At 41.7% G+C, this 72,089-nt stretch overlaps 1 protein-coding gene across 1 annotated transcript; it reads right to left on the reverse strand.

Annotated features, from left to right (window-relative positions):
* Window positions 1-36,485: 36,485 nt before the first annotated feature.
* LOC144776380 (actin-related protein 2/3 complex subunit 3-B-like) lies at window positions 36,486-38,118 on the reverse strand. The gene is made up of 2 exons (XM_078659265.1): window positions 38,085-38,118; window positions 36,486-36,886 (listed from the first exon to the last, which is right to left on the reverse strand). Exons 1-2 carry the CDS (start codon window positions 38,116-38,118, stop codon window positions 36,486-36,488), a joined length of 435 nt encoding a protein of 144 aa, XP_078515391.1.
* Between the last annotated feature and the right edge of the window lie 33,971 nt (window positions 38,119-72,089).

Here is a 72,089-nt window from a genome sequence, read left to right on the forward strand (position 1 = left end):
GAGCAGAAGATGGTCCACTGCAGATTAGCAAACTGTGTTAAAGAAGTGTCAAATCTTCTCACTCTGTTGCCATACTTCCCAACGGATATACACAGCAAGGGCCTGTGACATTACTTACCGTCTTTGCGAGATCCAGAGTATCCCAATTAAAAGAAAGAGTAAATTACAAATTGTACTTTGGGGTTTTTAAAACCTTTTGTAAATATGGTCATGATATGAGCTGTGGCATATTGGGGGATTGTTTAGAAATTCAGGCTGGTTTCTTGTCAGACACAAAGGGTTGAGAGAGGCCCAAATTTGGATGTCAGTCTCTATTTGTGATGTCATTCTCTATCAGACATAAAACTGAACTGCTTCTAATCATATGAGTGTCCCCCTAGGGTCTCCTGCGACCGAGGTGGTATCAAAGGTTTCATGACCCTTCTGACACGGTTGTAGTCCCTCTGACGGGTATGAATCTGTGCTGCCTAGGAGAAATGACTCACCCGATAACCGGGCTCAGTCGGTTCGCTAAAACTGTAACCGTAAAATATATTGTACTCCTATTTTATTCCTAGTACAAGGGGGTTGTGGTCTGACATTACAGAGGTATTTTTCAATACTGCAACTCCCCATATACCTTGAGAAAAAAAGTAATCCAATAAGGCAACTTTTTTATGTGGGGCAGAGAAAAAGGTACTTCCCAAGTCTAAGTCTGACAGCTTTAAAAGCAGCCATGGGTCTAAAAGCCCATAACCTTCAACCAAGTGAGTAAGGGCCCTATAAACCCTGAGCTTGTGACCTGAACACAATCCTGAGCTATCACCCCATGACACCCCGATCCCATTAATATTCAAATCTGCACACATCATAATCGGTGTTGGCCAGCCTGCTAGCTCATGATTCACAAAGTCCAAATAACTCAGGATCGTTCCCCGTTGGCCCATACACTGAGCACAAAGCAAATGAAAATGTGGTTTTATATAGCACCGCAATAGCATCCGTATTTGTTGGTCAGCTGTCTTTTACATACAATCTCATTCTTTCAAGTTAAAATAGCCACCCCTCTTTTTCTAGTACCCTGTATGGTGTGAGCTATGAGGTTATACCCCAGCTGCCCTAGCAGTCTTTTATCTGTACCCACAATATGTGTTTCCTGGCGGCAAACAATATCCGAGCACAGCTTTTTTTAATCCTCTGCCACCTTGCGCTATTTACCAGGATCATTTAAGCCACAGATATTTACTGACGCTATTCGTAAATTAATCATACTATTCTTCCTTCTGGTCATACCTTCCCCCTTTCTTAAATGTTCTCCAACTCCTCCCCGGAATTTGACCACTACTCTATCATAAAATCTCCTAATTTTCTTTGTGCCCCATTTTCTCCCTCTGCCACCACCTAACCCCCAATCCACACCCCCATGAAGCCCTCTCATTCTCCTCTCACCCCCATCCCTCCCCTCCACCCAAACAGTGATACAAACAGACCAACTGACGTCTGGGTGATCAAGCCTTTGTTCGTCCCCCACCGTTCGATGTCCGTACATATGCTGGCTAACCTATATTTCAGGAAGCATCAAACTGTGTATTGCTTGTGCAACCCCCAATACACCCAACAATAACAGGTGACAGATTTGGTTCGTGTTTCTTGATCAGTCTCTATTTCTGTATCTCGTCCAAGAATTCCTTTGCCTTTATTACTGACGTGAAGACTCTCACTTTATTATTATAGATTATTTTCAGGCAAGCCTCTGCAACTTGTGCTTTACATGGCTGAATCAATTGCCTTAGGTGCCATCATCTTTCCACCGTTACATAGCAGAAATAAGGCAGAGTGAACAAAGATTGCCCCTCGTAGGTCAGCTTGAAATCAGGGCGAGCTAAAGGCCTTTAATTCTCGGACGTGGTACAGAAATCAATCAAAAACATCACTCTTGAGACCAGCAAAACATTCAAAGCCGCCGTGTACAGAGCAAAATAAGCATGGCAACTCTGAAATGCTATGGAATACTGTAGTAAATGTCCTCTCCACTGTTCTCCTCTGGATAGACTGTACTATGTTACCTGTGACATCATAGAATGCATGGGTGTCCCTCTAGCTCACAGCGCCTGTCTATTACTTACTGTGGCAGTTGGTCATCTCAGGCTGAGCTGCTAACAGCTGGCTCCTGGTGGGGTTTTCCTTACAATCTTAACTTGTCTATATTATCTGGAAAGAACTTGCAATAAAGGATCTTAACTTATCAAGTGGACTCTACATCATTCATTTACCACAACTTGGCGACGTTTTGAAGAGGATGAACCTACCCGTGCTCTAAAAAGGCTGCTTCAAGAAAAGAAACTAAAGTAAGGAATTAAAGACTTTGTGAAAACTATACATAAGACAAAAGGTAACGCCCAGCTCACCCCACCAGTGTCCTATCACACCTGGACAGCCTGCACTCTGGGCATGCGCCTTTATGTTTATGTCTGCGAGTAACTGGACAGCCTGTAACCTGGGCGTGTATTACTAATTAGCCTGCCTTCACGCTGTTCCTTCCTGGGAAAAGTTTCTCCAGCAACAGTACCTATTTCGTCTAGCCTTCATCCAGTGTGGGAAGCGTCAAGTGTTAGCAGCAACTGGCAAATTATAAATTGACAAGTTACATCTAAAGAGAACAGCTGTGTGTTTCAACTTGCAACTTGGGATTTTCTTCACAGCCTGCGCTATGTAAGTGCGTATGTGATGTAGTTTATTGGCAGCTTCAGCAACAACTGCGGTGAACTTTTCTAACCTTTCTCAGAGGAACTGTCTGGGTGATTTGTTACACTGGTTAACAAGAACCAACTGTGTCCATCTTCTCACATGCTCTGCGGAGGTGTATCGTCCCTGAGTCTGTGCTTGACAGAGTGCTTTGTGAGGAACCACTGACAAGACAAGAGGAGACTTTTCCTGGTTAGTGTATTGCAGCGTCATGTGAAGTTACTGGGTTGTTGTGACCTTCCTGTGCGTTTGTGCACATTGCCGTGGACACGGAGAGCCTCGGTTTTGCGGAGCAGTTTGGCAGTTTAGTTTTTCAACCACGCGCGAGCTGCCCTTTTCAAAAGTGTCTCAGCGCGCTCTTACCTCTACTCTCAGTCAAGTAGAGTTTCCATGGTACCACAATGACGTTCTTCCGTATCCTCTGTTTGCCATTGTCTCACGTCTCCACTCTCGCAGACGTGCCGTGAGCCACTCAGCGCGGCGTGAGGCAACGTCCCGCGTCGCAAATCTTTTTGAAGGTTTACTTACAGTTCCTGTCTGCCAGCCACGTTTTCTGTTCACGCTGAGTTTTACTGTGGTGAACGCGCATCACGCAAACTTTCAAGAATTTGCCAGTTTAATGTTGGAGATACCCACATGGAGTAACGCCTTCGAGCTGACCAGCGTTAAGTTATGGACCAGAGCATTACTTGACCAGTACTAGGAGCATAACTTCATTATCGCTGAGGTGGTTAGTCCGGTCTTCCTGGTTTTGCTTGCTGCTTTTCAACATGCTCCTGACGGAGTTCACGCGAAGTTGCCTATCTAAGCAGTGGCAAGGACTTTGCTCCTGGAGCTGTGATGGCTGCGCGGACAGCGTTACCAACATTGCATCAACCCGCAAGCCTTCTACTGGGACACAGCAAGTTGACTTTATGTATGTCCTGTTTGGTTTATAGTCTGGGCGTTTGGATCCCGGGTGAGAGGTCGCTCACCGGTGTTAATTAATTTTTGTATTGTTAACTCCTCTCTGCAGGGGTGTATGTAGTGTTTAACAAGTTTACACTATCTAAGGGAGGTTGTGTGCTGTGTGCGTTGTATGTGCCCATTTCTAGGGTGTTCTAGGACCTTATTGTGTACCCTATGTAGGGCATATTGGGTATATGCATGTCTGTTGTCATTCCTCCATTTTGCTTCTAAGGGGATGTTATGTCTGTACCCTACTTAGTGCAGGTTGTGTGTTTGTTTACGGGTAGTCCATGCCCCTTGTTTATTCCCAGGATTACTACCCTGCCATGTACCCTTTGAGGTTGAGTACTTATGGGTAGTCCATGCCCCATCGTTTGTTCCAGGGTCATTGTCTTTATCCTGCGGTGTACCCTTTTCTGGGGAAGTTGGTGTTTGTGGGTAGTCCATGCCCCATCGTTTGTCCCAGGGTTATTGTCTTTATCCTGCGGTGTACCCTTTTCAGGGGAAGTTGGGTGATTGCGGGTAGTCCATGCCCCATGTTTATTCCCAGGATAACTGTCCTGTGGTGTACCCTGTGAGGTTGAGTGTTTGCGGGTAGTCCATGCCCCATTTTTCCGTCCCAGGGTTATTTTGCTTTCCCTGCGGTGTACCCTTTTCAGGGGAGGTTGTGCGTTTGTGGGTAGTCAACGCCCATTTTTATTCCCGGGATTGATGTCCTGCAGTGTACCCTTTTCAGGGGAGGTCCAGTGTCTGTGGGTAGTCCATTCTCCATACTTTGCGCTGTCCCTTGTTTTTGGTGGAGTGTGTCTGTGCATTATTTTCCTGTCGAAGTCTACCTTCTTGCAGCTACTGGCCAGGGCTTCATTTTGGTAAGAGTTTGACCTTTGAATTCAACTTACGTTCAGTGTCAGCATATCTCTTTCTGGGGTAGTTTTTTTTCTTTGGTGAATTCTTGTTAAAGGGGTTTGTTCTCTTAGGTTATCTTAGGTGAGTTTTGCCCCTATTGTGTCTCTCCCAGCCTACACTCATTTTTATTTCTAGGGTGTTTACCCTGTGGTGTACCCATGTGTCGGGAGTTTATGAGTGTCACCAGCTAACTTAGCTGTTCGTCTTGTTTTTTCGAAACCATGCCGTTTCGTTAAGGGAAGGGGATGAGGCATATTGTGACATTATGTTGTTTCTTTGTTCTTTTCTCTGCTACTGTTACCTTATGCTAACGTCATCTATTGTCGTATATTATTACTTTTAGTTCATCTCAATTTTTGTACTTTCCTGCTGATGTTGCAATAGAGGTATTTTGCCGATTGTTTCTTTATTCTGTTCTTATTCCATAAGGGAAGAGGATGTGTAGTAAATGTTCTCTCCACTGTTCTCCTCTGGATAGACTGTACTATGTTACCTGTGACATCATAGAATGCCTGGGTGTCCCTCTAGCTCACAGCTCCTGTCTATTACTTACTGTGGCAGTTGGTCATCTCAGGCTGAGCTGCTAACAGCTGGCTCCTGGTGGGGTTTTCCTTACAATCTTAACTTGTCTATATTATCTGGAAAGAACTTGCAATAAAGGATCTTAACTTATCAAGTGGACTCTACATCATTCATTTACCACAAATACCCGGAAGAGTGCACATGTACAGGCTGTATATTGTACGCTTGACAAAGAACATATTGAAACAATATGCAAACATATGCAAATTAAAACAAGCACAGCCAATGCTAAAAAGCCTGGTCTTGACAGACTGGTTTGATGCTTTTTTTTTTGTTACAAGCATGTACAAAAAGAAAACGAAAAAAAGGATAACACCACCTAAACATGGTGACCATAACCTTGACAAAATAATTCAAATGTAATAAAAAAAACTTACATATAACTTTATTTCAAGAGTACAATGCTTCTAACAGGCAGGTGCACTTCGAATGGCAGAGATTCCTGTTTTTTAGATTTAATTCGCATCACAGTGAATATGGTTCGTATTTGCGCAAAGAAAAAGTACTATTTGATATGAATAACAGTAACCTGAAGGCATAGTTGAAACACACAAGGATGAGTAACAAAAATGATAAATTATAGAAATAAGAACTCATCGGCAAAATAAAATATTGGCCCACCAACCCTGGCACTGAAGTGCATTTCATTTTAGACGAATGTGCAGGTGAGATCAAGCAAAATGCTGTCAATAACAGTACACGAGAGACAGTGATTGAAGACCCTCTATATATGTATGCATTATTTATTTGTGAATTTCTCTCATTGCATGATGCTGATCAAAAGCTAAAGCTGTCTTTTACCAAACCTAAACACAGCCTAATGGAAAACAAGGCAACATGAAAATTAATTAGACAACCACAGATTAGGCGTTTGACTGCAGAAGTTATCTTGGGTGTGAAATCGGCAGTTTCATATTAAACATAAGTCAAGTTGGTTTACTGTAAGTTGCAAAAACAAATGCCACTGTCTTCAAGTGCTTCTAAATGGCCTCAAAAAGAAGGAAAATTACAGCAATCAAATGGAACAAAGGCAGGGCACTGGAAGGAAAATGACATTTCTCATTCAATTGAAAATCTCCTTTTTAAAGGGAAAATAACAAAAAACTACAGGGGCAGCTTCTTATAATAGGTACAATTTATATCCATAGAATGTCAAGATTGTTTTATTGCCACTCTTGCACTAGGACAATACGTCTCCTGCATTTTATACAATTACCTTTTTACATTGCTGGCGAACACAGCAGGGCACCTTGGTGTTTCAATAAAAGAAACAATATTATGGATCGGTACCAGACTGCCTATTGCTTTATATGTTTCGACATCATCACCTTTTAGACTACTTTATCCGCCCAGTAACATCACTTTTTGTCATGAATAATGAAAAGCAAATAAAACTATGGCCCTATGTGAGCGGTATGTTCTTCTTTGGGCATTTAATTAGAATCATATTTGAAGCAGAGTCAACAGCAGCAAATTATCTCGCACACTCTATTCCTTTACCTAAGTTGTCGAAAATGCAAGAAGATGTCTAATATATAACTTACAAAATAAAAATAAAATACAACAAAACAAAAATGAACAGGATTCAGTAGTTTTGAAATACAGAATCAAATAGAAAGATGCCATATGCTTTTCACGTCGTAAATTAATGTTGGTGTATTACTTTCATTTCGTAAATCAATTAGATGATAAAGAAGGTGAAAAAAGAAAGCCGGCAATTAAGGCATACGGAACTGCAAGGGATTTCGGGTTGACGAAATCGCGCCGGGCCACAGGTTGTTGTGGTTATGGCAATTAAACTGTTTAGTTCGGTTTTTTCGGGGTTCATCTATGAATGTGCCGCCAATTAGCGTTGCAGAGTAATTGAAGAACCATCGAGAAATCTATTGAATTTTCAGACTTTGATTAATTACTACATTCCATCGATGTGAAAAAAAATACGTAATTAAGTTGTGGTCTGCTTTAATCGCCCCCCCCCCCCCCAAAATTTAAAAAACCTTGGTATGAGGTTATAGAGATAATAGGACTTGTTGGCAAAGGTATTTTCGGCTGTAAATGTATGCTTATTCCGAAAATACCTCCTTTACACGTGCCGGGAATTTCCAAAACGTGCAGTTTTCTCTGTGATAAGTGGTGAGGTGAAAATCGTATTAGCAAATCAAGAGGCGGCAGGTTGGGTTAAAAGTAGTGGTTTGTACGGTAAGTTTGTCAACGCCCACGACTGTAGTGACCGGCTGGTGACTGTTCTGTCTAGTCTTTGTTGTGCTAGCCCCTCCCAGAGGGCTGGCTTACACACCACCCCACAGCCATCCAACACAGGCGTCCCTGGACATGTGACCCTGCTAATAAGAGGGGCTGGTCGCAATTGGCCTGAGCCAGCCCCAGTAACCACATTCTGGTGTCTGTGTCATTCATATCAGTGCATGTGAGCCTATGGCCCCAAGACTTTACATTGTCGACTAGCGGGTGGACCCGCATGTGCAGCCACTTTGATGCTGGGTTAAGAGGGAGAGTGTAGCCCTGTCGAGGGCAACCCCTAATGGCAGCGGTGATGATTTGGCAGAGCAGGAGGTGTCCCCATTGACCCGCAGGCTGTATGGGTGCACCAGAGGGCCTTGTGAGTGCTTGAAGAGATGATGCTGGTCCCGGCCCAAAGAGGGAATGCCCGTCTGCACCCCCCAACCGATATGTGGGCTAGTAGAGTATTGAGGCCAAGCACTGGAGTTGTCCTGACTGCCGCAGTCCATGAGGTGAGAGAGGCTGCTGCAAAGTAGTAGAGGAAACGAGGTGCCAGAGGGTGGCCATCAGCTATGCTGTGAGCGGGCTGTGCACTAGTGCATTATAGTAGTGAGAGGGGTACTTACAATAGGTGAGGCCCTGAACTCAACAGGGGTGGACGATGCTCCAGTGAGATCAGCTTTTGCCGCTCTTGGAGTTCCTGGTTAGAGAGCAGAGCTGCGGGCTGAATGAGGATGTCCTGCGAAGCAAGCCTGAAATGGCTGCTGTTCTCCTCGTAGGGGAGAAGTTACAGGTTGAAGGCGGGGCTGCACCAGCATGATGTGAATAAAGAGCGAATGCAGGCAGAAAAAAAAGTACCTACCGGAGAATGTCGCGGAGGGAGGCCATGGCCGTGTGGGTGAAGTGACCTGTGGTTTTCATGGACCCGCTGACTCTGTGAAGAGTGTCTGTGCAGGCCAGCACGTGGCCACAGCAGCGAGTGAAGTGGCTCCCGGATAAACCGCTGTCCCGTAGGAGAGTGCAATGAGTGAGATGTGCATTATAGGACTGCCCCTCCCAAGAAAAAACTTACCATTACCATTACCACTATTGACTTTATTACAATACCAGAGATTCAAAAAAGTAAATCGCAGCACAGGTTCCATAAAAAATATATAGAATCCTTAAAGTTAATTTCATAAAAATTTTACACTACAAAAGGTACAGCAATTCATTTTCCTATTGATACAAAGTCATACACAAAATTAAATATCTAAAAAAGTTAATTGCATTAACTTTCCCCGCCTGATCCACAGAGGATAGAAAAAGCGAGAAATACCAAAAGACTTATTAATCTACGGGTATCTGTAGACAATAGCCTCAAAATGTCAAGGTAATGACCCCGACCAACAGCTCTGCATAGGGGTATTATACATTTCTTTCACAGTAGAGCATAATACGGAGAAAAAAAGGGTAAATGAACAATAGATTCTGCGCAAGCTTTACACTCAGGGCATAGATCAGCTACTGGGGAGCATATGCTCCACTTAGAGCAGAAAAGATTAGTGGGTAAGGTCTTGTATCTAAACTGAAGAAAAAGCTTGCATGCCAGCGGAGGGGTAATTTCCTCTATTGATGTTTCAAACCGTGGAACACTTTTAGAGGATAGAAAATCTTTGGTTAGACCTGATATGAGAAGGTGGCTCTATATATACTGGACAATAAGGCAGTACAGTGTGTATAGAGTCCACACACCCCAAAGGTTTAACAGAAGTTAAAGTCAGAACTGACCTTACTCTCCAAAGTGGTAGCTTGGTCGAGCAGTAAGACAGTACCAGAGGACAGTGTAAAGCATTTGTTGTACACATTCAGTCAGCAAAAGGTTTCACACACTCAAGAACTGAACTCCAGGCCAATTGTTATTATTTCCTTAGATATAGGTTTTAGAACCAACAGTTATAAAAATATACTTTTCGAGTTACGAATATTCTCAGGTAAATACTTTGCAGAGGAGCAATAGGTTTGTACGCACAATAATCACAGATTAGCTAATAGCAATACAGTTCTGAAACACACTCTATCATTGAGCTCAATGGGTTTTCAAAGGAAAGTACAGATGATTACTTTATGGATTACTTTGGTAGTTCCAGGACTAGATCTGGGATTCAGTCCTGGGGTCTAAGCTGAAACCAGATTAGCAAAAACGTTTTAGTTACAGTGATCATTTTTCCTGAATATAAAGCTGTTTTAAAAGTTCACACTTAGAAACTTTTCGAGGTGATTCTCACAATTTTATTCAATGGGAGGAAATTCAGGTTACAGGTAAAGTACTGTCGCGTTACTTTTGTAACCCAGCACTAGTCTCCTAGGGCCAGCACTGGGGACTTAACTCAAAACAGGTAGGTAATTGTGTTTCAGTATGTCGTATGATTTTTAAAGAATATTTGCAGTTTTCAAAAGTAGACAGAAGAAATTTCATAGAAAAGCAGACAATGGGTTATTATGGAGAAAATACAGGTTACTAGAAACCCCGCTAGGGATTACTTTTGCGGTTCAGTACTGGGCCGAAAGGTACAGTACTGGCTTCTCTCCTGAGCACAGGTGAGTAGTTTTTGAATTCGGACTTTGGCTTATTTTATAGGAATATTTTCAGTTTTCAAAACTGCAGGTAAGTGAATTACCAGTTTCCAGGTGAGTGCTTGCTTGGTGAAGTTAGGGTTCTGGGCATAGACTCAAGGGTCCCCCAGGGTCAGGTGAGTATAGTTAGTTCAGTCCCAGCGGCGCAGGGGCGGCCGGGTGCAGAGGTAGGTAGGCCCAATGTTATCCAATGAGGGAAAGGGGGCCTTCGGTGGGTGGCGGCTGGCTAGCAGGCCACGCGGCTCTGGGAGCTGGGCTCCTGGTCACTTGCTCTGGGCAAGGGGTGAAGTAGGATAGGGCAAAGAGGTCACAGCCAGCGGCACTCGGGCAGCTGGGTGCAGGGTGCTTTTGAGCCCTCGGGCGCTCATTGTTATCCAATGAGGATCTTGAAAAAGGAACAAAGGATGCAGGCTCGGGACAGTGACTCTCCAGGGGCGACCAGCACTTCGAGAGGTAAGTTGGGATGTTGGAGCACAGGTAGGTACCCCAAAGGGAGGCACAGGGGTCTGTAGGGCGCTTGGTGGAGGGGTGTCTTTGGGTGTCGAAAAAGCTTACCCTCCGCTGGTCGCGGTTGGGGTGGCCCCTGGTTCTGAGTCTGCAGGCGTCGGCTGGTTTGTCCAAGAGGGTCTTTGGGCACTGGACTTCGGATCCCAGTCGCCGGGGGGACATCCTCGTGGTCTTGGTTCGGGTTGGCCCGACCTGGGCTTGGCTGGTGCAGAGTGGGCTGGTCCCGTGCTTGTTGGTGGGCACCAGGTGGGTTGTTGCAGCAGAGCCTCTGCTGATGGGAGTCCCAATCGTCGAGAGGGTCAAGGCAGGCAGGTCCTCTGGGTGTCCCAAGGTTGCTGTCTGCGGAGGCCGCCAGGTTTAAGCAGGAGCAGGTTCCAGGATCAACAGGCCAGTAGGGCTGGGGCCAAGTCAGTTGTTGTTGTCCTGTTGTTAGCAGCTGCACGGCGGGTCTTCTTCTTCTTGATCTTCTTTCTTCTTTTTGATATCGGGATCTGAGGAAGGAAGGTTCAGGGAGCCCCTAAATACTACATTTAGGGGCGTTACAGGCAGGGCAAGGGCAGGGACCAATGGGTCCCTGTCCTGGGGTGAGTACACCCCCTAGCCTGCTCCTCTCCTGTGGGAGAGGGACAGGAGCCTAGCTGGGATTGGGCAGGACTCCCCATCTACAAGATGGCCAGCGCCCGTGGTCGTACTTCACCTCGCCTCCTTCACCTGAGGGGTGGAGTTGGCACAGGTTGGCACACCCCCCTTCCTGACGTGGTTTTTCCCGCCAGTCTTCCCACCAGATTGGGGGTAGGACTGATGGGGGCTGGTTGCTGGGTACAGCAAATGGTCTGGGGAAGCTCTCAGAGGCGATATGCCTTTGAAGCTTCCCCCTGTCCATCCTGGGGGAGGAGACATAGCACCTCGCCCAGGATGTGCTTTGTTGCAGACCCAGGAGAGCGGGGGGCTCTCCATCCAGGGGTCCAGCAACATGTCTGCTGTGTGGCAGCCTCTGCAGCCACTCAGCCCAGACGTGGTTTGTAGGTTCGGGTTTTGGAGGACATCTCTAAGATGCCATCTCGTGCATGTTACATTAAATCCCATACTGGCATCAGTGCGGGTTTAATGTGCTGCGAAGCTTGATACCAAACTTGTCAGTCTTCAGTATAGCCATTATGGTGCTGTGGAGTTCGTAATGACAACCTCCCAGCACTATATACTCTTAAATGGCATCACTGCACTTACAGTGCCCAGGAATGGTCCTGTGTACTGTAGGGGCACAGGGCTCATGCACCTGTGCCCTCACCTCTGGCATAGGGCACCCAGCGAGAGGGCTGACTGAGGTATGCCAGGGCAGTGGGTTCTGTGGGCATGGCACACAGGGATGTGTGCCATGTCGACTCTTGTTTTAGTTCTGTACTTAGGCACTCAGCCTGCAAAGGCAGGGTGTGGGTACCAGGGTACAGGGCCCCTGAGGGGGGCACAATCAGTGCTGCAGCCCTCAGGGGTCTTCTCTTGCCACCATGCCCTGGGTACCTAGGGTACCATTTACTAGGGGCTAACAGGGGGCCAGAGATGCCAATTGGGTATTTTGTTTCAGTATAGTTTTTAGGGAAGGAACACAGGCCCTGGGTACCTGATTGGCAGGGACCCAGGGCACACTCAGTCTAAGCACATCAGCAGTTCAGAAAAAAGTGGGTACATACCAAGGCAAGAAAGATGGCACTTTCTCACACCTGAAAAATGTTCTATCAAATCCATTTGGAGTATTTTCTCCCAGTACATTTTTTTAACTCCTCCCTTGAGATGCTACTCATCGTTTCTGGACTAAACCAGAAACTTTCCATCCCTAGTCTCCCCAATAGATCACGCAGGCAAGAAATCCACCCTATTGATTCTGCCTAGGGGAGTCTTAAGAGATCCTACAGGGCATCACAATAGGGATCCAACTCTTCTATCATTCACAGCCTAAACCAAAATGATAACATTTTATGATTTACTTTATGCTTTAGTTGTTTGTGAGCAATATAAAGTAATGTAAATGTAAATGTGCTAGACTTGTAAAGGGCACAGCTGCCCGTAAGCGTCCCGGCGCTTGCTTAGGGAACCCGTCCTGGTATTCCCCTGTGAGAAACCCCGGCAGGGTGCCCACAAGGTGAAAGTCAGGCATCCCGCCACGAGGGGCCGTAGTGGAGATTAAGCAAGCTATTGCCCAGAGTCGCAGAGTGTGACCCCGTGAGTTGAGTAGGCACCAGAGCGAGAATTGTTGAGTCCGTGGAATTTTGAGCCTGAGACCCGCCAAGGCGGGGAATCGAACCCTGGTCCACGGTCAATCTCAGCTTCCGGGTTTGCCGCCTCAAACCACTGAGCCACGCTTCTCCACAAGATAAAGTAGAAGGTAATCAAGGGGGTATTGGCAGGAAGGTCAACCAATGATCCAAGAAACCGATTTTCTACTGTAGTTAAGGAAACTTGGGTACTCGAGCCCCTCAGCTCAGCACCATACAGTACTCCGCCCGAAACCTTTGTATTTTAAATTTCAAACACGGGGAGCAATTTGCCTAGATACAGTCCTCCTATGAATTTTACTAATGTGTGCAGATTGTTGTATTAATTGTAATTTCGATGTTTCCACCTGTGGGCACCAGTTAATAGATAGAATAAGTTGGATACCCAAGTAGTCAAGAGATTCGACCTGCTCCAATTTAGTACTACCGGCCCACATTGGCCTAGTCTTTGCTGCACTTCTACCCTTGTTAAAAGTCATGAATTTGGTCTTTGTTTCATTTAGGCTAAGCCCTCTTTCATTACAAAACTTCAAAAAACATTTAAAAGTTGCTGCAACCCTTGTGGAGATTTTGAGATTAAAAGGGTGTTGTCAGTAAACAGTAGTGCCAGAACTCTTCCTAACCCTATATTTGGAGCATCACAGCCATCTCTATCTAAAAACTCGACAACCCCATTAATAAAAAGAGTAAAAAGGGTCGGTGCCAACATGTATCCTTGTCTCACTCCACGTTTGGCTGGAAAGGTTTCAGTTACGTGACTGCTGGCACCCCACCTAACCTGTGCTGAATTTTCTGAGTGTAATCTAAATACGATTTTTAAAATATTGATTGGGAAGCCCATCTCAAGTAGCAACCTCCAAAGTTTTTTGCGTGGGACTAAGTCGAATGCCGTACGCAAGCCGACAAGAACCACATAAAGTTTTCCACCCTTTACAGCTACTTCCTTCCAATAAATACAAATCAACCGCAAAACCTGGTCCATTGTGCTGTTTTTAGAACGAAAACCCGCCTGAAAGTCACTCAAAATTTTTGATTCCTTTTTCCATTTCTGAACCCTTCCTAAAACCTGCTTACAAAAGATTTTCTGTAGGGAATCAATAAGGCTAATGGCCTATAGTTCATTGGGGCAGATCTATCCCCTTTTTTAAAAATGGACACAGTAACAATCAGCCTCTTTTAAATGAGGAAAAGATAAGTCCATAAAACTTGAGACGTCGAACATCAGGACAATCTTCAGAAGATCTAGTAGAACGAAGGAAGGAGGAATCCATCGATGATAAGGAATAACAAAGAAGAGGGCTCCAACGATAACAAGGTGGTAAAATCAGCAATTAAGGATTGGCTGATATGAGAAAGCACTCAGTGCAAGAGAACTGAAAGTGGTATATTCAACAGAGTCAAACAGAGTACGTAAATATAATAAGCATTTCAATAAAATGTGACAAACAACATTGTTAACGAAATACCACCCAAGGGTGGGAAGGGAGGGATAATGTCAGCCTCCGTGTCTTTAATGAAATCCAGATTCTCTAGTCATGTTAATATGAGAATCGTAATTTCATTACAAGACCGGAGGCTACATTATGAATGTTGGTAGCTTTCTAAGACAACATCGGACATGTGTTCAATAGCTTTACAATAGTGACGTGCAAAGGTAATGGCATTAGACCAGTCAGCGGCTTTAAGGATGTCATCCAACTTTCCTCTAGACCAGAGGGATTTACTGGCCATAACACCTCTGAGGGACTGGAGTTGCAATTTGTTTAGGTCAATACCAGCTAGACTCATAGCAGATTTGACCCATCTAGCAATAGAAGGAGAGCTTATCCCTTTGTGGGGTTTTACAAAGGAAATAAGTAACTGATTAACACCTTGTCGACGAAGCTGAAGCATTCTGCGATCGTATTCTTTCATGCACTCCACCACGCAGAAGTAGGAACAAAGCTCAAAATGAGGATAGAAAATAGAGTCAGACATCGTTTTAGTTCTCTCACGAATGTCAAATTTGACACCAAACATATTATAAGAACAGTTAGTAATTTCCAGAGCTCTATTATTTGAAGCTCTCCTACAAGAGATTAGGCATAAGAGTGTAGCTAATTTAATAGAAAGGTTTTTTCTGTTAAGAAGAGAATTGGAAGGCCAATTATTGAAGAGATCGAGAATCAGTTTAACGTCCCACAGTGTTTCATATCTGGCTTTAGGAGGTCTCCTTAAGCGTATACTTTTCATGACTCTACAGATAATGACATTTTTACCAGTAGTCTTGCCATTGATGAGGGCATGATCGCTGGAAATAGCAGATCTATGACTATTGATAGATCTGTAACTGAGCCCTCTTTCGAATTGTTCAACAAGGAAGTTGACGATGTCAACAATAGGGGCCTCTGAGGGATCCAGGTTCCTTTCCGAGCACCAACGTACCCATAATTTCCAGATATTGTTATATCTGTAATGTGTGTCTGGTGCCCAAGATTGTCCGAGGAGAGTTGCTGCCGTCTCCGAAAGGCCTGAGATTTCGTTTGATCTCCTGACACTTTCCAGGCAAGAACGGATAAGCTCCCCTTCTGAGTTAGGGGATGTATTTGATCGTCTACTTCTGTAAGAAGATTCTCTAGGGAAGGAATTAAAAATTGAAGACTGCAAGTCAGTTCTAGAATGGTCGGGAACCAAGCTTGAGAAGGCCAGAAAGGGGTTATCAAGAGAAGGTAACACTGTTCTTGTCTCACTTTCTGCAGGACCCTCTGAATCATGGCAAAAGGAGGGAATGCATAACCTCGGCTTTCCTTTCAAGATTGAAGGAAGGCGTTGACTGCCAGAGCACCCATGTCGGGCATCCAGCTGAAGTAATTCTCGAGTTGAAAGGTCAGTCTGCTCGTAAACAAGTCTATGTCTAAGGGGCCCCAGATCTTGTTCAGAGTATTGAATACGGAAACATTCAGTTTCCAATTGCTGTAATCTAGGAGGAACCAATCTGCAGAGAAGTTTGCCTTTCCCGGAAGGTATTCCGCTTTGAGAGAGATCTTGTGTTCCAAACAAAACATCCAAAGTTTCTTGGCTAGATTGGATAGGTCTGCAGATTTTGTGGCACCCAAGCAGTTGATATAAGCCACTGCTGACATGTTGTCCAACTTTAGAATGGTGGACCTCCCCTCTAGAGAATGTTTGAAACTCATAAGGGCGTAGAGACCAGCAGTCAATTCAAGGTAGTTTATGGGGTGAAGAGATTCTTCTCAAGATCACAGGCCACCAGTGTTCAGCCATGAAGGTTCGCATCTGATTCCAAAATAAATCTGGATTTGAACCACAGATTGCCTTCCCATTCTACGTGTCTAGGCTGTCCAGCCACCAAGTTAATTCTGAACGTGCTTCTTGGTATAAGGAAATCCGATCTCCATACCATAGTCTGGATCTTAGGGCTCTTGCTTTGATCCTCTGAAGGGCCCGATAATTGAGGGGTCCGGGAAAGATGGCTCGGATGGAAGATGAGAGAAGGCCGAGAAGTCTGTCTAGTTCTCTCAGCGATAGGTCTTGACATTTCAGAACGTACATTATTTCTTTTCTGATTTTTGAGATTTTCTTTGAGGGAAGTAGAAGAAAGCAACGTACTGTGTCTACCCTGAATCCCAGAAATTCCAAGGACCTGGAGGGAGTCAGACATGATTTCTCTTTGTTTATGATGAATCCTAGACTCTCTAGGAGATTCATCGCGATGTTCAGTTCCTGGACTAGTTGATAGGCATCTTGGGACATAATAAGGATGTCGCCAGATAAATGATTAGGCGAACATCTCTTAACCTTAGATAAGAGACGACGGCTCTCATAACCTTGGTGAAGCACCAAGTGGCGGAAGAAAGTCGAAAGCGAAGTGCTTGAAATTGGTATAAGCGACTTATCCATAGAAATTGGAGAAAGGGTTGATGAATCTCTGCCATAGGAATGTTGAAGTAGGCATCCTGCAGATCTAGTTTGACTAGCCAGTCTCCCTTTAGAAGTAAATCTTTGAGAAGATGGATGCCCTCCATCTTGAAATGTCTGTACGTCAGAAACTTGTTTAGAACTCTCAACTTTATGACGGGTCTCCAACCTTTGTCCTTTTTTTCTACCAAAAAAGGTTGCTTATGAAGCCTAGTTGTTCGATTTGGACCTCTAATACTGCACCCTTTTGAATCATGGAGGAAATCTCCTCTTCTATGATATTTTGTTGGTCCGAAGTCAAGGGAATTTTCTTCGGGAACGATTTCTGAATAGGTGTATGTGAGAAATCTATCATAAAACCTTTTACAGTATTTAAGACCCAAGATTCTTGAGTAATCAACTTCCATTGGTTTAAAAATGTCTGAGTCTGCAACCCACCTTTAAGGGGGAAGAAGGAGAAGGGAGAACACTCACTTGAGGATGAATTGGAATTAGTTGATCCAAGTGATTTAAATCCTCTGCCTTGTTGGCCTCTACGTCTTTGAGGGTAGAACTGTGGAACATTGAATTGTTGGTATCCTCTACTAAATCCACAGCCTCTGGAATAGGGCCATTGATTAAAGTGGTCGGAAGAGAGGCCCCGTCTTCCAGCCCTATCAAAAAGATTATTATTAGTATTGAACACCTTTTGCATATTTTGTAGCGCTTTGTCAGGGGTAAATGTGGAAACATAATGTCAGCCTCCGTGTCTTTAACGAAATCCAGATTCTCTAAACATGTTAACATGAGAATTGCAATTTCCGTCTAATATTACTTTACCTCTATCCACTCCCCCTAAATTACTCTTACCACAGTACCTAACAAAGTATTTCTTCAGTTCTCTACTTCAAGAAACTTAAGAGGGCAATGCCCGAGAATAGCTTTCTGGTGTTGTGTAATGTGACTAGTGCTAGGATTGGGTGTTTCAACAAATATTTTCTCATCACTTCTTCTATCAGGTGGCCCTTCTTTCGTATTGACCATTTGTGATGGAGTCAGTAATTGAGGTACTCTTGACAAACCAGGATGTTTCTTTTTCCGAGAAGGTGCCATCTTGGTTAGAGTTAAAGTGGCAAGCTCCTTCCTTAGTGCAGCAATCTCATCTCTTAGGGTCTCAATAACTTCCTTTAATGCTAATAGTTCTGTTAGAGGAGCATTTAGGAAGGGTTCGGAATTAATATCGGCCACCCCCAAGGGCTCTGAGTCTTGTGTTGTAAGAGCTCAAATCTATTGTGGCATTCTACCAAGATTAATTGGGCTATATCCAGTGTCCCACTTAACTGTCCACTATGGGCTTGTAAGTCTTGATCCTTTTCTATAACCAGTAACCGATCCTCCTGGCCTCTTCGATTCTTTTTCTTCCCCTGGATGAACATATGTGGAATATGTTTGGTATGGGATTCCCCTTGCAGAAGACCAAATTTACCAACTTTGGGCACTACATAATCTTGGGCTTTTTGGACCTGAGACAATACAGAATTACCAACATTATTCACATTATTCTCATTTGCTTGTGAAGTTGATGGGTCCTGATCCACAATTTCCTGACACTCAGTTAAAATTGACTCGATTCAATCAATGGTATCACAACAAACTGCCCCAAGGGACTTCTTCTTTCTTTTAGAGTTCTCCAAACCCTTGGCCTTATCATAACTCTTTCTTTTCCCCATCTTCACTAAACTTCAACTGAACAAGTTCTTGACAATTATGACAAAATGTACGATTTTCCAATAGTTGGAGAGGTTAAAAGAAAAATAAGCCCAACACTACACTTGACTACACTTGTAGAATAATATTATGTACACCACCCAAGTGACCCCGTAATCCCCCTCTTCTTTCACCAGCTCACTAAATGCAGCAGGGTTAAGGCTGGAAACAAGAACAGAGCATATGATGTGCAATTAAAAATAACAAATACAGTACCAATTTCTGGTCATTGTCCATAGGTCTCTTTCCAGGTTTACTAAGCTTCAATGGAAAACCCAAGTGGATTGGCCCGCCCCGCCTCTTCCTGGCGCTGAGGGGAGCAGACGGGCCGCCCTTGGCCCGGGCAAGCCCAGGCGCATCCCGTGCCGCGTTTGCCCTTCGCCGGTTGTATGCGCTTCTGGGTGCCGAGAAGATGGCAGCAGCGCCTCCAGGCGCTAAGGCTTCTGGGCAATAAAGTCCCAAGAAAGTGCGACGTGCGTGGCCCCCACCAGAGGCGGAAAGTGCCTTGAGCAGAAAGCAGTTGGCTGGCATCCTGCACCGTGTTTATCCTTTCCCCGTTTTATACTTCTCAGGGCGCTGAGAAGATGGCAGCAGCGCCTCCAGGCGCTAAGGCTTCTGGGCTATGGAGTCCCAAGAAAGTGCGGCGTGCATGGCCCTTACCAGGGGCGGAAAGTGCCTTGAGCAGAGAACAGTTGGCTGGCATCCCCAGAGAAAGCATACAGTTATGTATGGCGAGACATCAGACTCACCTGGGGTAAGAAAATCAGCCAGATATTGTCAAGGTGTGGCAGCACAGCGAGAGGCTAATGCCCTTAGCAGTCTGTAGCCCCTCACTTGTGAAACACAAGGAGCACAGCATTGTCTGCCCAGCGGGTGTAGTGGCTCCAGTGACTGCACACGAGGGCCGCAGCGTTAGAATGCCGTCAGGACCTTGAAATAAAGTGGCAGTGCCACCTAGTGAACCTTCAGCTGTACCACGCCAGTAAAAGAAATGAAAAAGGGCAACATTGTACATGGAAAGGGTGAAGATTGCTGGGCCTACAGATAAGGGAGAAAGCAGCTCCGTGCAGTTCTATAGAAGTCCCATAGAACAACAAAAGATCACGTCAAGGCCCTGACTATTAACAGGAGGAGAGAGAGTGACTGGCAGTACCCTGCATTGGAAGCAACTAAAGCACAGCAGAGTATAGAACAAAGAGAGAGCCACTTGTGTTACTGGATAACCAGTGTTGGGAGGGGGAGAGAATGTGCACGCCATGGAGCGAAAGAGCCCCAGGGTGACTACAGATGCCCCTGCCAAGACAAGCTGCTGGCGCCCTCAGAAGAATATGGTGATGCCTAGAGGCCATGGGTGGTCATCACAGTAGATATGTATGCCTGAGGAAATGGCCTGCGGCACAAAGAGACATACACTGGGTCCCAGAACTGGGTAACAGCCCCTGGGGCATGAACTGTGAAGGGGAGAGTCTGTAAACCCCTGTATTGAGAGACTGTTGCTCCCCATGAGAAGTCCTGAGCTACACCACTGCAAAAGAAAGAACTGAGCAGGCAAGGTGCCACCGGAAGGTGCTCCTGAAGAAAACTGGGAACATGAAAAATAGAGAGCGCAAAAGTCAGAAGTGTGCCCAATACTGTCAGAGGAACTGATGGTATGGGCAGGAGCCCGAGGGTGAGAGCACTGTGAGACAGAGCCCTCCAAGGATGAGGGCCCATGTTGTCAAAGGGGGTGACAGATCCTGCAAAGCCGGCCCGAGTGGAGGCTGCAGAGAGAGCCACGTTGGAAAAGAGACCTGTAGGAGGTCAAAGAGGAGACCCACGAGAGGCCAGAGAAGAGACCTGCAAGAGGACAGAGAAAAGAACTGTGAAAGGTCTGAGAAGATGACCTGTGAGAGCTCAGAGAAGATTTACCTATCGAAGGATGAAGACCAAGGAGAGGTTGTGATAGGAAGAAGAAGTCTGGTCACTGGACAAGGAGAAAGCAGTGTCCTTCAGGGTAGGACATGGCCGGGCAGACCCGTGTGAAGTGCACGTCACATGGATAGGCCTTGTCAGAAATGAAGAAGAGTAAGACACGATGGGACCAGACCGTGTCGTGAAGTAAAAGAAGAGGAAAAGGAAGATGTGTGGCACAAGGTCACAGCATAATGAGTCCAAAGAAAGAAGAGAGTAGTGTGTGATAGACATCTAGCACACCGCACGGTACTGAATATAACCAAGCGCAAATGCATCTCCAAGAACAACTCGGGATTTGTTGGACATCTTAAGGGAAGCACAGTACCTATTTATCATCCAGAGGGCAGTGAAGAATCCGTGGCATCATGAGAGGCTGGCTGCTTAGAAGTCTTCGATTACACCAAGCAAACATGGTGCTTGCAGAAGAGACATAACTGGACCATTTGTGCCACCCACCTTTGGGGTCTTATGGGAGAATGAATTGTGGTCCTGATCAGACATCCTGAGTGACCTCGGACGTGGATTCTAGAAGAGGTTCCAACCACTCCACACCAGACTATGGTGGTCCAGGGGCAAGGGCTTCAGGTATTACCAGTGAAAGCGGGATACCGACATGAGAGATGAGTTTACAGCAGCTCCCCCACAGGTCCAAGGAAGCACAAAGATCTTGTCATAAGCTGGTTCCTCCAAAGACTATCCTGTCAATTCCAGTGCACCAGAGCCTTGATGGCAGGAGTAATCCAATCTGGAAACACCTTCCCTCAAAGTGAAGTGAGTGACTTGAAGGTGGTATTTGTAGCGATTCCTTCATGAGCCTAGAGTACCACATTGGAGTGACATGGCGAAGTACACCCAGTCCAGTGGAAGCTTGGTGAAGAGGACCTCAAGGGGCATCCTGTGAGAGGGGAATCCCAGTATGAGAGAGGAATCCTGGTGAGAGAAGGATGTCAGAAATTACTCTGCCGTTCTGCAGCTGGAAGCACTGCTGCATCTGCAAAAGACTCAGCAACAACAAACAGGGTGTCATCATCCATCGAAGGAGGTTTGATGTTCATGGAGCCAGGACGTCTTTGTGAAAACATACCATCCACAGTCTTCACTATCTCTCCACATGTACCGTCACAGTAAACTGTGCATACAGCCTTGGTTTGTAAACTTCCACGCATTGAGACCAGGGAGGACAGGATCCACAGTGCACCACTGAACTGTGCCAAGTAGAAATGGTGATCATAGCTGCCATTGTACCATGGTTCTGAAAGGAGCCAAATAGACTCTGTGGAGTTTTCTGTTGTTGATTTAGTCTCTCCCACAGGTTGGACTTGTTGCTCCAGTTTTAACAAAGTTTGGGAGGGATGTAGTGACTGGCTGGTCACTTTTCTAGTGTTTGTTGTGCCAGCAAATCCCTGAGGACTGGCTTACACTCCACCCCACACCCATCCAACACAGGTGTCGCAGGAGATGTGACCCAGACAATAAAAAGTGCCTGAGGCACGTGCCCTAGGCCAGTTCCATAACCACATTCTGGTGTCTATGGCATTGCTATCAGCGCATTGGGGCATAGGACCCCAAGACTTTACAGCGACCATGTAGATTTGTGGGCATTCACAAACTTCCATCTGTCCCCTTTCTTCCCTAGAAATATTCAATCAATTACTCCATCCAAGGGTTAGAGTATCTCTCCTCCCATGATGGGAACGGTCTACCCTCTGACTTGTTGAGGAAGGAGGGAAATAGCTTTCTGCATGGGTTAAATCGTTTTCCTTAAGTAGAAAAAAAAATGTGCATTTGCAGAATGAGTCTGTAGTAACTCTTTTGCTGAAATCTATGCTATGTAGATTTTTGCACGGACAGAAGAGGAACCCTTGAAAGATATCACATGCCATTCCCAGTGGTAGCCTGCGCCAGGTGCAGCTTTTCAGGTGTGATTCTATGAATGTTTGTGATTTAAAAGAAATATGAAGGGGCATTCCTGTGGACATGTAAACATGTGCTTAATTTTACTTGTTCCCGAGAATTGGACCTAATGTGATACGAAATGCATACAAATCTATTTGTTCATTGATTGAAAATAACAACTTGATATGGCATACTTGGAAGTGGCATTCAAAATCAAGATCGCTTTCAATTATGCAGCATAATCCAGAATATTTTGTGATAGTATTATTTAACTATTTTGTAATTTTTACACTTGTTAACAATCTCTGGGCATATGTTGAGCTATGCCCCTCACTGACACTCGTTTAGCACCTAAATATAGCAATAATCAACAGAAAGGTTACCAGTCAACACACGTTGCTGCGTTTATAGTAAATTTTGAGCCGTCTGAGCTAGAAACAATTTTTATGTTAAAACCTGCCAATTATGCAGATGATAGACTATGTAGCAAACATGGCAAATCCATAAATTTGTGAAAAATAGTGCAGCCTCACAATCAAATAATTCCAGTGCTGCATACCGTATTGCACTGTACTGGTCACCCACAGCACATCAAATAGCTCGTAAAGATGCCACGTACTCCTTCAATAAATATCAGTTCTCTCTTGAAAATCAATAGTAAGGAACACAGGAGAGTGAAATAACGATATGGAGACCAAAGATAAACTTTTGAAGGGAGACCGAATTCTTTAGTAAAGCGAAAAAGTGACGAGGATGGGCAGAACAAAACCTAATAAGAATATATACCAAAAAGGAGAGGCGAATCTGACCGCATCTTGGAGGGATTGGAAATGGCTAGGCTTAGAGCATTCTAAGCATAGACCCACCAAATATATTCAGGTCAAACCATCAGACAGTATGTCATACATACGAAATATTGAAGTTCAACATCTTGGAAAAGAAGTAAGACATTTTCAGTCAGTTCTTTTATCCTGTGCAATATGCTCATTCTTATCCGAAATTGTCTCTCTTTGTCGAAATATCTTGTTGTCTCAGTTTAATTTCTTTCGCAGTTGTTCAAGAACTTGAAATCAGATATTGCTGATATTGCATACCATTTCTGCCAAACAGTTAGCAGCAGAGGATTGTTCAGACTTTGCACCTGCTTCAGAATTTGGCGGACAGGTTATTCATCACAAATGTGCCATCGGACCTTTTAGCATAGAATAGCACTTATAATAAAGTGGGGGATATAGTTACATTTGTGATGATGTAACCCATCTGCCGAACTTTAAATTGGAATTCCAATTGAAGCCCATGTTAAATGTGAAGGACATCTAACCTAACATGGGCTTCAATTGGAATTCCATAGAGCATATTATCAAGCCCATTATCGCCGTTTTAGCAGCAGTTTTCTGCTGCTAAAACAGCGATCTTTGTATTGCCTGTCTTGATAATATGCCCCATAGTTCTTGCTACAGGGACATTTCAGGAGATGTATACAAATATTAGTCTCCTGTATGAAAGTGACTCTAGTATGAAGTTTCTGTCCCCTGAAGGGGTGACACATTTATGTACCTCTTATGACCACATTGCTTGTGGCAAAGTTGAACATGATTGATTCCTCTGTGGATTATTGTTGTGCTGACTATTATTCATTTGAGACGTGCTTCTTTCATATGTCTGTGTCGGTATATGCAAATAATTAGTTTATCCTGAAAACTGTTATTAAAGTCAGTTTCAAATTGTAGGACAAACAAATGTTTAACCGTGGCTGATTTAATATTGTGGCATTCAATGGAATATTTAGTGGTAAATACTACTCTCCATGTAGGACTTACTGTTTTCTAGGTCAAAAGAACTTGTCAGATATTGGATACTCTCTTCATAGCTCCATTAAGTACTTCTGTGGGATATCCTTGCTTGAGAAGAATTTCATGTTATTGTCACATGGATGTTATTTTTACCTTAATTTCTCAGTATTATTCACTCTTAAAAGATGGCTAACTGTCCTATTGTCTTTAAAAGTTTACTGATATTAGCTAGGGTAGCATACAAGATTATTGTAGGTCTGTGTTTTTTGTATACAATAAGGTTTTCATATTTTCATTCTCCAAATAAATAATTACACCCAGGAAAGAAAACACATTAGTGTGCAAGAGAAATTTGCCCAATGGTACATTTTCTGAAGATTATTTATGATTGATTGTAAGGCGGTATGTGCACCATTCCTTACGATGTAAATTTCATCAATTAAATATTTGTATACCAATAAACCATTGGTTGAGTTTAGATTGCTGTATATAGGATTACATATGGCCATAAAAAAATAGCAAAGCACTTGGCTGCTGGAGAACTCATTAAAGTACCATTGCACTACAAGGCACACTGGCCAAAACTCTCATAAATAAGTGTGGTAAAGTGCACATGTACGAAGTCACAGTAAAAAAAAAAATTATTCAAACCTTTAAATATATGGTTTAAAAGGAACCACTCTATTGCCTCAAGCCCACCCTAACGGGAAATTGAAGTGTAAAGTACTTGCAGATCAAGTGTCCACAAGACCTCTGATTTTTTGATTTTTAATACATTGGTGGTAATATTTAGATAGGAGGGTTAAGACTGTGCTAGAATCTGTGAAAGGGTCAATATCTAGGCCACTGTCAGTGAGCCATGCACAGGAGCTGGGGTAGAGATTTTGATATCCCTGAGTCTCAAGTAATAAGAGGCAAGTCAGCAAGCCCTTGGAGCACACGCGGAGTGAAGGCAGAGTTCAACGCTTCTCCAGCAAAGTCAGAGAGCAGCAGGCAGCAGAGCAGCAAGCAGAAAACAGGTGTTCCAGATTACCAGTCCAGTTGAGTCCTTTATGCAGCACAGTAGCTCTTCTGGGAGAGCTTCAGTTACAAATCCAGTAGTGTCTAGTTTTAGAGAGTCAGAGACACAGTACTTATACCCAGTTGTGCCTGAAGTATGAATTGCTGATTAATATATGTTATAGAGACATCATTTTCTGATTTTGAGCCTTTTTCTGTAAAGTTAACCACTACTAAACGCCTGATTTTGATCTTGGTGGTCTTGCCGATGCCCCTCCTCAGTCCCTAGTACTCCGCCAAATCAACAGTCGCTCACCTTCCGCATTTAGATGCATGAAGGCTGCCTCACTAACAGAGTGATTACTGCTGCGGATGTGGCACACCACAGCCAACGCAGTGGACTCAAATGCTGGTGAATACTACTCCACCGCTGTCAGGATGGTGGGTCCTCGCTTAAGATTTCACAGTTGCCGGCAATCTACTAGCAGTAGCTCCTAGACAGAGTGAGTAAGTAACGGTACACACTCAACAATGCATCATAAATGTTGCCATTGGATGGATGCTAGTAGAACACACCTGTCCAAATGGAAACACCTGCATACCACACTATAAAACACACACCATTTCAGAATATGATCCTTTGCCATTCCAGCACCAGCACAACTTTTGATACCAGAGGCTTTGCCAGTCCGGTAAGGTTTTTTATTTATCATTCTCCCTGTCTCCTGTCCCTTTATCCTCTTTCATTTAGTACCTTGTGGTGAATTATTCAATTTAATTACATTTTTTGCACAATGCTAGACCCAAATATCCACGTTTTAGTCCAAAATAGATGCCTATCCCAGAAAAGGGAAATGTGGGCCAGAATAGTTGAGAGTGTGAATGCTGTAGCAAATAACCTGCACACACAGAAGAATATTAGGAAGAGGTAGAATGACCTGAGAGAGAGAGTGTGTTCACTGGCCTCCAAGCATCACATGGAGTCCAACAGGACTGGTAGTGGTTCTTGTATGCCCCAAATAAAATGTATGCCCTGGGAGGAGAAGGTCTTGCAGAGACTACATCTTTAATGGTTGACAGGGGTAGCTGGTGGAGTGGAGTCTGGTAAGTTATGCTTTGCAAAGTCACAATAAACCTTAATGTCCTGTTTGTTCTTTAATATGCTATTGTCGTAGGGTTTGGCTGCCTCCTTCCCAACCCTCTACATGGCCTGAGGCAGGCCTTACTCCTGCCCAGCAGACAGCTCTGCAAGGAGTAATTGAGCATCGTGGGTATCTGAAAAAATATGAACTTTCCCTTTGGTGAGTACTTTAAGCTTTAACTGCTGAACAATTGCTGCTTGGGTTCCCCTCCCTTTGAATGTGTCAATCATCTTGACAAAATCTTTAAGTCTGCGTGTTGAAGCTGTGGACATATCCAAAAATATTCTGAACTGCTGAATCTCTGGAGTGGAGAAAGATCTTTTTGCTATAGCGGTACTTAATATTTTTTCCTTAGTCCGAAATGTTCAATAGTATTGTACGTGGAAATTTGGCATTAAGTTGCTTCTATGCTGGGACCCTTTGGGCCCTAGTGATTGTAAATTGCCCTTGTAGCTCTGGCATTAATCTCTATAGTAGTGACCCAGCCCACTCAACCACTTCTGTATTTTCAGAGCCTTTCGGGATTCCCACTAGGTGGAGGTTTGAACATCTGCTGTAAATTTCTAGGTCCTGGAGTTTTAGCGCCATCGGGTTTTTACCTCTGCTCAGAGCTTGAATGTCTTGGTGCATGGCCGTGAGTTTGTCATCTAGGTCTAAGATGCAGTTTTCTGCCTCCTCTAGTCTCTTCAGTGTGTTGTACGTGTTCTCTTCCAGTTTAGCCAGTCTTTCATGCAGCTGTTCAATCTCCAATGCCTGAGATACTTTGAAGTTCCTAATCTCATGGAGTATAGTTAATAGCATTTTTTAATTGACGCTTCTCAGACTGTTTTTTCTTCACGGCCAGTACCTTAAGCTTCAGCTTCATCTCTGTCCTCCTCGTACCCCTCTTGGAGCCGGAGAGGGTGTAGTTGAATGACCTGACATTTCTGGTGTTTCCTTTTTTTACCTGTTTTGGATTGTTCTGTGCACATTTTCAGTTTTTTATATGACGGGGAAAACAGGAAACAATCTCATACCACTACCTGAACGGGATGGATCTATTGGCATACACCTGTACAAACAAATTATGCAAGGCCAGCCAATATTTAGGGCTTATGAGTCACCTTAAGAATAGTTCAGCTCACGCATCCCGTTACTACTTTCTCCAGCTATATTATACTTAGGCTATCTGGTTTTAGGTTTAAACCTATAATAACTGATAAAACTCCACCGAAAGGAAAATAGCCATCACAAATGTAAACATATAAACACTGAAAAACACCTTCACAAACACAAACTAAGTTCCATTCAAAGAAAGGAAAAGATGAGTAGACGCTCGCAGCAGATTGTCGTGCTGAATCTGGGACCTCTGTGAAGCTGTGGACTTGAACTCCCAAGTGCCCAGAGACAACAAGCACCTGGGCTCCTCCCTCACCTGCCGCTTCAAAATCGCTTGCGGCCCCCGCTTCGCGGGAGCCGCTCGCAGCGGATTGTTGTGCTGAATCTGGGACCTCTGTCCAATGCACTGCGTTTCATGGGACGTGCGCGGGATGAGCGCCGGGCGAAGCCCGGGCCAAGGGCGGGCACGTTTGATCCCGTTCGAGGCTGGAAAAGGCTGGGCTGGGACACCCCCCTAACGTCAGAGATTGAACAAAAACAGTAAGTGCACTCATCTGCAGTTAATTTCCGACGCTTCGTAGTAATTGTACAAATCTGTAATGGCTGGCCGCTCAGGAAGAGGGAAGAAGGCTACACTTGGAGGTTCCGTGGCTGGTACATTAGATCAATTTATTGTAAGAGCAACTTCGGTACTAGCCCGTGAAATCGATCTGACAGAGCGTCGTCTTTCCCTAGACCCAGCCTATACTAAACGGTCTTCCCTAGGTAACATTGTGCTGTCTGTTACCCTGGAACGAGGTACAAATATAAATGCCATCAATGATTCAGTAGCCATAAGTCTGAATAGTGATTTAACAACTACAGACATAATGAACACTATGGCTGACGGGCATGGACACGGCGCGGACACGCAGACCCTAAGTAACATCAACACAGCTATTACTTCGCCCAAAGGGGTATCTACCCGTGCATCAACGCTGGCTGAAAATGGGGTGATACCATCTTTGCCAGGACATACATCAGGAGCGATACCAAAATAGAAGTATGGGGGGGCACCAAAAGGGGAAAACAGCAAAAGGCAGCCAAAGTCAATAGTGACATTCTACCATCTGCTGTACAAATCACCCCTGAAATACATGTACCGAGACTAAGCACTCTTCCTGTAAATATGTCCGCTGGCACCTCGGTGGTTTTGGATGAGGGGTTCTGGGTAAAAGTTGGTGGAATTTTAACATCTTCTATCCAGCCCATCACGGACAAATTAAGGCTCATTGAAGAAAGATTAAAGAAACTCGAGCAACTGACTTTATCGAATCTCGAACTTAACAAGAAGAAATACCCAATAGTCTCAGCAGTGATTCGAGACAAACTTATATCGCAAAATGACACAAGAAATGCCCCGGCGCCAACTTCTATGCCCCAGATACCTGCACCCGATCTCACGAAAGGCATCGTACGGAGCAGTGACGAAGGTGGACTGTGCCCCAAGAATATCAAAAGCGTTAAAAAAAAATGGACACACCCAACAGAAATAGTGTGGTGGGTGCGGGTATTACTAAAGTCTTGCAGGAGGGCGGGAATGAAATTAGTGTAAATGATGACCATGGGTATTTGTTATCGAAGATAGACCTGCCACCAGAATCCATCCCTTATGTTGTAGTTTTAGCAGGGGTCCCTGAACTAGGAAAAGGTAGCCTGGAATCGTTTGTAGAACTGAAAAATAAAACCATACATTGGCTTAATGCCAATAGACCCCTTCCCCCACACATCCATAGCAAGATCTTATTTGTACGTAGAGTCAGTTCGGTGGGCAGGAGTAGGAAAAAAATCTTAGGGGATTGTATCATCATAAATTTCAAAGACGTGCAAGCTGTAAAACATATTTGTGGTGGGTAGCCCCTTATGTCGAAAACAAAAATCCAGCCACTTGACCTCATCTATCTCTATAGTTCCCAGACACGTAGAACAAATTATGTTTCACAGGGAAGAATCCTGGAAGGGAGTTCTGGAGTAAATTATGCTAGAAATACATCGGATATTGAGGGCTATGGCTTGGAACTGGGTATTTCAACCAGCAACAGATACAGCGTACTTGACACGGTGAACTGACTTACCCAAAATATTGCTACCCCCAAGAACCCCCGGCCAATGGTCAGGAAAGAAGAAGCTAAGAGACAACATCCAGAAAAGCAATTTTTTTATGCGGCTTTGGGTGGGCCTGTATTTCATTCTGCCCAGAGCTTAGATAAAGTGACTCACCCCGATGCTGTTACAGAAAATAATCAATATACACAGAATAAGGGTGTCTTCCCTTGCAAGCCATATCTAATTTAAAAAAGAATAGCAAGGGACAAACCCCTGGTAAATAACCAACAGGCCAGAGATTATAGCCTGTATCCACTGGCATGCCACAGTAAAGTTAGAAGCTTAACAGGAGACTTTCCCTCACAAAGAACTGATAGTATAAATATTACTAATATAGAGCTGGATAATAGCATCAAACTGATGTCTTGGAACGTCGCGGGGCTGTCCGTTAGGACAGGGACCCTGGCTGTTTATCCTTTATTCAAAATTTCTCAATTATCTGCCTACAGGAATGTTGGGCAATGGAGGCAATTCATATTAACGGCTACCGTACTTTCCACACACCTGCTATTCGAACGATAAGGGGAAGGAATAGAGCGGGGCTTTGTATTTATGTATCAAATCTTTTGAACAATATGATAGTAAAATCTAATACGGACTCCGAATACTATCAGATACTGCAGTTGATTGATGGGGGAACTCAGAATATATTTTTGATAAACTTCTACAATAACATCCCGAAAGTGGAAATAAGTAAGGTTTTAGAGGATATATGCCAAACCTTAAGAATATTGAAGAAAAACAGCTTGGGGATAGATGTGTTATATGGGTGGGCGATTTTAATTGTTTTTTATGCCCGCATAGTCACTTGGGTATTTGTGGCCTGGGTACAGGCAGAGACGATTCCCGTGCACACTTCTCTCACACGATCCTGGGCAATAACTTTAATGATTTGATTTTCCAATTAGACCTGGGCTTCGTAAATGAACTATGCTCTCCTCCGGTCCCTTTTAAGCCAACATTCATTGGGAGGGGATGTAAATTAGTCATAGATTTTGCTCTGATATCCAACCGGTTTTCTTGTCATGTTCTCACTTATAAAACGTGTGAGATGGCAATAAGTGATCACTTTCCAAATAGCTTATCCCTCTCATTTGCGGGGCGTCATAGAAAAGCAACCAAGCTAATAGAAAACTTGTATAGTTATAAACTAAGCCTTGCAAAGAAGAATGGATGTGCCATAAAGTGGAATAAAATAGAGCCCGTGGCCTTTTTTGAAACCCTTATTAAAAATAAATATAAGGAATTCGGAACATGTCTTACCGCGAATAGTGATAATGTCCCAGTTACTGAGGCTTTCCTTAGAATTTCTGAGGAAATAAGCAAGCTCCTCACAGGACCCCCAAACAGGCTAAAGCTAAGATGCAGGGATGGTTCAACTCGGTTTGTAGTAAGGCCCACGCACACTTACTGACGATGCTAAAAAGCGAACCGAGAAATGTGGCTGAAGTAAGACTCGCCAGAACTGCATACCAACATGCAGTTACAAATCGCAAGAGACAATTGAAAAAGGGAGCCTGGCAGGCGTTACATCAAGCCTGTCTAACTAAAGATAACACTAGGTTTTGGAAGGCTGTAAATGCCCCCTTCTTTGCAGATACTGTAACTGACACGATAGAAGTGGCAATTACTGAAGACAAATGGGTAAACTATTTTGGTGAGCTTTATCAGGCAGATGATCTAATTGAGAGCGTGAGATCAGATCAAATTGGAGGAGATGAAACTGCGGTCCAGGAAACATTTCCAATAAACATTGAATTTTCACTGTTAGAAGTTCAAACTGCCATTAACGATAGTGCCGCAGGGAAAGCCCCAGGACCGGACGGGGTGCCTGTAGATATATACAAATTTAACACCGAGCTATGGGCCCCACTTTTAACTAATGTCTTAAATAGCTGTAATAAACATGGGTTCTTTCCTACATGGCAAGAGACCATTGTGGTCCCCATTTTTAAGAAAGGCTATCGCAATGAACCAAAATGCTATCGTCCAATTTCTTTATTGGATTCACTCATGAAGGTTGCTGGCAGGGTCATATTTAACAAATTACAACATTGGGTGGAAGATAAAGGCATACTTTCGCAGTTTCAATATGGGTTTAGGGCTGGACTTGGTACAACAGAGCAAGGCCTGAACTTAGCGTTGATTATAGCCAAGTACGTAGCGGCTTAAAAGGAAACATTATTTTTAACATTCGTCGACCTAAGTTCGGCCTTTAATTGTTTGAATCATGACAAACTCTGGACCATATTACTGCAAATGGGTGTAGAACCAAATCTGCTGATTTTTATTAAGGAGTTATACCGGGGGGGCTAGGGCCAGGGTACGGTTTGGGAACCAGGGCGAGTGCACCTCTAAATTTGGCATAAATAAGGTTATCAGATAGGGTTGCATACTCGCACCATTTTTGTTTAATTTATATATAAATAGCGTAGCTTCCCATCTTATTCAAGATAAGCAGGATTACCCCCTAGTTAGGAATACCCCAGTCCCCATTTTATTATATGCAGACAATGCAGTAATTATGGCACGGACCCAAGTCGGCCTCCAAAGATCGCTTACCAAATTCTCTAAGTATATGAATGACAGAGGTCTAAAAATAAATATAAGCAAGACATTTACTATGTGCTGCACCACAAAGAGAACTTCTACATGTAAAATCTACCTCTCAAACACAAAAATAGACACAACTGACACATTTTCGTACTTGGGCATCAACTTTGATAAAAAGGGGACCTGGTTCTCGGCAGCCAAGGCAAGAAAATTGGCTTTCTCACAAGCAATTGGGAATGTCCGAAATTTCGCCAATAAGTTGGGGGGGGGACCTGTGCCAGTGTTAGTGAACATATATAAATCTAAATGTGTGTCCACGGCAACATATGGGGCAGGGATATGGGGAATAACGGAAACTCACAACATACAGCTCTGTGAGAATGCATTTCTCTGTTATTTATTAGCTGTCCCAGGGTCCACTTCTACTTATGTGTGTCATAAAGACCTAGGTCTACATTATATCTCAGACCTTATCAAGGTTAATCCCCTTTTACTATGGCACAAGGTATGGTCTACTGATGAGACAGGTCTAAACAGAGACATAATCATGGACTGTCTTAATCTCCAGGGGGTCTCAAGAATCCCCTGGATTATGTACGTAAGGAAACTATTAAATGACATTAGACATCCTGAATATTTTGATTCTCCGAGTTGCTTAGCGACTGTCTCAAGGAAGAAATTGAGAGAAACCTGTTTGCACTTCTTAGAGAATAAACGTTGGCTGGAAGAGAAATGTAAGACCTCAGTCATGGAGAATCATTTGATTCTCCAAGGACAGGGTATCCAGCCATACTTGATTCAGATGCAAAGTTGATATTCTCGTATGCTACTCACACGATTTAGGGGGCGGGACTTTTTTCAGACTGGTCACGTTTTCTGAAGTAAATACCTGGTCTAAAAACTTGACAACATGTCAATGTGAACAAATTTCTGTTCAATCCACATTACATTGTATATTTTTTTGTAAATTCTATACCTTGCCGAGGAAAAGATTTTTAATTCCTATGATGAGAACGTGGGGATTGAGACAATGTAGATTAGCGTTTTTGAGATTACAAATGCTGGAAGATGAATTGACTATGTATTCTGTGTCATCATTCCTAAAAACTATAATTAGATACAGGCCTTCAATGAATTAACCTAATATAATCTCCCAAGTCATTGTAAATCTTTTTAAAGTATTTTATTATTACCTTTTATTGTACTCATATGAATCATGACGATAATGTGTTTTAACTGTTTTTCTATTGTGCTTTTATGGTTTTTACAATCAAAATCGAATAATGCTGTTTTTGATTGATTGATTGAGTATACAAGTCTTTTTTCTTTCTTCCTGAAGGGGCCAATACAATGTAGCTTTGTTATACAAGGCAGCAGCAAGAAATACTGGGCTAACATTATTCTGCTTGAGTTTTGTTGTTTAGGGATGTCACTAAAATATTGTTTCTTCTTCCTTTTGCTTTTTTCAGTTTTGTGATCTTTGGTATGAAGATTGAGTGTTTAGAAGTATGTTTTAGGTCTTATTTAGTTATTTTATAAACTGTAGAGGATCAGGAAATATCAAAAACATATTTGATGTTTTGGCTACATTTGATGTCACTGTAAGGGTGGGCAGAGTTTGCATAGCAAGCGGACAGAGTATTCATTTAATTATTCCAAGGACCAAGATAACACAGGCATGTACAGTACGATAGTAATGGGAGCTTTATAGTTAAACAGTTACTTAAAAATGTTGCCAGTATGGTGATAGAGAAATTAAATGTTCATTTAACACATGAACCCGTAAAGTTTGTTAGGGCACTGATTTTGATGTTATATGAGATCAGTCATGTTAGTAATATTATTGGGACACCAAGGGCATAAGCGATAAATAATCAATTTGTGCCAACTACATCCCATGTATCTCTGTTTAGCATGGCACCCTTTCACCATTACATACCATTTCATTGAACGAATGTCTGCTCATGCTAGCCTAGGAAATTAGGGAAAGACTAAGAACAACACAGCAGATATCATTGTGGGACACCCCGGCTGCCTGCAGGTCACACTGGATGATTGTCAATGTATATGTGGCCTTCCTCCTGCACTTCTCACAACCCCAACACCCAGCTCACCAGCCCACCCAGCCGCTTACCTCAGTGGTCCTCGTGGGGCTGCTGTGTGGATGGGTCCTCCTGCTCCAGACTGCACACGCCTCCTTCAGACCCCAATACCGAGTTGTCACACCAAGTCTGTGCACTGCTGGTCCATCACTCCCCTGATTGTGGGCGGGTCTCCTCTCCTCGCTCTGCCTCAGGATCACCGAGAGCATGCCGCTGATCTACTTGGACCCGGCCCATGTCATGATAGCAGAAGCAGGGGTGTTCTGTTCTCCCCAGGGCCAGCACCCGGATTCTGGATATGCCGCTCTGTGAAGGTAGAGCGCACACTCCAAGTCAGAGTGGGCAGAAGCAGAACCACTGCAGTGAGAAAGGGGAGAGAGGCTGCTTTCGGCCGCACCAGTCATGCACTGAGCCAGGTTATGCTTTCCCTCACCGACGTCACATCTTACAGGTGAGAATTGAGATTGGTAAAGGAACACAGAGCCCTTACTCCTCTTTTGTTTCTTTGGCAGGCAGTAGGCATTCCCATATTCATGCCTTGTCTATTGCCACAGAAACAGGCTGTGAAATTTGAGTTTCACCGGGGCTGGCACTGGGTAAACTCCGCCATGCAGTGGAGTCAGAGTTTTTTTACGAATTCAGCACTCCAAGCGGAGTGCGAAGTTGTCAAAACTCCGCAAATTCCATGGGCGGAGTAGAGTTTTCCACCCACGATTACTTCACTGATAGGTAAAATGGCTGGTTTCATAAGAATCTTTTCCAATATGTACCATCACATTTACCCACAGACAGAGAATGGGTGAAATCTTTTGCTACATCAGCCCCCTTTTCCAGCGAGTCAGTATTGATTGTAGGTGAGCTACCACAGGCTTTAAACATTCAATTCAAGATGAAGTGACAGATATATTTGAAAAGAGTGTTGTCACCAAGCGGGAAACATCCTTTACAACGAAACTTTTACAACGCAGTGCTTTTACAACGCAGGTTTCACAACGAAAACCATTACAACGCATTGCACTGGGGGGCGCTCTAGGATAGGGAATAGATTTAATTTACTATCCAACACCTTCCCTAGTGTCCACGGGGACTGGAGTTGGAATAGTAAATTAAACTATTCACTATCCAGCACCCCAAAGCGCTATGCGTTGTAAAGGTTTGCGTTGTAATACTTGCGTTGTAACAGCATGCGTGGTAAAAGCATGCGTTGTAACGTCATAAATCCCACCAAGCATCTGAGATAGTGGTGAAAACATGACACCAGACGTTTGGTACACATGGAATGCAGTGCCACTTGGAATGCTGCTGCAAAAAGTTCCAACCAAGTTCAATAAAGATTGGAGTGATATTGTTAATATTTGCAGTAATTCAGCTACGTATATGAAAAAGATGTATGATGACCTACCAAAATCGATACCTGAGCTGAAGTGCTTCCCTGTAAGAGATCCTTGTCACTTGCTAGATGTTATGCTGAAAGCATCTTTACAATCTTCAGAGTTAATGAAGAATGCTATTGACTTTGTAGTCAATTCAGGTGCACTGTTTCATTATGCCCGGGAACTAAAATGCAAATATGTCATTTTGTGCTTTGTGTGGCATCAAAGAAAGAGTCCCCCAACTGTGTCATTTAGCCGGTGGTTCTCATTCCTAAAGGCTGTGGATACTATATTATCCATGTGGCAACCGTGTACAGAATCTTTGCTTAGTGATGATGCCAAAGGCAAGACATGTGATGATCACTGTTCCCTCTAACGTGCTCTCGTGCGCTGGCGCGCACCTATATCTCCTGGAGCGCGCACTGTATATTACAAAGCGCGCACAGTCAACTGAGGACAGTGGCGCCACCACTCTTAAAATGCGTGTGGCGCGAAAACGGTCAGATTGAGTGCCTTTGTTAAAGTAATCATGTTAATCTCTGCGCCCGCCATGCGCTGCAATTAACATGAATTACTTTAACAAATGCACTCAACTGCCCTGCAGCTCTGCCCTATCAACAAATGAAAGGCAGCGAGTCTACAAGCATGACGTGTGTGTCACACACGTTGTGCTTGTAGACTTCCTGCCTTTCATTTGTTAATAGAGAAGTGCTGGTAATTGCTACGGCTATCATTGGTGCCTCCTGCCAGTGTCTTCCGGTGTAGCCAGGTCATCAAAGGATAACAATGGGTTCTCATCACGTTATATAAAAGTACGACAAAAACTGTCTACAAATCCACATGAGGTTTTTGTCCTCACTGCAGTTGTATCTGTTCATTGTCCGGGTGCGGAGAGAGACTTATTCATGAACTGTCTCTTCACGAAGCAGGTCCACTACTTGCTAGGTTTGTCAGTCTCAGGATCAAACACCCTCTCTCAGAGCCTTAGACCGGTTACCTGCCTCAGCTGCTGCAGGTACGCTCTCATCACCTCGTCTTCCTGTTTGTTTTGAGGCTTGCTGTACATTACATTGAGTGGGAAACCAGGCTCCCCTGGAATGAGAAACTGCGTAATTCCCAATGTGTACATTGCTTTCTCTCCCTGGCCTTTGGAATTACACTTTTGTAACTTTTTCAAGCATTCAGAAATGTAGAGTGTTATATAGATCAGGGTTCTGTCTGCTTCGTTCTTAATTTCATAGTTTTTGAAAAATACATTTACTGTGAGGTAATAAAGAGCCTCCTCGATTATATCTGCATTTTTGGTTTCTCTCGATGTTGATCCTTTGAACTGACTTTTAATTGGCAGCATGGCCATATTGCCAATTAATTTGGTATTTGTATTTTGTATTTATTGAGTTTTATATAGCGCAGGCTAGACCTGGAGGTATGAGAGCGCTTTACATAAGGAACCAACATAGCGAGATTACAAGGTACAATACCTTAAACATTTTTCACAGCAATTTACAAAGAAATGACAAGTAATAGGAGGCAGAGAAGGAAAAGGGGAACAAGAATAGGAGTCTGGGAATAGCTGAGAGGGGAGAAAGGCACCTGAGGGGGGATTGGGTAAGGGCGACCAGCAAAGAAGAGAAAAACGTTCGAGGGTCAACAGAAGGAGTCAGGAAGGAGGAAGAAAGAGGAGCCAGGGGTCATACAAGATGGCAGGTCCGGATCATGGGAATCGACGGAGACCATCTCCACAAAGAAATGGAGGGATGTACATAAGTCCCAAAAGTCAGGGTATCAGAGCATTTAACATGAGAAGAACAAGTAGCGAGTTATGGGTACGATAAATTAAACAATTAGTTGTACAATCATAACAGAGTGAGTGGAAAAAACGTGGGGGGAGAAGGTAGAGGGGGACAAGAGTAGTGCTGTGAGAGAGGATGTGGAGAGAGGAGGGAACCAGAGGAGGGATGGCTTTAAGGCAGACCAGAAGAAGGAGAAACACGATAGAGGATCGTCAGGGGGAGACCGGAGGGAAGAGGGAAAGGACTGGGGTCAGGCAAGGTGGCGGGTCTGAGTCGTGGGTATCAAGGGAGTCCAACTCCAAAATGGCGGGATGTCCAAAGCTCAAAATTCCATAAGGAAGAACCAGAGTGCAGGATTTAAGTGTGAAGAGTCAGAGGGGCCACGCAGCGATGAAACCAAAGGTGGACGGCAGGCTGAAAAAAAGGCGTGCCGAGGCTCTGGTCCACAGGGGCATCAATGTTGAAGAGTCCGCAGGACATAGCTCCCTCACCCCCCTACCTAGAAGGAACACACCGGAGCAGATGGCCAGTATGATTGAAATAGCGGCAGCAAGGCAGCAGTGGGGGCTGGGAGAGTGAGCCGTTCTCAGATTGGTAGAATTGCAGGCGGGAAATTTGGGTCCCCCGGACCAACAGCGCCGTGGCACTCACCCTCGATTACAGTTCATCGTTGCAGGTGATCCGGCATTGGGGAAGACAGCTACTCCCTGCTGGGAGGGCAGGGGGATGTTCAGGTAGAGAGGAAACATGTTTCCGATCAATCCACCGCCATCCAGGGTTTTCTGCTTCCATCAATGTAGAGTGGTAGGCCGTCATCCTGGGCTCTTCTTTCGAGCTTTGATGGAGACGATGAACGGGGAGCTTCAGCAGAGTCTACCGAATGGGCTCTGCACTTCCGCTGTCAAGCCTTGAGCAGTATAAGCAGGAAGCGGTAGCCAGGTCATCAATAAAAGCAGGAATTCATGTTTGAAAAATTAATTAGTCACTACAGTGAGGAGATTTTTCTTGCAAGCAGGTAGGAAACTCAGTATTCAACTTTTCGGATCTGTTTTAGACAGAGTGAACTCAGTTGTGGTTTGTCTCAGGAACAAAAGAGAACTTAGCTTGGGAAAGTAGCAGATAATAAAAGGCCTGAGTGCGTTAAACCATGTCTTTGTTATCATACTTTATTTGCTGCTTAAACTGCTATTGCTGGCCTATGTCCTTGGACCCCGGCACAGCATCGTGAATCAACACTGACTCTCTCTCAGCATCATGGCAGCGCATGAGAGGCCTGTTGGGTGCTCAGCTGAGGGGAGAGCTTCCTGCAGCGGTGCTGTGCCAGTGTGTGGCTGCGACAGACTGGACACGTCTTCATTGCTTGATGTGTCACTCATAGTCGTTGAAATGTCACTCATAATTAAACTGAAATTATGAAAATGTCATGCATGGCAATCTGAAACCTTGACAGCTATGCACATAGTTAAATTGTTTGCTTTTCATGTGTTCTGGTCATTTAGTTAAACCAGAATTTTTGTATTGCAATTAACTATCTGGTTATTTAATCTTCACTGTAGGTGAGTCTCACTACTGGAGTCTGACACATGGTAAATCCGTGGTAAGTGGAGTGAGCATGTTTACTGCCAGTGTCTGCCTTTGTTAGTGTTAGAGGAACCAAGCTGGTAAAACGTGAACACATGTAAACACACGTGTGCGGGCTGCACGTATGAAACTACAGTCATGCACAGCCTTGTAATTGCACATAGCTATGCTGGCACAGAAGGTACTCTGCATTAATAGGTGCTGACCTGGACTAGACCCTATATTATTAGTGCGCATTCTTACAGAGGTCATTAAGGCTTATTGGAAAATCTGTGGTGTTTTCATTGTATTATACATCTAGGCCAAATCTGCAGTGAGTTTCCCTCCAAATAAGCTTCTACAGTCCCGCAAGATCTCTAATTGGTAAAACTCATGCAGTGAGTTTGAACGTACATTGCTTCAACATAGTACATCCACATCTTATGGCGCTACATGAATTGTTTTATTTATCATACTCTGCTTCTCATCAGATTCCAAGCCTTTGTACCCCCCCAACCAACCAACTGGGGCAAGTAATTTACCCTGCTACCCAGCCAAGGGAACAAAGACCCCTCCACTCAAAATGGTTGCTCTGAATTGCATTTCTTTATTGACAGTATTAATAATGAACAGTGCAATGCCTATACATTTTATGAACACATTTCAAAATGTTTATTAATTCCATTGGTTTAAATTATGATACATGGGTAAATCACAATACAATGCTATTTTATAAACATGGTGAAATCATGACAAACCTGTAGGCCTGCCTTCTACCTATTGACATCCCTTTTAATGTATAGCCTTTACACAGTATTACATGGTTTCTGTTATTAATGTGGTAAAGGTAATAACCTGAGCAAACCAGTCATCCTGCTTTATATATAATGATACTACCTTATAATGTGATATTATAACTGATACAAGTGGAGGTGATTGTGATGATGTGTTTCAGTACCCCTTAAGGGTGAAATGTGATATGAGAATGTCACCAAAGTTATTTTCATCTACCTGATGTATATATTCATCAGTTAATAGTTGCGTATGGTTGTGAAATAAGTGTATTTTTCCCTTTTAAAAGAAAAGGCACTAACTGGACATTTTTTTTGAGTAGTGTTGTTGCGTGCCAGAAAATTGTTATTGCTAGTCCACACCCTCTCTTCTAAATAATCAACTTTGCTACCCTATCCAAATGCTACAATGGGGTACTTGGCTCCGAGTCAAAAGACAATTGCAGACTTATTACTTGCACAAGACTCTCATCCTTCCCAACTAATAGCCCAGTTTCTCATAGTGTCTCTTTGTAGTTTTGACATGTTTCAGCCAATACTGATTTGCAGACCTCTGGACAATCCTGCTAGGACCTATACCAAAATATTCTTTACTATACACTTGAATATTTCTTGTCTGTGCACAAGCGAGTATATTATATGGTGTGGTTTGTGTTTATATATATATATATATTCACTGAAAAAACCATAGGTTATAGACCATATATAGTTAGGAATTAGCATTTAAAAAACCTTATTTTACTCACACAAAACCATTGAAATTCCATATATAGTTAGTTGCACTAACTATATATCGCGCACCCGCAATCCACTGCTGATCATGTCACATATTACATCATTCATGACATGGTCAGTGACATCACTGATGACATCACTGATGACATCTCAAATGACATCACTGATGACATCACTGATGACAACATCCAGTGACTGTATGTTTCTGTAAAGTTAAAATATGTCTTACATATTGAAGAATGAGTGGATGTATAAGTGTCTGGATGAAGGATTTAGTAGGTTCGTGACTGACTGTATGAGTGAGTGATTAAATGTGTCTCACTGAATGCATGGGTTAGTGACTAAACTGTCTTAATTTGTGCATCATTATGTCTGTTGTGATGTAAACTGCTGCATGTGTTGATCATTAGCTATACGAGAGGCTATATGTGTTATTAATTGGTTGCCCAAGTATTTCTATGGGAGATTGAGTTTGTGTGGGGGTGGCTGGAAGGTGTGTGACTCTATGCATAGATGTGTGAGCAGTTTATTCACTAGGTGTATGAGTTCAAGACTGCATGTGGAAACAGCTACATGGGCAGTTGACTGTGTGCATGAGTGTATTGATGAGTGAATGGATATCTCAATGCTACATGTCATAGTAAGTACATATGTTAAACACAGTACATGTGAGAGTTGGCATATATAAATAACTGTGCATGAGAGCCACTGAATGAGTGAGTGGTTGTATCGATCATTGTGAACTTGTATCAGGGATTGTATAAGAGAGTAAATATGTGTTAGTATATGTTTCAATAAGTAAGGTGTGTTTAACTGTATAGTTGAAGAAATGGAGGTGAGATTGTTTCTTTGCATGACTGACTGGGTGTGTGAGTAACTCCATGGATGAGTGGCAGTGTGTGAGTGTCTGTATACACTGAGTGTATCTAAGGTTATATTAGAGTCTGAAGAGGTTTATCGTATTAGCACAAGAATGATGTCAAATGAGATGTCATCAGTGATGTCATCAGTGATGTCATTTGAGATGTCATCAGTGATGTCATCAGTGATGTCACTGACCATGTCATGAATGATGTAATATGTGACATGATCAGCAGTGGATTGCGGGTGCGCGATATATAGTTAGTGCAACTAACTATATATGGAATTTCAATGGTTTTGTGTGAGTAAAATAAGGTTTTTTAAATGCTAATTCCTAACTATATATGGTCTATAACCTATGGTTTTTTCAGTGAATTTCAATGGTTTTTTAATAGCAAATATCATAAGCTGTCGAATGTCAAGTACGTGGTAAGTAAAAACATTTTCGTGTTTATGCACACTGATCTGCTTTGAATGCTGCCCCCCACCCCTCATTTCTATTAGGAGTACTCTCTCTTTGCAGATAGTGAAGGGTAGTTAACGCAGGCCTTTGCCCCCGTTGCCCCCGTTGTAATCCGTCGTGCCTGCTTCTCTCTCCATTTGATTGATTGTTCTCTTTGGTTCATTCTCTATTTACAAACAAGCACATAGTCGCAATACTCTGTTTAGTCTTTGCAGATAGCGAAAAATCGTGTAAAAAAACAAAAGGAATCGAGCAAAATCAGTAGGCCACTAATGGGATCTCTTTTTGACCTCCCTAAAATAGAAACATTAGGAACAACCTGTTGATAATACCAATGTGTATGTACATAAGCGGCGTTCATTTGTGTTCACAGTACCCCTTGTTGATTGTTTGAATCGAGCATTGAATTGTTCGAAGTTGATTCTCTTAAGAATCTTCTCTGCCTGCAAACGAGGAAGAATAGGAATATTCTCTCTCCCTTTGCAGATAGTGAAGGGTAGGTAACGCAAACCTTTAACACGTCGTGCCTATTTCGTTCCTCATTGATTGATTGTTTCCCCAAACATTGACTGTTTGGGAATTGGTTCTTTTTGGAGGTATTCCCTGTTTGCAAATATACGTAGGAAAATCTTTGCAAATAGTGAAAGGGTACGTAATGCGGACCTTTCTCCCCCGTTGTAATCTGTCATGCCTATCTACTCCCCACTGATTGATGCACCTATTTCACCCGGACCATTTACTAGAGATACGTCATCTGGCCCGACCACAGAGCACCCCTAGTGAAAAGGACATATGCAATAATAACGAAGTGATCACTGTATCCTGTTAACAGAAACTTTAGCATGAAACAACCTGGAAAGAAAAGAATAGGAAAACGAAAATCAGTAGGCCACTGATGAACATGAACTTTTATTAAACAACAAACAAAGAAACGATAACATAACGTAATGATAAAACCTATTAATGTCCTAGAAACAAGAAAACGTTAAAATATGCCAGTGGTGAGAGACCAGAAAAACAGTAAGAGAAACCAAATCACCCCTCGCTGTCCCACCGCCTGCCACGCCCAAAAAATCGATAGACTAGGGAAAATGCAAGTCAGTAGAACATCCGCCCCCACTCTGGAAACTTCCAAGGTGGGGCAGGGTTGCGGCTACGCCCAGCCGGGAGCAGCCCATATAAGGCGGGTCCTGCTGCCACGCCTCGGCCAGGAGATCCTAACGTAGGGTGTAGCCGGAGGAGAGGCCGAGGCCAGCGGGACCCGGCCAGGGGATTGCCTTTACAACGCTGAACAGTTGCAGGGGGGGGGAATGTCTCCTCGACCCTCCCCTCTCTCTCCCAGTCCGGCCGCGGTGGCCCTTGACAGTTTCAGGTAGTCCCGCCACATGCTCTTCCGGTCCGGCCACCAACAGTCGGGGGGCCGAGGCCGACAGGATCCGGCTGCAGCCGATAAACCAAGAAACCCGTTCATGGGGCCAGAGCCAGGGGCGTCCGGCCGACATCTACCGGAAGCCCGGCCCGAAGACGGACGGGACACTTCTTCTTTCTTGAATAATGGCTGCGACAACACTGGGGGGGGATGTCTTGCACATGCCTCCGACCCCCCCCCCCTCGTCCTCATCGCCTGGTCCGGCCATAACAAATCTCAAGCGAGACGCCGTGGGGTGCACTGGGAGGGAGAGACGGTGCAAACAGGCCTCTCCCGCCTCCCCAGGTGGAGGCTTCCCAGCTGCACCCTCAGCGCTCCAGGCGCCCGGAAAAGGGTTCTTCCACTGTGGCCATGCTGCAACGTCTCGTCCGCTCATTTGACCCCGCGATCGCCAGTAGCTACCGAACTCTCAAAATGGCGGTCGACCTGGCAAGAGCGGGCCCAGCATAAAGAAATGGCCCGGTCACTGGTTGACTCCACCACCGTAGTCCTCCACGACCTTGAAGATTCTAGAGGAGCCGCGGGAGTCTCCGACCCCCGATGGGGAATGACTGCCATGATCGCCCGTGGAGTGACGAAACTGTATCCGCGGGACGTCGGCGCTCCCATGCTGGCGCCAGCCTCACTTTGAATTACTAGAATCCTGCAGACCTCAGTTCCGGTGAAAGCACAGTGTGACCCGGTAGGAAAAATTGTTGCACCCCCTCCCCTTTTTGACTGATAGTTCAAACCACCGATCCTTTCCTTTGCCCTTTTAACGGAACTTTGGACTGCCTCCCCCTCTTTTACATTTTCTAGAGAAAACAAAACATTAACCACTACATTAGCATAGCAGTTGACACCAGAACTGTATTCAAATTGAAAACCAACAACATCTTCAACAGAATCCTTTTTGTTTCTGCTGTGACCCTGCTACAGCACAGGCATTGTCCCCAGCAGTAATTCTGCAATGCCGGTAAGAATAGCTGTGGTGCCTACTGGACTCACTCACCCCCGCGGCGCCCCACGCCGTTATTTGCTGGGCGGCAACTTACTAGACATCACTTTCGTGCCATCTAGATTTCAGCGCGTTCTGCTGCCTTGGAACTATTCGCACAACAGACTGCTACTGACGACCCAACCCCAGGCAACATCTTCTGAATTTTCATAATTTGAAAGAACTAGTAACATGTCCTCATCAGGAATTCAAAAGAAATTGCCACGGTCTCTTCGTTGTTTAAATGTTTTTACTGTTTTTGTTTTGTTGTATATATTTATATGTTATTAAAGTTTTATATTCCTACTACTTTGTTGGAGTGCTATATATTTTTAATGTGACACATAATTGTAAAAACTTTGATGTACAAAGAGTCATTCCTGGAATCTTCCGCTTCAGGCTCGGTCCCCTCCCCAATCACAATACAGGATGGTTTTCAGATAGTAGGAACACGTGTGGTGTGACGGATCTCATCGGGTGTGGGCCTTGATCTACTATAACTCCTTTGAAGAGGGGTGATTCTTTACAGGTGGGGCCATAAACTACATCTGCAGGGCTAGGTGATAGCCTGGACAATCGGACACAGAGGAAGAGGAGTGTCAGAGGGTGCGGTAGTGAATAGGGCGAAAGGGAGGTGTCGGGCGGGCACAGAGTGTGATTTTCAGGGAAGAGCAGCGCAGATGGGGGGAGGTTTATTGCCGATGCATAAGACAGAGAGCGGGGGTGACCAGTGCCTGGGGAAGATGCTTGCGAGGGTGGGGAGCCATGCTACGAATCGACAGCGTGCAGAGAGTGGGTCTGGTCAAGGCATCTAAAATGGCTGCCGTGCACGACAAAAGTGTGGCATTTCAAAAAAGGCAAGATGGCGCAGACAATGTTTTTCAACACTTCCTCATTTCCTTCGAATCGAACGTTAACAGACGTTGGTGCATATTACCAAAGTTAAGCGATATTTATCGCTAACGATGCTTACCTACGAATTTTTTACCGCTAAGCATCGTCAGAAATTATCGAAGATAAACCTTGCTATTATCAAGGTTTATCGCAAATGTGATAATAAACGGCCGCAATGCATGAATATCGCTAAAAAGTCAGCGATATTCATGCATTACCGAGCTAATGCTCTTAGCCATGTTATCCACCTCCCATTGGATAACATGGCTAAGAACTGCTCAGGGCAGGTGTTACTTTTTGGAGATATTCGCGCTTAGCGCGAATATCTCAAAGTTGGTAATAGGAGATAGATATCTTGCATGTTGTAATGCAAATTATTGTGGTATATGGAACTCATACCATAATCTCTCAGGAAAGCAGAAACTGATCCTTTTGGGACCGCCTAAAAAGGCCTAGGGGGTGAGGGGTACTCTACTTTGCCCCCTTTTCACGTTCCGAACTATTTTATTTTACTCTCTTCTGTAATTACACAAAATAGCAGCGATAAGATGCATCGGAGACACACAGTGAGAGAAAGGAGGCCGGAGATGAAGAAGAGATGTCAAATACACATTGGAGATAATATAGTGGCAGAAGGGAAGTAAATATGCGTAAACTTACCATGTAACATAAAAATGTTGCACTCTATACTATAAGTCTCATTTTATACTACAATCACTTCGCTACAACCTCATAAATTAAAAATAAAAATGAATAATGTCTCAAACAATTTTTGATTTCTAAATATAAATTTATTCTTCAGAATTTTCTAAATTTGAAAGAACTAGTAACATGTCCTCATCAGCAATTTCCTCATGAAAAGTCTGCAATGATGATTCTTGTAACTCTATGGTCTCCAAACATTCGATAAATTCGCCATCAACAGATTGATCAAAAAAATCATTCAAGTCATCTCCTCCTTGTGACAATATTTCATTATTGGTGCTGTCAATTTCAATCAATGTAGTGGAATCATTCAAGTCATCTCCTCGTGACAATATTTCATTATTGGTGCTCTCAATTTCAATCAATGTAGTGGAATCATTCAAGTCATCTCCTCCTTGTGACAATATTTCATTATTGGTGCTGTCCATTTCAATCAATCTAATGGAATCATATAAGCCATCTCCTCCTTGTGTCAATATTTCATTATTGGTGCTCTCAATTTCAATCAATGTAGTGGAATCATTCAAGTCATCTCCTTGTGACAATATTTCATTATTGGTGCTGTCCATTTCAATCAATCTAATGGAATCATACAAGTCATCTCCTCCTTGTGACAATATTTCATTATTGGTGCTCTCAATTTCAATCAATGTAGTGGACAATTCAAAAGAAATTGCCACGGTCTCTTCATTGTGAGCCATTTTATTTTGAAATTGCTTGCTGTAAATTGCAGAAAAAAATAATCACTTTCATTTATCGTTTTTAGTAATACATAATATAAAACTAACTTTATCAAGTATTTAGTATAACAGAAGGACTGCAAATAAATAACAGAAAACATTTTTCAAATTATCTTCAAGTGTACAACATAGTTCCCCTTACAAATTAACAACTCACCTTTTTAAAAGTAGGAGAAGTGTTAGTACTGTGTAAATCAAACACCAGAAATTCACCACCAAAAATTCCTCACAAATGTACCTCAGACAGTAGTATCACAAAATGGCTGTGGTTTCCTCTCATTTGACATATATACATAACCAATTAACTTTCATCACACACAAATACAAAACCAAAGTAACATTTTAATTGGTTCTAAATTTCAACACTTTCAAATGTGTTTTCCCCATGCAATTTTCCATAGGACATTTACATACGTCTACAGCCTGAATGGCTGAACGGAATTACACCAAACTTGGCAAAATGGTACATCAAACCTAAGAGGTCAGGAAGGATCTACTATGCCCCCTTATGGTCATTTCCCCCTTCGCTTTGGCCTCCTCTTGTCTCTCAATCCTACCGAGAGACAAGATGGCGGCCGCTACGGACTGTTTGGAATGTTGACAGACGCCGGAGAACCAATCAGCTTCGCAAAGCTCCGTAACGCGAAAAGTACGCGAAGCGGAGCGCTGTTACAGATATATATCTTTTTTTGAACGTTAATTTCTCAAAATCCACTGGAGCACACATATTGAGACCTAGCAAAGGCACATCGGGCTACCAGTCCCTAATATTTTACCAAGTTTCGTGCAAATCCATTCAGCCGTTCGATTATTATTATTATTTTTTTTTTTTGCCCCGCGGGGCCCTTTTAAAACCTCCACATCAAACCTAGGGGGTCAGCGAGGATCTACTATGCCCCCTTATGGTCATTTGCCCCTTCGCTTTGGCCTCCTCTTGTCTCTCGATCCTACCGAGAGACAAGATGGCGGCCGCTACGGACTGTTTGGAATGTTTACAGACGCCGGAGAACCAATCAGCTTCGCTTCACAAAGCTCCGTTGCGCGAAAAGTACGCGTACTGGAGCGCTGCCCGGTCCGCTGTTACAGATATATATCTTTTTTTAAACGTTAATTTCTCAAAATCCACTGTAGCACATATATTGTGACCTACAAAAGGCACATCGGGCTACCAGTCCCTACAATTTTGCCAAGTTTCGTGCAAATCCATTCAGCCGTTCGGGCTAAAAGTGAGGCCAACCGCCCTATGGAAAACTCAATGTTAAAAACACGTTTTGGGTCCCCCCTTTTTTCTCGACCCCCCCTGGACGAACCCCCCCCCCAATTTTCAGGGGCTGCTCAGAAACAAAATGTGCCATTTTCCTGAAAATTTCTGCCAATTCGTCCACAAACGCCAAAGTTATTTGACATAGAATTTTCAAAAATCCCATAGAGAAAAAATCCTAACTATATATACCTACTGGCGACCGCCAGTAGGTAATGTATGTATTACCTACTGGCGGTCGCCAGTAGGTATATATAGTTAGGATTTTTTCTCTATGGGTTTTTTGAAAATTCTATGTCTAATAACTTTGGCGTTTGTGGACGGAATTGGCTGAAATTTTCTGGAAAATGGAACATTTTGTTTCTGAGCAGCCACTGGAAATTTGGGGGGAGTTGGTCCAGGGGGGGCCGAGAAAAAAGGGGGGTCCCAAAACGTGTTTTTAACATTGAGTTTTCCATAGGGCGGTTAGCCTCACTTTTAGCCCGAACGGCTGAATGGATTTGCACGAAACTTGGCAAATTTGTAGGGACTAGTAGCCCGATGTGCCTTTTGTAGGTCTCAATATATGTGCTGCAGTGGATTTTGAGAAAATAACGTTCAAAAAAAGATATATATCTGTAAGCGCGGACCAGGCAGCGCCCCGGTACGCGTACTTGACGCGTAACGGAACTTCGCGTAGCGAAGTTGATTGGCTCTCCGGTGTCTGTCAACATTCTAAACAGTCCGGAGCGGCCGCCATCTTGTCTCTCGGTAGGATCGAGAGACAAGAGGAGGTCAAAAGCGAAGGGGCAAATGACCTTAAGGGGGCATAGTAGATACTCCCTGACCCCCTAGGTTTGATGTGGAGGCTTTAAAGGGGCCCCGCTAAGCAAAAAAAAAAATAAATTTTTTTTGTTTTTTTTCGTGGTTAGCGCCCGGTACGCGAACCGGGAAGCGTACTGGGGAGCGTATCACAATAAAAAATGAATGATAGACTTTTCAAATGCTGTATGTTAATTGATTGTTGGTTTTGTTGATTATTTTTTTTTTTTAAAACTTTTTTTATTGTGTTTCATAATTTATTAAACTTTCTAACATTTCATTGTCAGAAATTTCATAATCATGGAATATAGATTGTAGTCTCTGAGGTTGTAAAATGTCCTCATTTGCAAGGAGGTTATCTACTGCTTGCACACATTGCAGTAGTTCTTGGTCCCATGTTTCATCCATAAATTCAATCTCATTTGGATCAATGATTTCTGTGTTGGACTCTGGAAGGACAATTTCAAATGAAATGTTTTGTTCACTTTCCATTTTTCCTGAAATTTGCATAAAAAAAATATATATTAGTAGAGGTAGGGCACTGTTGGGATTACTTTTAGATAGGCAGTTTTTATCAGAGAATTTATCTTTGGGCAGTGTATAGTATCAGAGTGGAAGTAGGAATATAAAAAAGTGTATCTAAATTTATAAGTACTACAGAGGGATAGTATATAACTAACAGAAAAAGTTTGCCATATTAACTTAAAGTGCACAATATACTTCAGTTTTAAAAATAACAACTTACCTTTAAAAAGAAGTTGAAGTTATTAATGAAAATCCAAATGAAATGTACACCAGGAAGTAGTAGTCAAAATGGCTGTGTTTCCTTCTCTTCCTTTATATATATTCGGGTACATAACCAATCAAATATCATGTAAAAAAAGTAGAAAATGAAAGTAACATTTTAATTGGTTGTCAATTCCAACACTTCAGATGTGTTTTGTGAAGTAATTTACCTCACGGTATTTAGAGAGGACTACAGGCTAAATGGCTAAATGGAATTCCAATCAAATTTGTGAAAATGGTAGGGATTGGTATGTAGTATGAGCTATTCTATATTTGGTGAAATTGTCTCCAGTGGCTTTTCTGTGAACTACTTTCCCACCTTTTTTGATGGTGCGCTTCCCAGGAAGCGGCCTGGTACGCGAACCTTAAGCGTAACGGGAGTTCACCATTTTGTGTTTCGGTCGAATTATGATACAAGATGGAGGGTAAATAATGTTCAGAATGGGTAGAAGGGGGCACGGTAGACTTATCTTGACCCCCTAGGTTTTGTGAGGGTGGCTGAGGAGGCCCATATGTGCGGAAAAAAAAACATTTTTTTTAAAAATTTCGCGAGGTTAGCTACCGGTACGCGTACCGGGTAGCGCACCAGGGAGCGTATTTTGTTGAAAATTAGTGAAAATAGTTAGAGTAAAAAAATAATTGTGAGTGATTAGATGTAGGGTAGCTCTGAGAAGAGCTTTTGGGTTTATGGTACATTTAGGTACTTATAAGTAGGTACCAATGCACATTTTTAAATTCAGAGTGAAAACTCTGTTGCCCTCATCTGAGAAGTGAACTCCATCTCCTCTGTAGATATCTTGCATGTAGTAACGCAAGTTATTGTTGTACAGGGAGCCCATTCCATGGTCTCTCATGTAAGCTGAAACAGATTTGTTTACATGCTTCCTCGACTTCTCAATTTGTGGACAAAATTGGTTTGACCACCTCCATTTCTGTCTTTGGCATATATTTGAATATACCAAGGCAGTCTGAGGAAAAAGTGCCATCAATTGCTCAAAGGTGTCCTTTAAAAGCATTTCCAGACCTACACCAGTCAAAGTGCCCAAGTCATTACCTCCACAGTGCACAATTAACAGGTCAGGTTTTGGCAAATGCATAAAGGTTTTCACCAATGGTATCAATTGGTGACATTTTAATCCTCTCTGGCCAAACCACTTAATTTCCACATCTTGTAAATTGAGGTTAGGTAAATTCCTGCTTTCAACGTACCTTTGAGCCCAGTGAATATAACTATGACCAACAATCCAGACAGAAAACATGGTGAGAGAAGGTTCTCCTGCAGTCAGATGAAGTGTGGCAATGAAATGGCAGTTGAAAAAATGTGAGTTTGAAATGAAAAAAACTGTGGAGTTTCTGTGTTCATGAAGTAGTAACAGTGATTGGTGGATTTTGATTGATGAAAACAGAAAGTTAGGGTGTAGAGATGTGTTCTTTGAAAGATGTATTTTGAGTGGTCAATAAAAAATCATTAAATGAAAGAAAGCACTGGATATGCAGGTGCACTGAGAGTTCAGAGTTCAATTGCAACATTGTTGTGTGAATTTGCAAACACCAGAGTTTCTCCAAGAGGTGGTTGCTATGGAAAATAGGCAGAAAGGGCAGAGGGGGAAGGGTTTTCATTTGAAAAAAAGTGAGGGAAGAGTTTTGATTGGGTGACATGAGAAATATGTGTGAAGAATTACACCATTTCTGTGCTTTTGATAGCTGCAGACTCTGGAGTGCATACCTTTTGCTCTGCTGAAGACAAATTGGTGTGTTTCTGAGACTGTTTTCAAACTCAAAGTATTTGCTAAGGTGAGAAAATATTTCTTTACTTTAGATAGAGAATAGTGTGCTTTAAGGAGAAAATTATGATTTATGTGGCGCAATTTGCTAGTAAATATGCTCTCACATGTGCATGGAAATTTTTGATTTTGAATGTTTCTGTTATATAGCCATGTTAAAAGTGACTCAACCATGCTGGAAAGTCAATCAAAAAATGATTTCATGTATTTTAATGACATTTTAAGTCATTTTCTGATGTGCAGTGTTTAGAAATTATGATTTGAAAATCGTTTTTGTGGAAAAGGAATTGTTTTTAAAATCATGACAAGGAAATAATGGTGTATGGTTATTTATAAGGCAATTGACTGTCCTTGATGTTATTTTTCTCATTTTATTGTAAGACCTTTCTCTGTGGCGCAAATTGCTTGTAAATATGCTCTTACATGTGCATGAAAATTTTAATTATCAATGTTTGTGTTACATAGCCATGATAAAAGTGAACCAACCATGCAGGAAAGCCAATAAAAAAACGCTTTCATGTGTTTCAATGACATTTTAAGTCATTTTCTCATGTGCAGTTTTTTGAAATTATGATCTGAAAATCGTTTTTGGGAAAAAGGAATTGTTTTTAAATTCAAGAGAAGGACATAATGGTGTATGGTTCTTTATAAGGCAATTGACTGTCCCTGATGTTATTTTTCCCATTTTAATGTCAGACCTTTCTTTGTGGCGCAAATTGCTTGTAAATATGCTCCCACCTGTACATTGAAAATTTTGATTTTGAATGTTTATGTTACATAGCCATGTTTAAAGTGACCCTACCATGCAGGAAAGCCAATCAAAATACGCTTTTATGTGTCTTAAGGACAATTTAAGTAATTTTCCCATGTGTAGTGTTTTGAAGTTATGATTTGAAAATCGTTTTTGAGGTAAAGGAATGTTGTTAAAATTTATGTTCGCCATATGCCACCAAATTTCTTTCTCAGGGTTGCAGCAGGGTGCTGTTGAGACACCCCTGCACTTTTGGAATAAATTCCTAATTTGTGATGAGCAAATTGTTAATCGCAAATTGCACCTTCATTTATATGAGCCTCCTAGCCCATGGAAATGAATGGGTAATTTGCAATTAGCAATTTTCTCATCGCAAATTTGGAATGGTAAAGAATCGCTATTTATTCCTTAAAATTCGCTTTTTTGGAAATGCAAAATAGTTATATGATACATATGGCGGTTGATGTCTAACAAGATAAGAAGCTTATGGATACATTTATGATGACTGGTGCAATGAAGTAGAAATCACTTACTTCATTGGTAGGCCTTTACAATAAATTATCTCCTCTGTATTCTTCATCAAGCATAACTTTAATCTGCAATCCTGAGTAGGCCTCACCTTAAACAAACCTCTGGATAGGCCACATCTTATTGTCATCCTGATTTAATCATTTATAATTCTAGGGACAGATTTATGATAGGTGTATACCTCTTTTGTGCCACTTAGAAAACATTGTCCATGGGGAAATGAATTAAAATGTCATTAAGACACATGAATGTGTTTTTTTTAAACGTTTGCAATTTTTTTGGGTCACTTTCAACATGGCTATGTGTCTGAAACAGTCAAAATCTAAATTTGCAATGCACTGGTGGGAGCATATTTACAAGGAATGTGCTTCATGGGGAAAGGTCTTATAATGTAATATGGGAAAAATGACATTAGAGATACTGAAATGCCTTATAGAGAAGCATACACCATTATGTCCTTGTCATAAATTTGCAAACCATTACTTTTCCCCAAAAACGATTTTCAAATTATATTTAGAAAACAGTGCACATGTGGAAATTACTTAAAATGTCAATAATTCAAAAATTGTGATTCCTTAAATGCAATGTATAAAAAAAAAATATGTAAAAAATGATATTAAGGATTTGGAAACTACCACCAACTTGTAGTTTGTGGTAATTTGCGAATTCTTTTCAAAAAGAATTTTTTTTTTAAAAAAAAAAAGGTCCCATATGACGCCCATACATGCCATTAGGGCATGTAGGTGTGCCATGTGCTCCCAAATTTCTTTTTCAGGGGTGCAGCAGGTTGTTCTTGAGATACCCCTGCACGCTTGAAAAAAATCCTATTTTGTGATGAGCTAATTGCTAATCACAACTTGCAACATTAATTCCTATGAGCCTCCTAGCCTATGGAAATGAATGGGTAATTTGCAATTAGCAATTTGCTCATTGCAAATTAGGAATAGTAAAGAATCGCTATTTATTCCTTAAAATTTGCTATTTATAATATGTAAAATATTTTGATGATACATATGGCAGTTCATCTGTAACAAGATAAGAAGGTTAGGGATAGATTTATGATGAGTGGCGCATCCCCAGGGATGTGACAGTCATCCTGCGCCACTGTTCCGCCACCCATGGTGTGCTGCATTTACAATGCGGCGCAGCATGGGGCAAAAAAGGCACAGATGTGTGACGCATCTGTGCTGTAAAGGTGGCGCATTGCTGGAGTTGTATCGTAAGTGCGATGCAGCTCCAGCAAGGATCAGGGGTGCCCCATCTATACAATGCTGCGTCAAGACCTATGCCTGCTTAAAGCAGGCGCAGGGTTTTGACGCAGCTTTCTCCTATCTGATTGTAAATGCGGCACACCATGGGTGGTAAAGCAGTGGTGCACATTAACTGGTGCATGCCTGGGGATGTGCCATTTAATATAAATCTGCACTTTAACGTTTGAGTATGTGCAGGGGACACAGAGTCGTTGAGGCTTATCCAAGGTTAAGAACAGATGAGTCCTGTCCAGTGAAAAATTAGACATAGGCTTCACCTGCTCAGCATCGCTGGACATGGCTAAATAATAGCTGCAAAATGTTACTCTTGTTAAATAATTTTACTATTATAATCTGTGAGATTTGTCTCTTACTCTGCAACATCTCATTGTTGTTGTCTTTCTTTAAAGATAAAGACAACCTCAACATGAGCGACAATCTGCAATCAGTTGATTTTGACCTCATCATTGAACTTGTAATTGAAACATCAGTGGATGTTGATCCATTGGATGATTTAAATCCTGAGGATGAAGAAGAGCGTGATGAGGATGCAGATTTGTCCGAATTATATGATATAGGATGGGAAGATGACCTGCTTGAGCCTTTGGAATTATAAACATTTATTTTTAAAATTTATAATCAATAAAAAGTAAAAAGGTAAACCGTTTAATTTAAAAATAAAGACACCTTCAAAAACAGGTTATGTGTAGTGTCTTCAATAAAATATTAAAATATGCTCATAAAATTAGATCAGATTCACATATAAAATAGCATAGGTAACATAAATATAAATCTCATTTCTTTTCTGCTACTTCTGTATTGTAAATTTGCAAGGACTAAAAAATCTTCTATTTAAAATGTCAAGTAGTGTGTTATGTTTTTGATCACTATTACTGATTTACTGTTTGATAATATTTTTTTATTAACATTTTTATTATATTTTTCCTCAGATTCAACTATGCCTTCAAAAATAAGAGAGATGAAGGCTGCAAAACGTCAAAGACAGCAGGAGAAAAAAAAAATGCAGCAGTCCTCTAACAAAAAGATTTCTCAAGCGATGAAGAAAGCACCGGGTAAGAGCTCTAAATATTTCATAAAAAATATTTCAAATAAAAAAAATATTAGTACAGAAAATGTTTCAATCCATAACAACACAAGTAAATCAAATGGAAAGAAAAGGACAAATGAAAATGTTACTGCTAGAGCAAGAGATAAATCTGTGCATGATAGTAGAAGGAAACAACAGTTTACGGAGATTCGTAAACGAATGTTCCGTAACAGGATAATTGGCAATTTGTTAAAAAATATTAAGAAAGGTCAACAGAAATTAGTTTTTTATAGGAGAAAAAAAAAAGTTGAGAAAGTTATTGATCAGGCTTTTGAAATTAAACGTAAGTTATTTATTTTGATAATCAATAGAATTAGGAAGCTAAACAAGGCAATTTTTGATTTCAAAAGAAATAGTAGATGGAAGAGAATAGTTAATCGTAGTAATTTTTGTGAAGTTTTTTCTGGAGAATGGATACATAGTTCAAGCTGTGAGGCATTTTTTAATGAAGAGAGTTATTTCCAGGATAATGATTTGGTGCATGCAGTTGACATCAGTGGTCGTGCTTATGAAGTGAAAGATGGTTGTCCAGTTGAAAAAGAAAAACTTGTGACAACAGAGGCAGAAGAGTTGTTAGGTAATGAGGTTTTAGGAAGACGTGCTAAGGGTCCTGTGTACACCTGGAAGTGTAGTAGTATTTGCAGTGTGCGACAGGATTCTATCAATTTGCTTTGTGATTTTGTACGGTCATTTAACAAGAAAAGTTTGAAGCAGAAAATGAGGTTGTTGCAAGAATTAGATCCTTGCAGAGTGAGAGAAGTGACAGGTTTGCATGGTCATTCACTGGCTTGTCTTTCCAGGAGAGTATGCCAGAGTGTTTTTCATCATTTCAGGATGCTAGCAGTGCATCATAACAAAGTGAGGAAGTTAGTTAGACTGTTGTATTATGCTAAGAGTCCAGCAATTATGCTGAAACAATTATGTGCTGCTCTTCTGCATGGTTCTGAAATAGATGTGAGGAATATATGTGAAGAAATTGAGTTTTGTTACTTTGGAAGTAAAGAGGAGAATGTTGAAATTGAGCAAGAAATAGAGGGTCATTTGGAAGATACTGTACAGGTTTCCAGTACAGATAATTTCCAGAGGGAAATTGCGACGTTTGACATGAAATCAAGTGAGAGGCCTAATTTCACTTGTGTGTGTTGTCGACGCACTTATTATAAGAATCAGACTAAGTTAGTGGATTTATATGCAAAAAGTGAAAGGGAAAATAATAGTGAATGGAAGGATTTTGCAACATACTTGATGGTAGAAAATTGTTTTGATTTGGGATTGGATCAACGTGTGTGTACTTATTGTTGTAACAAATTAAAACAAAACCAGATGCCTGCTAGAGCAGTTCATAATAATCTGGAGTTGGTTGAGATTCCTTCTGAATTGAAGGATTTAAATACTTATGAATCTATTTTGATTCAAAGTATCCATCCCTTTCAGGCTATTGTAAGAATGGAGCCAAAGACAGGGAAATTGCCTCCATCAGATTTACAGAGAGGATTAAAGGGAAGAGTTGTTTATTTGCCTCTAGATTTGAAGAAAAACATTAACACAATTGGAGTAGAAAAAGTGGAAGAGGAACCTCTGGTTATCTTAGTTAATGGGGTTCCGACAAAGAATAAGAAAATATGGCAAGATTTAGTAGATGTTAGGAAAGTTAAAAAGGCAACATTGTATTTGAAAAAAAATAATAAATACTATAAGAATGTATATGTTGAAGAAGAGGAAGTAAGTGAGGAAGAGGATAGCGATTTGTGTGCTGGTCAAATTGAGAAAGTAGAACCCTCTACTAGTGAGGAAATATATGAACATTATAGTGTTCATCCTTTGCATTCAAAGGAAGTCATGGGGAATGCTATTGAGTTGTTTCAAATGAAACAAGCCAAAGGGAGTCCCATTAGTGTTTGGGAGCAAAGTTTGGAAGCTCGGTGTTTCCCACAGCTTTTTCCAACAGGTCAGGGAGGAAGATATGATGAGCGACCTCATCAAATTCCTGCTTCTGAATACCGGACTTTGCGATTGTATGCAGGAGATGCTAGGTTTCGACAATGCATTCCATATTTGTTTCATCTCCTGTTTGAAAGCGATCTGTCTGGACTGTCATATGCAGTGAACCACATCTTGAAAAGTGGTATACACATGCAAAACATCTCGGCAAGTGATTTTATGGATAAAGTGAATGTCCAAGATAGTATTTTGGATTCTCACCTGATTAATCTCATGGCGTGTCAGCGTGGTACTAATGAGTACTGGTACCGTCGTCATGGTGATTTAAAATGTATGCTGAGGAACTTAGGTACTCCCACATGGTTCCTCACTCTGAGCTGTGCCGAGTATGGCTGGGAAGACTTACTTGAATTTCTACGAGAGGCAAATGCTAACGTAGAAAACATCGAATTCAAGACACCCGGAGAACTGTGCTCTTTGGATCCAGTCAATGTATGTAGGTACTTCAATCATAGATTTGAAGCTATGATGTCTTTCATCATGAATAAGAAGAATCCACCTCTTGGAGAGGTGTTGGATTTCTTCTGGAGAAAGGAGTACCAAGCAAGAGGTGCTCCTCATATACATATGTTGCTGTGGATCAAGGATGCACCTAAATTTGGAACGGATCCAGATGACTCAGTGATGAGTTTCATCCAACAGTATTCTACGTGTGCTGTTCCAAACGCAAAGGAGAAGAAAAGCCTAAGAGAAAAAGTTCTGCGTTTCCAAAGCCATCGATGTGGAAAGTACTGCCGTCGTAAATTCCGAAACAAGGACAAGTTCTACACTAAATGTCGTTTCGGCTATCCACGACCGGTGATTTCTAAAGGAAGAGTAAACAGTTTGATGTCTTCGCTGCGACACAATGTCATGAAGAAATCACCTAAAAACACTTACAATTTGAAGAGGAACGAAGAGTCCAAGTACATCAACGACTACAACCCGGTGATTTTGTCCATGTGGAATGCTAACATGGATATACAGTTTGTGGCTGATAACTGTATGGCTGTGGCTCGGTATGTGACGTCTTACATCACCAAAAAAGAGAAGACAGAATTGAAGGATATGTGGGAGGACATTTCCCATGAAAAGAGCCTCAGCAAGAAGTTGTACAGTTTCAGTCTGAAGATGTTGTCGCATCGAGAAATCGGAGCGTACGAATGTTCTGACCGGTTGTCTTCAGCAAGTCTCTATGCCAAGTCCAGGAGTATCGTTTGGGCGAGTCTTGGTCTTGCTGCAACGCGTAATCGAGTTCTCAAACCTGTGCGGGAAATTGAGTATTTGGCGGAAAAGGAGCCAAACAGTACCGACATTTTGAAGACAAACATGTTGGATACATATTATCCAAATCGAAGCAGTCACCTAGAGAATGTTTGTCTGTATGAGGTTCTGCAAAATTACATGTTCAAGAGGAACATCAAAGAAGATACTGAGAAAGGAGTGTATGCTGTAATAGGAAGTGAGGGATGTCTGGTGAAGCAAAGAAAATGCCACTTGATAAACCATCGAAAATTGAGTGGCGAATCTCCTGAAAAAAAGGAGTTTTTCTATTTAGCACTTTTGCAACTTTTCAAGCCTTGGCGTGCAGAAGAGGAACTGCTTGGAGATTTCCTCTGTTATGAAGACTCTTTCAATGCCGCCAAGGAGACCATAGAATGTCCTGCTTTTCCCAAATATGTAGAAATGTTGAATGCGGAAATTGAGCAGGAAGCAACAATTGCAGCCGAGATTGCCAGAGACAGTTCTCAGGACAGTCAGAGTTCTGCTTCATTGAGTCAGGATCCACTAGGAGGACCTCTTATTGAAAATGAAGCTGCCACTGCTATGAATGAGGTGGAAAGAGCCATGGCACATGCTCAAGAGGATGTGGTTAACTTAGAAGAGTTGGAAAGGCAACTCAACGTTGAGCAGAGGAAAATATATGACGAAGTTACCATGCAAATTGATCATGGATTAAGTCATGATAAGAAAGAGTGCTCATGTACGTCGTTGAAGCCTGTCCGACTTTACGTGAGTGGAGAAGCGGGAACTGGAAAAAGTTTCCTTATTAAAGCAATTTCATGTTATTTGCAGGAAAGGACAGAGTCATCGCTGTCTTGTGTTGTCACCGCTCCAACTGGACTGGCAGCACATAACATTAAAGGGATTACTTTACATCGTTTACTGATGCTGCCAGTGGAGCATGACAACAAATTAGAATATCACAAGCTATCTGGAGATGCTTGTTTTGAAGTTTCAAGAATCTTGAGGAAAATGAAACTTCTTATCATTGACGAAGTAAGCATGGTTTCCAATGTCATGCTTGCCTTTGTGCATTTGAGGATGCAAGAAGTTCTCAAAACAGAGTATGATGTGTTATTTGGTGGCAAACACATCATTGTTTTCGGAGATCTTCTGCAGCTGACACCAGTGAAAGGGCAACCTGTGTTCAAAATGCTCACGCATGAAGATACCAGGAAGTGCCTAGGCAGCATTGGCAACGTCAATATATGGTTAAACTTCAATTATGCTGAACTGCATGAAAATATGCGTCAGGCAAAGGATGAAGTTTACAAGACTATTCTACAAGATGTTAGAATTGGAAAAGTGACCGAGCATGGAAAAGAAGCTTTACATGCACGATTACTGTCAAATTTATATCCAGAACAAGATGTTGTGCCTGAGAATATTTTTCAGAAAATTACTGATAAGAAATCTGGAATATGTTTGATGCCAACTCTTGCAGAATGTGCCAAATTTAACAACAAAATGTTGCATTTAGAAAAGCAAGAGATTGTGAAAGTGGAAGCTATTGATAGAGTAGAGCATATGGGATCAACAATTATTTTGTCTGAGAATCTGAAATCAAAATTGGATTCATTAGAGAAGACTATATCTAAAACTGCAGGTTTTGAAAAGACTCTGAATGTGTGCTTGAACTGCCGTATAATTTTAAGAAGGAATTTACATGTTGAAAGAGGTCTGGTAAATGGATCAATGGGTAATGTTGTTGATTTTGTGAAATACAGAAATAGAGATGGAATTGAATTTTTAAAAATTAAATTTGATGGCATTGAGGAAGTACAGCTAATTGCTCGTTGTTCTGCTAGATTTTTGCTTGTAAAAGACTTATATGTTCGCCGTAAGCAGTTCCCTGTTTGCTTGGCATATGCGGTGACAATTCATAAATCGCAAGGTTTAAGTGTAGACACTGCATTGGTGAATATTGGCAGTTCTGTGTTCAAGGAGGGTATGGCATATGTGGCATTGTCACGAGTTAGAACTTTATCGGGATTGTACTTGATTGAGTGTGATGTCAGAAACATTTGTGCAGATCTAGATTGTGTTAAGGAATACAATAGGTTAAGAAGAGAGTATGCGCCACATTTGCCTCAGTTTCCTTTGTTTGAGAAACGTCTGGTAGGCCGGAAACGAAGAAATGAGAACAATACTGGGGAGGTTGTAGCAAAAAGACAAAAAGTGAATGAACCTAAAATTACAAGCAGAAACAAAGAGGATTCTGTTGAAGATGTTGTTGGTTTTCAGTTTGAAAACAGTTCTGGTGTCAACTGCTATGCTAATGTAGTAATGAATGTTTTGTTTTCTCTAAAAAATGTAAAAGAAGAGATTGTGGTCAATTCTGATCAAAGATTTTGCAGTTTGTTGAATTCTGTGTTAGAGAAATGTAGCACAGATAGAACAAAAATAGAAAGTGTGTCTGAAATTCGAAACCTGTTAGACAGATGTTCAGGGCAAACACAATTCTCTCAAAATATTCAGCAAGATTGTCAGGAGTTTTTAATGTATATGCTTGATGTATTACATGCTGAAGGTGTAGATGTAGATCAGTTGTTTGGGCTTTCTTATCAATGGCAGCATGACTGCGAGAACTGTATGGTATCAAGTACTACTAGTGTAGACTCAGAAAGATTTATATATTTAACTTTGCCAGACAGTAAATCAGTGTCCTTTAATAAGCTAGTAAAAGCTGCTAATCACAGCATGGAGTGTAGCCAATGTAAATCTGAAATGATGTCCACATTATTTATACGAAAATATGGCCAGTACGTCATTTTAATGTTCCAACGATGTAGGCCTGATGGAACAAAATTGACAACTTTAATAAAAGATTTTGTAGCTTCGCAGTTGTCAATATCAGGAAGGACTTTTGTAACTACAGCAATTATATATCATGACGGCCCTTCAATATCATCAGGACATTACACAGCTTATTTAAAGTCTAGAAATGGCTGGTCATTCTGCAATGATTCTGTTTTAATTTTCAAAAAAAAATTGCCGTATGACCTTAAAAACTCTTACCTGGTGTTTTTAAAACCAAAATTTTAGGAAAATAATCTCGGGATATGATCTGTGGAATTTCAAGAAGTTCTAATGGCTCCTACACAATTTGGCCTTGAGGATAAGTGTAGTTCAGAGACATAACTTCTAATGAAAGGATTGGACATCATGGAGATGTATGTGCACTTTAAATGAGTTCAGAAAAATTGTTTCTTTTCATAAGCTAATTGAAGCAGCCAATCAAAACATGGAGTAGAGGGAATGTAAGTCTGCAATGCTGTCTACTGTTTTACATTGCTTTGTGATTAAAAGTGATGTAGAGAATTAAATAATTGTAGTAGTCATAGAGGTAGTGTAAGTCTGCTTCATATTAAGCAGTATCAGTGTCATAGGAAATGTAGAACATGACTGACCAAGAAGGGGAAGATATTACTATTCCAGGATTGTGAAAATGATCTTCAACATTTTAATTCTGAAAGTTGCGGAAATGCCAAATGATGGGATTGGCTTACAAGAAATCCAAGAGTTATAAATATCTCTGACTAGATTTGGCCTTGTGGAAAATAGTGGTAGAGAGCAAGAAGTCATTTATTGCATGTAACGTGTTTTTAAAAACGATGGAGGTTTTCTTTCAGAAAGTGGCGGGCTGAAAGTAATAACAGCACAAAAGAGTGTAAGCTGTTCATAGGACATCCTTGGACGTCATGGAAAGTAAGTTAACTTTAAGGAGTTCTGAATTTTATTTTCTGATGTTGTATGGGTTTTTTAAACACAATCATTTTGATTGTGTTTTTTTTTCCCCGCTGTTACATGATGAATACCTTCAAGTCACTGTTTTTAGTGAATTTTGATACATTCTGAGAACAGCAAAAATAAACCATTTAACATGTATAATTAATTCTGTACTGTTTGCATTTATGATGTATATGTAGAACTGTGTAGGAGGCATGGAGAAGGTGAGTTTTCTGTAAGTGTTAAATTTATTGTATGCAGTGCTGCACTTCTACGTAATCTTTCATATGCTGGACTACATCTGCACAATGAGATACCTAAGCAAAGGAAACACAAGTGATGTGATTGTGAAATGAGCAAAATAAATTGCACATATTTCAATTACATCACTTGAGTTTCCTATCATTACGAATCACATTGTGAAGATCAAGTTTGGGTCTGTCCAGGGAAACATAGGAGGTTTCTACTTTGTTGAAGAGTGCAGTGGACATGACTCACTTCATTAGTAGACTTTCACAGATATTATCTCCTCTGTACACTTCAACAAGTGTAAATCTCATCTTGAACTCTGAGTAGGCCTCACCTCAAACAAATCTCTGGATAGGAGACATGTTATTGGCATACTGAAGCGACACTTTTCTGAAACAAGAGCAATGCAAAAGATGCACCATGTTTTAAGATAGTCCTCACTTCATCTGCATCAAGATACTGTTAGTTTAAAATGTATATCTTTAGCATTGTGTAGAGGACCTGGAGAAGCAGAAGCTTCTGTCAGTGTCAAAGTTGTTGAAAAACTATTTGTCCTTCAATATTTTCCCTTGTCTTTTGTAATTTTTAAATACATATTTTAATTTTTTTTTAAATGTTGGTTCTCTCTTTCACAGATTGAAAGTATAGAAATAAAATGTGATTAATTTAACAGCAATTACAAGGTAAATAGTTGTACTCTTTTCGTTACATTTCTATCACATTCACCTACTATTAGATCCACTGCTTCACTTCTTTAATCCTCAGTTTCCTGCCTTTGCTACTTTCCTCATTCCTTTCTCTATTACCTATTTACTCAACTCCTTCCACTCTTTTTCTCAGTCCCTCTGTTCTCATAGTTCCTCAGTCTTGTTCACTCACTCCATCTCTATTACTCTTAGTGTCTGTGAATTACTTTCCCAACTTTTTTTTTTTGGGGACCGCTTCCTGGGAAGTTGCCCGGTTCGCAAACCAGCAGCGTTATGGCAGTCCACCATTTTGTGTTTCGTTCGAATCAAGATACAAGATGGAGGGCAAATAATGTTCAGAATAGGTAGAAGGGGGCACGGTAGATGTATCTTGACCCCCTTGGTTTTCTGAGGGTGGCTCAGGAGGACCATAGTTCTTCACTCTTGTTCACTCTCTCTGTTTCTATTAATGTCACTGTTTATGACTGATCAAAAAAATGTTTTTTAAAAAAGAACAGTAACTATAAGGGAAGGAAATAGACAGTTATGTTAAAAGAAAGACAGCTAAAGGGAGTAAACTAACGATACTGTTACCTACAATCCACTGCTGTTGATGTTACTGACCATGTCATGAATGATGTAATATGTGAAATCATCAACAGTGGATTGTAGGTAACAGTATCCTTATTTTACTCCCTAGAGCTGTCTTTCTTTTAACATAACTGTGTATTTCCTTCCCTTATAGTTACTGTTCTTTTTTAAAAAATATTTTTTTGGTTAGCTTCCGGTACGCGTACCGGGTAGCGCTCCGGGAGCGAACTAAGAGAAATACAGGTTGGCAGAGTTCCAAATTTTCTACCAATTTTTTTATAATGGGGAGTTAGTTCTGAAAAGAACTTTTTTTTTTATGTTTTTGTTGTTTTATATTTTTTTTAGTATTTTTTGAACATTTTTTTACTTTTTTTGTATTTTCTGAACGTTTTTAAAATTTTTTTGGTTTTTTTGGGGGGGGGGGAAACAAAAACGATCCATTATAAAGGGCTCAACAGGAGCAAAAAAAAAAAATGAATTTATTTTTTGGTGCGTTTTGTGCAAACATTAATATGATTTTGAATTGCTCGCAAAATCAAAGTGATGCTACTTTCTCTGTAGCAGATGAAAGCGCCACATTCCACGCACACTTGTTTTACGTGACCAAACAACATTTGGATGTTTGCAATCACCTCCCTCGCCTCTGGTCCCGACACCTCTGGAACCACCGATCTTCTTGCCATTTGGAGGGGATGTTGTTGTTGGTCACGTAGCTGGGCAGCACTATAGTTATTTGGGTGCCACCTACTCATATGCCGATGCATAGTATGATTCCCATAACTATATTTTTTATCGGTGCCCCTTGACAATCTGTCACCGCATATGCGGCAAAACACGTAACGAGCATTCACTTTCTTTTGCCCCTCAGGAATTCTGTAGAATTGCCAGATATAATTCTCCTTTCTGTTGTACCTCCTGGGCTCCTCTGGCAAAAACTCATGCTCTTCCTCCTCTTCCTCCTCTTCCTGTTCTTCCTCTTCTTGCAGAATTACTTCTGCAGGTGGTCCTCTCTTTCTTGGATTTGGTGGAGGTGGTGGGCTAGCACCAGCTGAAGCTACTAATGAAGCCATCACAAAGTCTCAATAAAGGGTCTTTCTCTCACCAAGATGAAAGTCAGAGTGATGAAAGAAGGAGGGGTTTTCATCATTTGGGAAAAACAAAAGTTCTAAACCAATGACAAGTGTCCATTTTAGATCACATGACCTTGTATTACATCATTAGGAAACCAAAAGTGAAATGAACCAATGAAAAGTGTTATTATCGAGTCACATGACCTGCTATGTTTACATTACGCGGTCGGCGCCGCGCCGCGGATCGCTTCCGGTTCGCGTACCGCTGCGCTTCCGGGTACGCGAACGTAGCACGTAATATGACGTATTACGCGAGAACGCGAAACGTCATGCTGACGCGAAGCGTCGCGATGTTGTTTTGTAACGCGAGAGGTGCGCAAAAGGAACGTTTACCAGTTCGCGTACCGGGTCGCGCCTCCGGATTGAGCTAACGGGAAGCTAACCGGTACGCGTACTGGGAGCGAAACAAAAAAAAATAAAAAAAAAATTGTATAAAAAACATGTAAAAAATATTTTTCTTTTTAAAGAATAATACATTGTAAAGGTTTTGATATTAGCTATTAAAAAACCAATGAAATTCACTGAAAAAACCATAGGTTATAGACCATATATAGTTAGGAATTAGCATTTACAAAACCTTAAAAATTCACTGAAAAAACCATAGGTTATAGACCATATATAGTTAGGGATTAGCATTTAAAAAACCTTATTTTACTCACACAAAACCATTGAAATTCCATATATAGTTAGTTGCACTAACTATATATCGCGCACCCGCAATCCACTGCTGATGATGTCACATATTACATCATTCATGACATGGTCAGTGACATCACTGATGACATCACTGATGACATCTCAAATGACATCACTGATGACATCACTGATGATATCTCATTTGACATCAATGGTCGCATCAATGATGATATCATTAATGTGACAATACAATGCATCTCCTCACACTTTAATATAACCTCTGTTACACCCAGTGTTAAATACAGAGTATAATTTTTGAAACCATTGACACACCAATACTAGTTACTACATACGCACTCACTGATTCCTACGTCTACACACACATTCACTCATTCACCCATACAATCATTCATACATACAATCACTCATCTTTACAACACTATCATATGCACTCATACACCTATACAGACACTCACACTCTGCCACTCATCCATGGAGTTACTCACACACCTAGTCAGTCCTGTAAAGAATCAATCACACTTCCATTTTCTAATCTATATATAGAGTACCTTACATTTTCAAACATATACTAACACATACTTACTCTCTTATACAATCATTGATACAAGTACACATTGATCTGCACAGAGTCACACATCTCCCAGCCAGCCACACATACACTCAGTCTCCCATACAAATACTTGGACAATCAATTAATAACCCATATAGTTACTCATATAGCTACTGATCAACACATGCAGCAGTTTACAGAACAACAGACATAATAATGCACAAATTAAGACAGTTTAGTCACTAACCCATGCACTCAGTGAGACACATTTAATCACTCACTCATACACATTTAATCACTCACTCATATGTGTGTGTGTGTATATATATATATATATATACACACACACACATATATATATATATATATATACACACACACATATATATATATATACACACACACACATATATATATATATATATATATATATACACACACATATGTCCATGTCATGAATGATGTAATATGTGACATCATCAGCAGTGGATTGCGGGTGCGCGATATATAGTTAGTGCAACTAACTATATATGGAATTTCAATGGTTTTGTGTGAGTAAAATAAGGTTTTTTAAATGCTAATCCCTAACTATATATGGTCTATAACCTATGGTTTTTTCAGTGAATTTTTAAGGTTTTGTAAATGCTAATTCCTAACTATATATGGTCTATAACCTATGGTTTTTTCAGTGAATATATATATATATATATATATGAATTCCAATCCTGAAATGTTCCGTGTACAAACAGGCGCTGACTCCGTGGGATCATATATCAAAGAGAAGTTTTATTTCATGCAATAGGCTTTGACATGTTTCGGCGGTAGAACTGCCTTGTTCACAACATCTGGCCACACTAAGAATGGTGCATTATATACAAATGGTTTTGTTTGGTAACAGTGTACGTGCGTTGTCATGGATACTCTTCTAAAAACAATGACATAGAAGAGGTGTGCTGCGTGACAGGTGATTGGTCATGGTAAGTCTGACTGGGTTTCTTCTATCACCAATAAATTATATTAATTTGTTAAATATTTCAGCATATTATAACCTATTTGCTAAACACATAACATTGGTGATTCCTACATGGTTTAAGGATAAACTTACATTCGTCAGTGGTAAAAGTGATAATACATGTGTATAAACAGTGAATTATTATGCGAGATCTGTGCACATATGTACATTTGGCTTTCCAATAGAGTTTTCAACCAATTTGAACAATGCCATTTCCCCACTGTAGACTATTGCCCAGAAAGCTGTACTTCCCGAAAAAGATTAAGTAATCTTTATGTCTGAAATCTCCTGTACTTGGTCATGTTCGTACGGAATTGTATGGCACCTATCTGTGATGTACGCTTTATTATTCTGAGTTTCCCGTCAGTGGGGTTGATGTTCGTCATGTTCCCCCAGTCTGCTAATATGGTTACTCACACAAGTGTGTCTACAATGTGCAGCATGCTCATATGTAAGTGTGAGCGGTAAATCCGTTACGCCCACGGATTTTTCGGATTTTTGGGAAATCCGCAATCCGCGTATTTTACGGATTTCCCACAAAATCCGAAAAAAAAATCCGCGCGGACGTAACGGGTTCAAAAGTTGAACCCCCACAATTTACAATGGCGCCAGCAAGCTGCCAGCGCCGTTGTAAAATAGTTACAAAGTTAGCTTGCACAGGAACCACTAGATAAAACGAAGCAGGTGCTGCTTTATTTTATCTAAGTGCTTCCTGTGCAAGCTAACTTTGTAACTATTTTACAACGGCGCTGGCAGCTTGCTGGCGCCATTGTAAATTACAGCAGCAGCTCACCCAAGGCACCCCTGCGCCCTTCGGGGCGATTGCATAGTAACACACACATGGTCGCTGTAGACAACTCTCTGGCACTTTAGGAAGCTGTAATATAGTAAAAGCACTATATATTTACCCAACGAGGTAGCACTTACTGATTATCCAGTAGAAAGTACTCCAGTTGAGTAGAGGTATGGCACAAAACGGTGGCGTCTTCTTGAATAAATATGAAGGGCAGGGTTCATTCTGTCACGAAGGTCCTGGCACAAAAATTAAACCTCAACAGGAAGCACTTACAGATATCAATAAAGCATGTGCCCTAGTTGAAGCTTAAATTCAGTGACTCATTCATCAGCCCAAAAACAATCGTAAGCGTTGTCAAGGCTGGGCAGATGTGCCTTCTTCCCAAACCTACCGTCGAAAATCAGCTGTGATGCTGGATAGACTTTGCATCCTTGACTTTCACGAGCGCAATACCCAGGCACATTGTGTTCGCACGGGTTTCTGCACGTTCGCGAGCGTTTTATACAATAAAACCCTCGCGAACTTGCAGAAACCCGTGCGAACACAAAAAAATAAAAAATACGCTAGGATCCGCGGATTTTGCGTATTTTCGAAATACGCAAATACGCAAATACGCGGATTGCCAATACGCAAAATCCGCTCATGCTCACTCATATGTTTGTTACATAATTATGGTTTTGTCGGCTATGATATGGCAAAAACCGGCTATCCCCGTCACGTCAGTGTGGCTTATCATGTTGCCCTTTATCCCTTGACCGTGCTTAATTTATGCTTTATACCTGACTGGATAGGTGTCTCCAATGTTGCCCCAGTGGGCGTATGTTACGAGGTTTGACCATGTATAGGGCTGGTTTACTGTTTTTTGGGTGAAGTGTGGGGTAAAAGACCCGTATTGGGTGGACACTGGAAAGCGTAGGTTGGGTGACTAGGAAAGGGAAGGTGTTAGGTGTTAGTTGGATTACCAAGCAAGTGATGTAAAAAAAAAAAGGTGTTATAAAAGCACGTGGGTTGGATGTAAGGGGGATTGGGTCAAGGAAATCGGGGAGGCGTTACCTACTTTTAGGTTCAGCTTTTGTGGGCTGTCTGGGTTTTTTAGAGGTGCACACTCATTGCTTCGATATATATATGTATATATATATATATATATATATACACACACAGAGAAAAGGAATGTGGCTGGGTATGTAGGCACACACAACTCACTCAGTACAGGTAGAATATATTCATAAGTGTCAGTTTCTTAAGTGTTCATGTATCGTTTGGTGCCCTGGAGGAGGGAGAGCCACCTAGTCTTCCTCTATTGGAAAGAGAATTTCCCAAATGCAATTCAAAAGGGTTCTCGGAGCATTCAAAGAATTGATTCGAGGCCGCTGTGTCAACAGTTCATGCCCTTCAGGAACTAGGGGTGCATGCACATAGTGGGGCATAACATGTGCACCCCTGCATGTTTCCCCAGTTATGCGATCTTGTATAGGCTCCCAACATTTCCCCACCCTATGAACAGAGCACTAGTTGAGAATCTTTAGTGAAATCTTATCTTTCTACCACCATTGGAGTCTTGTGCTTTTACTAAAGACGAAGTGAACTTGCTTGTGTAACCAATTCATGTCATGGTGTGTGTATGTAAATTGCAAACCTGCCTTAAAACCCATCATGTGGCGCTTTATGTGTGGAAATGAACCGTGTTTTCACTTTTTAAGCAAAAAGTTTGGAGTGATTTTTCCACTGATATTTGTCGCTGCACCCACTTGCGCGGTCTGGTTCTTGGCGCACATAGCAGTCATAGTACTATATATATCTTCTAAGCACTTTAGTTCATTAGCTGCAATTAAGTTTAATCAGATGCTTTTTGTACTCCACAAGTTAAGCTATGCTTTACTTGTACCTTACAGATCTTTGATCGTTAGTTATACTTTACGTATCTTCAGTTTGTGTTTGAGGTTTTTGATCTATGTTAGCACTAGCCACTTTATATATTTTAGGTACCGGATATATATATATGCTTTTTTTTGCACTTTTAGACATCTGTTTTCTACAGGTGTAATAATATATGCATCTTAGAAATTTTGTGCCACTCACAATGTAAGCAATGTGATTCTGAGAGATGCAGGATTGCGGGCTACGTCTCTAGAATCGGTTTACAATGTCACCAGTCATCTTTGATAGTTCAATGATAAGTAAGAAAGACTTCATTGTTCTTTCTTTTAATGTTAATGGACCAAACAAGTGCAAGGCACTTCTGCTACAAAAAACCCAATAACAGAGTGCATCAGATGAGAGCAACATTTTTCAGAAATGGTCTGATTTATTGTTCAGCAAGCGTGGGGTACGCACAGAGAGGGTGGGAATATATGTAGGTAAACATGTACAAGTCCAAGTAACAAACACGCAGACGGACCCAGGGGGCATATGGGCTTTCGTACATGGAAAGTTAAATCAGTCAAATCTCACTTACAATCTACGTACCAATTCTCGATAACCCTCTACCCTTGCTTCAACTCAAACAGGCTCTATCCTGCATTACCGGCCCTATTATATGGGGGGTGATTATGATTTCCTCCAGGATCCCTCAGTCAACTCTTCTAAGAAGACTCGAAAACAAAACAAGCCCCAGGTGGCTAGTGCCCTGGCTCGTTTAAAAAATTACTTAGACATTGTAGATCGATGGTGCCTTCAAAACCCTGGAAAACAGGACTTCTCATGTTTCACGGCAAAGTATGATACGGCTTCCAGGATAGACTTTTTCCTGATCTCCCATGGCCTCATCATTAATATATATAATCACATCCTGAATGCTTTCTCAGACCATGCTTTCCAGTCATCTTTGATAGTTCAATGATAAGTAAGAAAGACTTCATTGTTCTTTCTTTTAATGTTAATGGACCAAACAACAAGTGCAAGGCGCTTCTGCTACAAAAAACCCATTAACAGAGTGCATCAGATGAGAGCAACATTTTTCAGAAATGGTCGGATTTATTGTTCAGCAAGCGTGGGGTGCGCACAGAAGAGGGTGGGAATATATGTAGGTAAACATGTACAAGTCTAAGTAACAAACACACAGACGGACCCAGGGGGCAGATGGGTTTTTGTACATGGAAAGTTAAATCAGTCAAATCTCACTTTGGCTACTACTACGCACCAATTCTCGATAACCCTCTACCCTTGCTTCAACTCAAACAGGCTCTATCCTGCATTACCGGCCCTATTATATGGGGGGGTGATTATGATTTCCTCCAGGATCCCTCAGTCGACTCTTCTAAGAAGACTCGAAAACAAAACAAGCCCCAGGTGGCTAGTGCCCTGGCTCGTTGCAAAAATTACTTAGACATGGTAGATCGATGGTGCCTTCAAAACCCTGGAAAACAGGACTTTTCATGTTTCTCGGCAAAGTATGATACAGCTTCCAGGATAGACTTTTTCCTGATCTCCCATGGCCTCATCATTAATATATATAATCACATCCTGAATGCTTTCTCAGACCATGCATTAATTAAAATGGAAATAGATGGAGCAGAACCGAGGGAGAAAATGCAGATGAGGTGGAATTTTAAGAAACTTAATCTGGAAAAAGAGAACTGGTGCACAGAGTTAGCCAAAGAAATTAGTGCTTGCTTTCTCAACAATGCAGACTCTGCTCCAATACATATAGTGTGGGATGCATTTAAGACTACAATACAAGGGATAATTACATCAAAAGAAATCCCGCAACAAAGGGCTAAAAAAGAAAAAAGGCCATTTATTAAAATAAAGCATGTTTTGGAAAATATTGATGCTAGAACCTTAACAGCGGGTTCTGCTTCTGAAAAAATGCCAGATAAATGGTGGAAAAAAAGAAAGTTTGTAGATCCCAAGAACTACTTGGGGTAGAATTAACAAACTTAATGCTACAGTAATCAGGGTGCTAATGTTAAACGAATGCAATTCATGCAAAATGGTTAATTTATAGGACTCCATCATTTCTGTATAATATATATCCCCAGATTCACAATAGGTGTTTTCATTGTGCTAAGGATGGAAGAGGCACTTGGTCACATATTGTTTGGGACTGTCCAAAAATCGAGAGTCTATTGGAAGAAATTGAAAAATTCCTTAGAACTACCATAGTCCAGTCAATATCTATTGATAACTACATTGTAGTTCTGGGATACTCTCCAAATGCAACATTGAATTATATACTTATTCATATCCGCCTTAGTGGCAAGATGCTTAATCTTGCAAAACTGGGGCAGCAACAATATACCTTTTTTTCAAGCATGGAGAGCTAAACTTTCTAAAGTTAAAGAACTAGAGAGACAATAGCACTAAGATCAGAATCGCTTAGGAAATTTGAAAAACGCTGGAGTTCCATAGGATATTAGTCTGGGATCTGGGTAAATAGGTTGCTGTTTGAGAAATTGTGTAATAAAACATTTTTTCATAGATGTTATTGGATTCTAAGAACATTAAACATACTCCTTAAAGATCGATTTATATCTATATCTATGCCACGTCAGTAACCTTATTATACATCGAGCACCTATGCACTTTCACTTTTACTCTATATTTGTCTTTTGTTGTTTGATGAATTGTGCAATGCATGATTCTCTATGGATATTTAGTGTCCCTTAGAATCCTAATTTTACTGTTTACAGTTCGACATATGCTTGTATTTTTGTCATGTCGCCAATTATGATTTATATCAAGTACGCATGCACTTTACT

This window comes from Lissotriton helveticus, chromosome 1_1 (genome assembly GCF_964261635.1).
Source record: "Lissotriton helveticus chromosome 1_1, aLisHel1.1, whole genome shotgun sequence".
Lineage (NCBI taxonomy): Eukaryota > Metazoa > Chordata > Amphibia > Caudata > Salamandridae > Lissotriton > Lissotriton helveticus.

What these genes read in the sequence shown, in the direction of transcription:
- LOC144776380 (XM_078659265.1), bottom strand. Translation starts at nt 38,118, where the DNA reads ATGACGGCCTACCACTCTACATTGATGGAAGCAG. An exon ending in CTCTACATTGATGGAAGCAG is followed by an intron (nt 36,887 to 38,084) that starts AAAACCCTGGAT and finishes TACAAAATACAA; the next exon opens with ATACCAAATTAATTGGCAAT.